At 47.5% G+C, this 71223-nt stretch overlaps 2 protein-coding genes across 2 annotated transcripts; one reads left to right on the top strand and one right to left on the bottom strand.

Moving 5' to 3' along the window:
• The first annotated feature begins 8823 nt into the window (after positions 1-8823).
• LOC142025851 (olfactory receptor 14C36-like) lies at positions 8824-11233 on the top strand. The gene is made up of 2 exons (XM_075018535.1): positions 8824-9076; positions 10278-11233. Exons 1-2 carry the CDS (start codon positions 8824-8826, stop codon positions 11231-11233), a joined length of 1209 nt encoding a protein of 402 aa, XP_074874636.1.
• A 15037-nt stretch (positions 11234-26270) lies between these two features.
• Positions 26271-43803, bottom strand: LOC142025817 (poly(A) polymerase gamma-like). The gene is made up of 21 exons (XM_075018495.1): positions 43767-43803; positions 43034-43265; positions 42891-42957; positions 42137-42218; positions 41937-42046; positions 40649-40702; positions 39467-39578; positions 38677-38766; positions 37907-38045; positions 37678-37750; positions 37472-37592; positions 37070-37154; positions 36608-36661; positions 34089-34208; positions 33640-33749; positions 31215-31336; positions 30953-31122; positions 29934-30040; positions 29619-29857; positions 28662-28733; positions 26271-26469 (listed from the first exon to the last, which is right to left on the bottom strand). The coding sequence occupies exons 1-21, from the start codon at positions 43801-43803 to the stop codon at positions 26431-26433; spliced, it is 2235 nt and encodes a 744-aa protein (XP_074874596.1). The 3' UTR covers positions 26271-26430.
• Positions 43804-71223: the final 27420 nt, after the last annotated feature.

Raw genomic sequence — 71223 nt, 5'->3', positions numbered from 1 at the left:
CCCCTCCTCAGCTGGACAGGGGAGAGAAAATTATAACAAAGGGCTCCTGGGTTGAGATAAGGACAGGAGAGATCGTTCACTAATTACCGTCACGGGCAAAACAGACTCAACTTGGGGAAAATTAACTCAATTTGTTACCAATCAACCAGAGTAGGGTAATGAGAAATAAAACCAAATGTCAAAACACCTTCCCTCCACACCTCCCTTCTTCCCGGGCACAACTTCACTCCCAGATTCTCTACCTACCTCACCCAGCGGTGCAGGGGGATGGGGAATGGGGTTTACGGTCAGTTGATCACACGTTATCTCTGCCGCTTCATCCTCTTCAGGGGCAGCACTCATCACACTCTTCTGCTCCAGCGTGGTGTCCCTCCCACAGGAGACAGTTCTCCATTAACTTCTCCAAAACAGGTCCTTCCCACAGGCTGCAGTCCTCCACGAACTCCTCCAGCATGGGTCCCTTCCACAGCGTGCAGTCCTTCAGGAGCGCAGTGCTCCAGCGTGGGTCCCCCGCGGGGTCACAAGTCCTGCCAGAAAACCTGCTCCGTGGGCTCCGGTCTCCACGGATCCACAGGTCCTGCCAGGAACCTGCTCCAGTGCGGGCTTCCCACGGGGTCACAGCCTCCTTCGGGCATCCACCTGTTCCGGCATGGGGTCCTCCATGGGCCGCAGGTGGAGATCCGCTCCACCGTAGACCTCCATGGGCTGCAGGGGGACAGCCTGCCTCACCATGGTCTTCCCCGCGGGCTGCAGGGGAATCTCTGCTCCGGCACCTGGAGCATCTCCTCCCCCTCCTTCTGCACTGACCTTGGGGGTCTGCAGGGTTGTTTCTCTTACATGGTCTCACTCTGCTCTCCAGCTGCCATTTCTGTCTGCCCTGCAACTCTTTTTCCTTCTTAAATATGTTATCCTCGAGGTGCTACCACTATCGCTGATGGGTTCGGCCTTGGCCAACGGCGGGTCCATCTTAGAGCCGGCTGGTATTGGCTGTGTCGGACACAGGGGAAGCTTCCAGCAGCTTCTCCAGAAGCCACCCCTGTAACCCTCCTGCTACCAAAACCTTGCCACACAAAACCAATACAACGCTATCCCAGCTGAAACCAGGACAAGGAAGTTCATGGAGAACTGTCTCCTGTGGGAGAGACCCCGCGCTGGAGCAGGGGAAGAGCGTGAGAAGTCCTGTCCCTGAGGAGGACGGAACGGCAGAGACAACGTGTGGTGAACTGACACCAACCCCCATTCCCCATCCCCCTGCGCTGCTGTAGGGGTGTAGTTAGAGAATTTGGGAGTGAAGCTGTGCCCGGGAAGAAGGGAGGGTGGGGCGAAGGTGATTCAAGATTTGTTCTTATTTCTCATTATCCTACTCTGATTTGATTGGTAAGAAATCAAATTTCCCCAAGTCGAGTCTGTTTTGCCCGTGATGGTAACTATGTGAGTGATCTCTCCCTGTCCTTATCTCGACCCACGAGCCTTTCATTGTATTTTCCCTCCCCTGTCCAGCTGAGTTGTGGAGTGATAGAGCGGCTTTGGTGGGCACCTGCCAGGGTCAACCCACCACAGTGGGTCTAGGTGATGCAGAGTCTGCTTGAAGGTGCTCCTGTAATCACTGTTGGCTGGGATTTAGTGCAGTTTGGGCTATCCAAAAGAGAGCATTTCATTCACTTTTGCTTCTCTCTGTGAACTGAGGGAGTTCGCTGCTTCAGCGTGTGACTTTTTGTGTGTATAAAGAGTGAATGTGGACAAAGAGAGTCCAAGCAAGGAGGTGTCTGGGTGGGTCTTGGCATCTGTGCTTGACCCAGTAACGTGTATTCCACTGGTGCATGGTCATCCACTGTGGGAAGTGGACTTCAGTGGAGGTAACATGGACTTAATATACACCTGAGGCATGTATTTTGTTTTTTGTTGAACTATTCCCATTTGGTTTTGCTTGTTGGCAATTAAGAAGCATCCTCCTGTGTCTGGGTGCAGCTCCTTCTCCAAGAAAAGCAGGTGGGAATTGGTGCCAAGGGGTTAAGACATGCAGCTGTGGATGTGAGTGGAGAAAGCTCTGATTTCATAGAATCCTTGAATGGTTTGGGTCGGAAGGGACCTTTCAAGGTCATCGAGTCCAACCCCCCTGCAATGAGCAGGGACACCTTCAACTACATCAGGTTGCTCAGAGCCCCATCCAACCTGACCTTGAATGTTTCCAAGCATGGGGCATCGACCACCTCTCTGGGCAACCTGTTTTGGTGTTTCATCACCCTCGTCATAAAAAATTTCTTATATATCCACTCTAAATCTACCCTCTTCTAGTTTAAAACCATTCCCCCTCGTCCTATCGCCAAGAGGCCCTCCTAAAAATTCTGTCCCCATGCAAGGCTGCTGTAAATCCCAGGTGGCTGATGAGAGAAGTGGGGGGGTTGGGGGGGGGGGGGTAGGACAAAGCTTGCCCCTAGAGTGGCCTCTGTAAAGGGTCTTGACTTCCCTCTATGTTCATACTCAACTAGGAGATGCTCAGGATCAATAGCAATCACAGATTGCTGGTATCACTGAATCTGGAAGCAGAAAAATAAGGAAAAGTGGAAAAAGAAGAAATCCTTTCTTACTGTTACTTACTGTAGAAACCTTTTTGCTTTGACTACACTCCTGAAATCTCTCTGATGAACCACATAAGAATTGCGGAATGAAGGAAAATTACGCAGAGAGACGTGGCTCGTGAGGGAGTTTTGCATGTCAATGAGCCCTCTGGTGCCGAGTTCCCGAACTGCAGCTCTCGGCAGAAGATGGAACAAGGCTGCTGAAACCCAAAAGTCAGCAGCAAGCCTCCAAGTTTCCGAGGGTGTTTGCGAGCCCCATTGAGGACCACCAGTGGAGAGACCGTGGAGGGGATGAGCAGACGAGGTGACCATCCCTGTGGGCGGGTGAAGGAGAGCTCAGAAGCACTGGATCCAGGTAGAAAAATGAAGGTGGCAGTGGCTGTGAAAGCCCTTGGTGTGTTTTATCAAGCAGGACAGCCAAGGCCTGACCCCCATCCCCTAGGAATAGGGGCCTTTCATCATGGGTGTCTCAGGGCTCTTCCTGCGGGCAGTGAGATGTGAGGGTTTGCGATGCCGAGTGCGGGTCAGTGGTAGGACACCTCCCAGGCTCTACCAAGGGTGAGGAGGCAACAAAAGGCCGGGGCTTTAAGGAACTGGTGTCCCCTCATGGGCCTCAGTGGAAGAGACAGCTGCCGTTGCTCAGAGGACATGGACCTCAGTTCTGCTGGGGGTCCCAGCCCCACCAAAGCCCTTGGCCATCCTGACCACAGGCTGCCCTACACTGTCCTATGCCTGTGCCTGTTTTCCCTGAAGATTTTAACCACCACCCCTCCTTCCGACCACACTCTGACCCCATGATGTCCCAGGCTTTACTGATGACTCTCTGTGCTCACGGAAGGAGGAAAAGAGAGCAAGATCAGCTCATGGGGCATGACTGAGCACAGCCACCCTCAGCAGCGGGCGTTCACCACCTACCGAGGCGTGCACACAACATGGAAATGTCTCTTTCGTCCCTGACTTGCACAAGAAGGGTCTTCCTTCCTGCCGTCTTCCCAGGACAAACCTCCTGCTTCTCCTCCTCAACCCATAGACAACCACTCCTTTCCATTTCTGGCCTCAGATATGGTTTAAGGATTTGCTAAAGCCATCCACCTTCCCTTTGTTTCTCACTGAAATCCCTTGACACTCTCTCCCAACCCTACACACGGCCAACCACACACATGGCCAACCACTGCTGCTCAGGGCAGAGCTTAGAACCATAGAAGCATAGAATCATTTAGGTTGGAAAAGACCTTCAAGGTCATTGAGTCCAACCATCATCCATGCCCACTAAACCATGTTCTGGAGTACCTTGTCTCCGCACTTTTTGAATACCTCCGGTGATGGCGACTCAACCACTTCCCAGGGCAGCCTATTCCAATGTCTGACAACCCTCTCAGTAAAGAAGTTTTTCCTAATAGCCAACCTAAATCTCCCTTGCCACAGCTTGAGGCCATTTCCTCTCGTCCTATCCCCAGCCACCTGACAGAAGAGACCAGCACCCACCTCACTACAACCCCCCTCCAGGTAGCTGTAGAGAGCGATACGGTCTCCCCTCAGCCTCCTTTTCTCCAGACTAAACAGCCCCAGTTCCCTCAGCTGCTCCTCATAAGACTTGTGCTCCAGGCCCCTCACCAGCTCCGTTGCCCTTCTCTGGACACGCTCCAGCAACTCAGTGTCTTTCCTGTAGTGAGGGGCCCAAAACTGAACACGGGACTCGAGGTGCAGCCTCACCAGTGCCGAATACAGGGGAACCATCACCTCCCTGCTCCTGCTGGCCACACTATTGCTGATACAGGCCAGGATGCCGTTGGCCTTCTTGGCCACCTGGGCACACTGCTGGCTCATATTCAGCCGGCTGTCGACCAGCACGCCCAGGTCTTTCTCTGCCGCGCAGTTTTCCAGCCACTCTTCCCCAAGCCTGTAGCGCTGCATGGGATTGCTGTGAGCAAAGTGCAGGACCTGGCACTTGGCCTTGTTGAACTTCATACAATTGGGCTCAGCCCATCGATCCAGCCTGCCCACATCCCTCTGTAGAGCCTTCCTACCCTCGGGCAGATCGACCCTGCCTCCCAACTTGGTGTCATCTGCAAACTTGCTGAGGGTGCACTCAATCCCCTCGTCCAGATCATTGGTAAAGATATTAAACAGAACAGGGCCCAACACCGAGCCCTGGGGAACACCGCTTGTGACCCGCCGCCAACTGGATTTCACGCCGTTCACCACAGCCCTCTGGGCTCGTCCGTCCAGCCAGTTTTCCACCCAGCAAAGAGTACACTCGTCCAAGCCATGAGACGCCAGCTTCTCAAGGAGTATGCCATGGGAGACAGTGTCAAAGGCCTTGCTGAAGTCGAGGTAGATAACACCCACAGCCTTTCCCTCATGCACTAGGTGGGTCACCTGCTCATGGAAGGAGATCGGGTTGGTCAAGCAGGACCTGCCTTTCATAAACCCATCAGGCTGGATCAGGCTGGGCCTGATCCCCTGCTTGTCCTGGACTTGCCATGTGAGTGCTCTCAAGACAAACCGTTCCATAATCTTCCCTGGTAGCAAGGTCAGGCTGACAGGCCTGTACTTCCCTGGATCCTCCCTCCAACCCTTCTTATAAATGAGCGTCAGACTGGCAAGCCTCCAGTCCTCTGGGCCCTCCCCTGTTGACCAGGATTGCTGAAGGATGATGGAGAGTGGCTTGGCAAGCACCTCCGCCAGTTCCCTCAGTACTCTTGGATGGAACTTCAGGTGGGCTTTGGCTTTCCAAGCCCATTCTCTGCATTCTCAGAAAGTTATCAGTGATGCTCTCCAGAAACCGCCTGGATCGCATGTATCCTGCTGTGTTGTCCTTCCAGCAGATATCCGGGTGGTTCGTGTCCTCATGAGGACCAGGGCCTGTGAACACCAGGTTTCTGCCTGTTGCCTGAAGAAGGGCTCACCTGGTGCTTCCTGACCAGGTGCTCTGCAGCAAGGCACCCTCTACAACATCAACAGTGCTGGTCTGCCTGCTAATCCTGACCCAGAAGCTCCTCGCTGGCTCATCACCCATCCCAAGGCAGAGCTCCATGCATTCCTGCTGACCTGCCCGATAAAGGACCACTGCCCCTCCTTGCCTTCCCAGCCGGTCCTTCTAAAGAGCTTTCATCCTGCCTGCGTCTGCTTGAGTCTTTCTCCCCTTGGCCACAGCAGCTGTCTGTGCCGCTGAGGTCTACGAGGAGACAGGTTGTTCTCATGGCACTGGGGCCTTATTGTCTCCTCGCAGCCCCTGGGAAGTCTGGGCACTGTCATAGCGTTGTCCTTCACTTGGCATTGCACATCCCACACCAAACTGCCTCCAGGAAGAGCCCTGAGCTCTGTGAGGGACAGGATCTCCCTTCCCAGAGGCTGCGGCTTTCCACTCATGACAAAATCTACATTCAGGGCTTGATTCCTTTGGCCACGTAGAGAGGCTGTTGCTGTCTGAGATGTCCTGGGGTAGCTTGGAAACATGACACGGGAACTTCAGGAGCCCTTCTGGAGCATTAGCTAGTCACCACCAGAAAAGTACCCCTGCATACCTCGTTTGAGGCAACTTCTCTCTCTCCGTTAGCTAGAGGGAAGACTAGACAACTCAGTCAGTCGTAGACATCTGCACTGAGCCTAATGTTGGGTGAGACCAGTCTCATCTATTGCTTCACCTAAACCAGTGTCACACGTCACATACTCTGGAGGGGATGAAAAGGGAACGTGGTTCGATGATCTCGGCACTCCTTTAGGAAGACACTGTAACAGATAGGTAAGATTTGGTCATCCAGACCCAAGGTATTTCAATGACACTGGTCACTCTGCTGCCCTGTATCAGGGGAGAAAACTCGACAGCAGAAACCTCAGCGTGTGACTCTCTGTGTGCCAAGAGTGAGGAGGGGCATGGACAGTCCTGGGCAGGGAGGGTTCTGAGGGGGGCACTGGGCTTTTGGCAAGACAGAAGATGATCTTTTTTAAGGGATTGGCCTTTCTGCTTCATAAAACAAAGGGTTTTCTCAGCATCAGAGCCACCTGCACAGTGCCTTTGCCTACCTGTAATCACAGCTTCCCATTATCTGCTCTAACGAGTCCCTGGGGAGGCTGCATCAGGAATGGCCCTCAGTGGGACCCATTAATGCCTTGGGTGTTTCTTCTGACTTTGACTTCTTGAGAGATTTCTTCTATCTCCTCTCAGGATCTCAAGTTCATGGACTCAGAGGACCAAATACACGTTACGGCTCATTAAAATTAACAAAGCCCTCAGGAGTCATGTCTCTTCCGTCATCTTCATCAAGTCTTTGAGACTTGTACTGCTAATTAAAGAGGTTTCAGGAGCGGAGTGAAAGGGAAAGATTTCAGTGACCACTTTGAAGATGTGATAGCAGCCTTCCCCAGTTGATCCTTGTCCAGGGTCTCCTAAGGAGGTCTCGACCAGTAAGGAAAGCAGTCCCTTGAGGTCCGACACTGTAGGGACAACCGTGCTCCTCACCTCCCCAGCCTTGCCATTTCTCTCACTGGCCACCTGCGTCTTACCTCACTTTTCCTGACATCAGACTTCTCCACTGAAGTCTGCAACTGGAGGTGACAGCTCCTTTGTGCCAACTTCCCCCTGCTCTCCTTAGAGAACTGGCTGCACACAGTTTTCTGATAATTATAACAAACTCCAAAAACCCCCAAAGTAAAACAGGATATATGACAAAACACAACACACTTCTCAACTGTATGGTAAGTCCAAGCTGCCTCCAATGAGGTTCATCTTCCTTAGGGGATAACCGTACAAGAGTTATTTTAGATCAACAGACAGGACATGATAAATATAAACATAATTAAAGAGACAATTAGGCAGGCTACTGAAAGACGGGAAAGTTTTTTCCCTCTCCAAAGCTCAGAGCAGCAACTGGATGGGTGAGAGGCATATGAACGGTCACAAAGTAAGAGGAAGGGAAACCTCAAGAATAATGGAAAGGGCCTATGTCCAGTTAGTCTGCTGGAAAGGTGACTTCGGACATGGTCAATTTCGACAGGACAGGTGGAAATACCAGACAGATTACTGAGATTAAATGTACAGTGTAATACACAGAGTACTGCCAAGGCAAGTACAGGAGACAATCAATGTATCTTCCCCCATGGTTAATGCACATCCTGTAAATTCACATTTTTGGCATGATGGAAATCCCACTGACACTTTATGGAAACTTCTGAACATTTCAGCTGATGAAAAGGTGCTCCTTTTTTAAAAATTAAAAAGGTTTCCTAGGTTTTCAGGCAGAGTTCCTCTGTCTGACCATAAGCCCCCAGTGCTGCCTCTAGAGCTTTACCTGAGGTACGTGCCTGGGACTGCCAGCTGTCAGAGAGGACCTGCAGGAGACCAGAGCCCTTCAGGTGCTGCAGATGGAGCCTGAGCAGAGGGTCCCAGGGCATCTAAACTGCCATCTGGTGTCTGTGTCCCTATGACCGCATCCCACCCCAGCACATGAAATCCCCCCAAAGTCGAGTATATTAGTACAAACCAAAACACAACCAGGAGGACAAGAACATCTGTGACATCCCTGCCCTGAATGGGAATTGCTTCTCCGCAGGTGGTGTGTGGTCCCTGCCAGCCCTGGCATCTCGTGTAGCTCTGTGGGCCTGGATGTGAACATTCCATAGAGTACCTGCCCTGGATTCTGTAAGGCAACGTGCGGCTGAACATGAGACAGCTGCCAATGTAATCAGTGGAGAGGTAGGAAATACAGCTGATGGAGAAGAGAGAGACTGAGCTCTCCCTATGGCCCAGGGGACAGTTGTTCAGCTGAATCACTCTGTGAGCTGCCCTGAACACCATGAGTTCAGCTGCCCTTAATTTGGGCATCAGCTGTCACTTCAGATGGCCAAAGGAACTTCCCAACAGCCTCCACGAGGATGCCCCCAGATGTTGCCCTGTCTCTATGAACTGCTCCACTGGCATTTGCAGTTAGGACCACCTCTGGCACCTCAGATGTCACCAGGTATTTGCGTCTCCCTCCCAGCCTCCCTCTCCATTGATTAGCGTGGGAGCAGAGACAAGGAGCTCACATGCCGCTGCCTATTTTGTGCACACCTGAAGTGAGGCAAGAGGAGAGGAATCCCAGCTCCTGTGGGTTTGTGGCAGTCGTCACAGGAGGGAGCGGAGTCCCCTTCCAGCACCAGGACTGCACACCCTGAAGGAGATGCCTCGATTGACTCAGCTGTATCTGTTCCCGCAGAGGGGTAAAGGGGATCCCTCCCTGTCCCTGTCCAGGTGTCCTGCCTCATGGTGGAACAAAGGAAGGTGATTCTCATGGCCAACTCTTTTTCTGATAGAAGAAAGGACAGTGCTGGCAATAAGTGTCTCTCCCCAGCTGAGGGAGAGAACAGCAGTGATTCGTTCCGTCTCTTTCACAGCAGCTTCCCCTGGAGCCCCAGGGACCCCAGGAGGGAGCCCAGAGGGGGCAGAGAAAGTGCTGCCTTGGGCTGGTCCTGTGCTGCTGAGCTGTGCCGGGCTCCTGGGGCGGAGGGAGCTCATGGTAAGTGGGCAGTGGTGCAGAGAGACAGCTCTGCCCAGGAGCGGCTCCTCTGCAAAGCGCAGCAGGGCTGAGGGCACTGCCTGCAAGGTGCCAAGAGGAGAGGAGTGAGGCAGAGAGAGGTTAAGGAGTCCGGGGTGGGAGGATGCTAGGAGCTCACTGACGGCAAAATCTTCACAGCCCTCTACATGGTAAGTCTCTGAGCTGCAGCACAATGATAGTGAGTATCCTGGAGGGAGCTCCGAAGGCTGGTTCATCCCACTGCCTGCAGAATCTTTCAGGAGGACTCTGCAGTTTCCCTAGTAGAAAGGAGAAGGATGTGCTCCAGAGCAGGGCTTCCCTGCTGCACTCTCAGTAGGACAGGGCATGGCAGCTGCCTCCTCCTGGGGATGATTGCAGGGGTGAGAAGCCAGGTGTGCAGTGAGGGGTGCCCAGGGCTGTCCTTCCGAGCAGGGTCCCTGCGCTCCTGGGGGCTGTGTGCCGGGACAGGGACTCTGCTGCCTGCCAGGGTCAGCACTCAGCCTGCCCGGGGAGCTCCTCACAGCGCTGCAAAGAGAATCTGTGGGTGGAAGCAGCAACCCCAGGCAGGGCAGGGTCCTCCTGCTGTCAGGAGGGTGCTGCGTGGGTCAGGACTGCTCAGAGCTCCAGGTCGCTCCCAGGATATCTCTAGAGCTGATTTTTAAGAGGAGGGTCAAGACAGGGGCTAGCTGAAAAGGAAGGCACTTTCCAGTCTCTGCTGTTTCCTGCCCTGGTGGGTTGGTAATCGAGTTTGTACAGTGTTTGACGGAGACTCCTAGAGCATTAACCTGAAAGAGATCAGACAGTTTGCGAGACACCTCACAAATTCCCTTCCCACCTTTCTGCCTACAGACAGCACCAAAATCACCTTTGTGGTTTCTTCAGGGATGATTTGACCTGCTCGTCAGGACCTGCTAATAGATAACTTCCCTTGGCCAGTGGCCATCTGATCAGTCCCGGTTTCTGTTTACCTATTCCCCTATTACCCATTACTTTCTCCTCCTAAGCCGACAGCAGAGGCAACTGTTCCCAGTGGCACCCTCAGTGGTCACCAACCAGAGCTCAAGGGACATGCCAAAAGTCTTCCCGAAAAGGAGAGAGGTAGTTTGAGGGGTTTCTAAAAGAATGAAGTAGGTGTTGCTCACAGAAGGTGACTAAATTCCCACTTTTTTACCTCCTTGAACAGATCCCCGTGCCCAGAGGGAACAAATGTCCAACAGCAGCTCCATCACCCAGTTCCTCCTCCTGGCATTCGCAGACACATGGCAGCTGCAGCTCTTGCACTTTGGGCTCTTCCTGGGCATCTACCTGGCTGCCCTCATGGGCAACGGCCTCATCATCACCACCATAGCCTGCGACCACCACCTTCACACCCCCATGTACTTCTTCCTTCTCAACCTCTCCCTCCTCGACCTTGGCTGCATTTCCACCACTCTCCCCAAAGTCATGGCCAACTCTCTCTGGGACACCAGGGCCATCTCCTACTTGGGATGTGCTGCCCAGGCCTTTCTGCTTCTCTTTTTCATTTCAGCAGAGTATTTTCTTCTCACCATCATGGCCTATGACCGCTACATTGCCATCTGCAAACCCCTGCACTACGGGACTCTCCTGGGCAGCAGAGTTTGTGTCCACATGGCAGCAGCTGCCTGGGGCAGTGGTTGTTTCTATGCTTTGCTGCACACTGCCAATACATTTTCAGTCCCTCTCTGCCAGAGTCATGCTGTAGACCAGTTCTTCTGTGAAATCCCCCAGATCCTCAAGCTCGCCTGCTCAGATGCCTACCTCAGGGAATTTCAACTTCTCGTGTTTAGTGCTTTTGTCTTTTTGGGCTGTTTTGTCTTCATTGTGCTGTCCTATGTGCAGATCTTCAGGGCGGTGCTGATGATCCCCTCTGAGCAGGGACGGCACAAAGCCTTTTCCACCTGCCTCCCTCACCTGGCCGTGGTCTCCCTGTTCCTCAGCACTGCCATATTTGCCTGCCTGAAACCCCCCTCCCTCTCCTCCCCATCCCTGAATCTCTTGGTGGCAGTGCTGTACTCAGTTCTGCCGCCAGCGGTGAACCCCCTCATCTACAGCGTGGGGAGCCAGGAGCTCAAGGATGCAGTGTGGAAATGGGTGATGGAATTTTTCCAGAAGCTGTAGTGTCCGTCTTCCTCAGCATATGACTCATAATGTAACTTATTACAGGCCCAGCCTTTCTTTATTAGTTTTAGTTGTTGTCATTGTTATTGGGTGAGTTTTTTTCTTCTCTCGCTTTTTGTTCTTGGGATAATGTTGTCCACAAAGACATGTGGACACCCCACTTTTACGTCATCACCTACCTCCCTCGTGTGACCCAGCGACTGTGAGAACAAGGAGCTATACTCCTTCTTTAATTAAACAAAATAAATGTACTTGCGGTGACTCTAGCAACTCTCTAGTTAGAGAAGAGGTTATAGCAGCATTCTCCAAGTGATAATGATCCCGAGTGTCTCCTCAGGAGGTCTGGACAGGTAGAAGAAGCAGTCCCTTGAGGTCTGACTGTGTATGGACAACCTTGCACCTCACCTCCCCAATGCCACCATTTTTCTCATCAGCCCTCTGGGACTTACCTCACTTTTCCTTGGGTCAGAACTCTCCACTGAAGTCTGCAGCTGGATGTTACAGCTCCTTTGCACCATCTTCCACCTGCACTCCCTAGAGAACTCGCTGCCCACAGGCACAGAAGGGTTTTTCCTCTTTGCAAGCAGAGAACAGTAAAGCATGGTCAAGTTTCATAAACAATAAAACACACTCCGCAAGCATATGCTAAGTACAGCCAGCTCCTAAAGAGGTTGCCTTTCTACAAGGGATAATCTTATGAGAAATATTTTAGGTCGGTAGATACAAAAAGACAGATATAAACATAATTAAAGAGTTGTCTAAGGAGGCAATTAGACTGTTGAAGGACAGGTAAGCTTTTAGTGTCTGAAGCTCAAAACAGCAGCATAGGTGAGAGGTATCTAAATGAACAAAGATTAAAGGGAGGGAAAACCTGGAGAAGAGTGGAAGGAGCCTTTGCCCAGACCATCTGCTGAAAAGATGATGTTAGAAATGGTCATTCTGTCCTGGACAGGGGAAAATGTATGAAAGATTAGAGAAATTAAGCATGTGGTATAATAGGCAGAATGGTGGTAGTGAAGTTACAGGGGAAAATGGGTTTTTCTTTGGAATATCCCTTTTGAAAGGTCATTGGATTGGCAGAGGTCACTTGCGAGAGAGGAAAAGCAAATGTCGCACCCACCTTTGAAAAAGGCCCAAAGTGCAACCCAGGGAACCCCAGGCTGTACAAGCTGATGTTGGTGAAGAGTATGCAATCAGAGTCCTCTTGAGTGGCATTTCTGGGCGCCTAAAGGGGAAGAACTGTCAACAGGGACTTACCAAGGGTAAATGACGCCTCGCCAAGCTGATAGCCTGCAGTTGTGCCTGAGGAGATAAAAAGTGGATGTCATGTTCCTCAGCTTCAGCAAAACTCTTAGCATGGTCTCCCTCATATTCTTCCACCCAACTTAGGACATTACGGTCTGGGAGAGTAGACAAAGGGATAGGTAAAACACCAGTTGGATGATCAGGCTGAGATGGGGTGTACTGGAACGTTGTGGGGCAGCAGAGGGGATTCTCCTGGGCCCTGTGCAGTTTAACACCTTTAGCTGCGACCTGGAGGAGGCAGCTCTCACCATCTTTGTCGATGGCACTGGATTGGGAAATCCATTCCTGTGCCTCGGGACGCCATTCACGGGCAACCTGACAGGCAGAAGGACTGTCCTGTCAGGAACTTAATGAAATAGTAGAAGGACAAAGGCCAGGTCCTGTGCCTAGGATAGACTAACACCTTGCGGTGGCAGGGACTGGGGACTGCCTGGCTGGGGAGCAGCTCTGTGGAAATGGCCCTGCTGGTTCTGGGGGACAGAAGGCAAAACGTGATCCAGCACTGTGACCTGGTGGCAAAGGAAGCCAGCAGTGTCCTCGACTGTATAAAAGAGGAGCCTCGCCAAAAGAGTGAGGGAAATGATGGTCTCCCCCTGCTCATCACTCATTACACCACCTGTACGCTGCTGATCCGTTTCTGGGCCCCCCGTTCAAGTGTACTGAGTCTGGCTGGGATGGGGTTAACTTCCTTCGCAGCAGCCCCGTAGGGCGCTATGTTTTGCATGTCTGCCTAAAACAGTATTGACAACACACCAGTGTTTTGGCTACTGCTGAACAGTGTTTGCACAGCGTCTAGGCCTTCTCTACTTCTCACTCTGCTCCCTCCCAGTGAGTAGGCTGGGGGTGGGCAAGAAGCTCTCGGGGCGACAGAGCCAGGACAGCTGACCCCGACTGACCAAAGGCATATTCCCTAACATATGATGTCATGCTCAGCAATAAAACCAGGGGCAGGGGAAAAAGGAGGTGGATTTTTTTGTCATTCAAGGTGCCTGTTGCAGGGAGAGCGGCTGGGTGTCAGTCTGCTTGTGGGAGGTGTCGAGTGATTGTCTTTGCATTGCTTGTTGGTTTTGGTTTAGGGAGGGTTTTTTACCTCTTTCCTTCGCCTATTGAACTGTTTTTATCTCAGCCCACAAGCTGCACAATACCTCCATGTGCATGGGAAGGGACCTGACTGGCTGAGGAGTGCCCTGAGGGGAAGGGCCTGGGAACCATGACAATGCCATATGAGCCAGTGGGCTTCACGTTTCAAAAGGAAAGTGGAGAAACTGGAGAGGGTCCCAAGGAGGTCTGTCAAAATGGAGCTAGGAGCCTAAAGCATGAGGTGTGAGGAGATTCTGAGGAAACCGGGCCTCTCTAGCCTGCTAAAGGAGACATGGGGCAACCTAATAAGAGCCTAAACCTACCTGGAAAGATCACAGAGCCAAGCTGTCTTCCGCAGTGGATTATGATTATGACAGAGGCAACAGCCACAAACTGCCTCTTGGGAGGTTTAGGCTGAGCCTTAGGAAAAATAAAATGGACTAGGAGGAGTGTTGCTGTGGTCTCCACCTTTGGAGCTCTTCAGGTTTCAGCTCCACAAAATCGCAGCCAGCCTGGAGCAGTCTCTTCCCCAGCAATCCTTCCATGAGCCTTTGCCTTGCCACCCTCCGTACAAGTAGAGATTAAGCTGGAAGTGAGGGTCTCTACATGATATGCTCATAGGACAATTCAGGGTGGAAGGGAGCTCCGGAGGTCTCGAGTCCAGCCGCCAGCTCAAAGCAGGGCCAGCTCTGAGGTCAGACCAGCTTGCTCAGTAAATGTCAGCATCCACAGAGAGAATTTACACACAAACCATGCATCTAAACTGCCATTACCAGAACGGAGAGAAAGCATTTGACCAGCTCCGTGAACACAGCTATCGGTGGGCCGTGCCTCCTGAAATTCCTGGGAACATCCACCTTCTTGTGCAGAGGAGTGCCATTCTTCTGCAAGTTTCCTGGCATATCTCCAGAGCATGCGGTGCTTTAGGCTGTAAACAGAATTGAAAGAAAGCCTCTGGCTTGGGTACTATCAACTTAATTGCTAAAAGAGAGGGAGGTGAAGGGAGCTCAGCACTTCCAGGTTCCTGCTGAGGTTTTAAGGCCCCTGAGAAAGGAGCTGAAGGTAATAGTTTTGAACTAGCATAGCCTTTAGATCATTTCCTATGTGATGGCTCTGCTCCCCCTTTTCAAACACTGGCACCCAGAAACCTCACCTGCTCTTCCTTCCTCTCCTCCCAAACCCTGATGGGAAGAAAGGAAGCAGCAAGGCCCCAGCCCTCCGTGAATCAGCAGGGGTCTGGCACTTGGAGGGCCACGGTGTCATTCCATGGTACCCTCCATAAAGAATCAAGCTGGGAAGTGAGTCTGCATGTCTGAATCAACAAGGTCCATGGACAGGCATAAATTACATAAATTACATGGGGGATGTTTTCATTAGTTGGTCCTCTGGGAAGTTGGGTTTCCGGGGTGTCTTGGCTCGAGCCTGCTGCATTCACATTTCCAGCAAGGGGCAAAGCTCCAGTTCAGGGATTAAAATCTCTTGCCCATCCTGCCTGGAGAGCCAGGACAGTTGCGGCATGCAATGGAACGTCAGAGCGCAGATGGAGGTATTGGGAACTGAAATGCTTTGGGCTCAAATGGAAGGTCAAATCCTGAGCTGACAGGACAACATTGGCCTCAGTTAGACATAAATTACTTGACATGACTGTGAGTTCAGACCCAGTTGGTAGAGTTCCTCACACCCCTCAACGAGGAGGACAGAGAGCTGGGGAGAGGGGAACGCTCTTTGGTTTCCCAAATCCAAAGAAAGTGCTCAAACCATCCCTCCCTTGGCCTCTGGTGTCCCATTTCCTGAGAATCACATCTGCTGGGGCTTTGGTCAATAATCTTTAAATAATTCTTCAGATGGTTTTATGATTTCCCCAAGAGTATCATGATCTACCGAAAATAATCAGTATGTGCCATACAAGGCATGATACCCAATCCTCAATGACCTATTCAAAGCGGCTCAGATGAAAGGGTGTCTTGCAAAAGTCACCTTTTGTGTCCCCAAGGCAACAGAGGCTGGATCCCCTTCTCAGGACAGACTCCTTACCAGGAAGGCACAGCCTTGGGTGTTGCTTAACTGATTCTTCCTACCAATTCATTCGGCGTCTGTTTTGATGCCATTGGTGATTTGCTGTGACTACTCTTTCTGCACAGAAGATCTTAAAAAGACAATGATCTCATGAAAGATGGTCCAAAAGGCCCTCTTATGGCCAAGAAAGCTCACCATGAGCTCTGGAGAGATCCAGGAAGATTCTAAGAAGCACCAAGAACCAAGGAACTCAAGGACTCTTCTGAAGAGCTAGAAGGCAAGGATGAAGAGCAGAATATACCCCCCTTAATCCAGGAGGAACTAGTTAGTGACCTACTACGCCATCTGGACACTCACAAATCTATGGGACCAGATGGCCTCCATCCAAGAGTACTGAGGGAACTGGCAGAGGTGCTTGCCAAGCCACTCTACATCATCCTTCAGCAATCCTGGTCAACAGGGGAGGGCCCAGAGGACTGGAGGCTTGCCAGTCTGACGCTCATTTATAAGAAGGGTTGGAGGGAGGATCCAGGGAAGTACAGGCCTGTCAGCCTGACCTTGCTACCAGGGAAGATTATGGAACGGTTTGTCTTGAGAGCACTCACATGGCAAGTCCAGGACAAGCAGGGGATCAGGCCCAGCCTGATCCAGCCTGATGGGTTTACGAAAGGCAGGTCCTGCTTGACCAACCCGATCTCCTTCCATGAGCAGGTGACCCACCTAGTGCATGAGGGAAAGGCTGTGGGTGTTATCTACCTCGACTTCAGCAAGGCCTTTGACACTGTCTCCCATGGCATACTCCTTGAGAAGCTGGCGTCTCATGGCTTGGACGAGTGTACTCTTTGCTGGGTGGAAAACTGGCTGGACGGACGAGCCCAGAGGGCTGTGGTGAACGGCGTGAAATCCAGTTGGCGGCGGGTCACAAGCGGTGTTCCCCAGGGCTCGGTGTTGGGCCCTGTTCTGTTTAATATCTTTACCAATGATCTGGACGAGGGGATTGAGTGCACCCTCAGCAAGTTTGCAGATGACACCAAGTTGGGAGGCAGGGTCGATCTGCCCGAGGGTAGGAAGGCTCTACAGAGGGATGTGGGCAGGCTGGATCGATGGGCTGAGCCCAATTGTATGAAGTTCAACAAGGCCAAGTGCCAGGTCCTGCACTTTGCTCACAGCAATCCCATGCAGCGCTACAGGCTTGGGGAAGAGTGGCTGGAAAACTGCGCGGCAGAGAAAGACCTGGGCGTGCTGGTCGACAGCCGGCTGAATATGAGCCAGCAGTGTGCCCAGGTGGCCAAGAAGGCCAACGGCATCCTGGCCTGTATCAGCAATAGTGTGGCCAGCAGGAGCAGGGAGGTGATGGTTCCCCTGTATTCGGCACTGGTGAGGCTGCACCTCGAGTCCCGTGTTCAGTTTTGGGCCCCTCACTACAGGAAAGACACTGAGTTGCTGGAGCGTGTCCAGAGAAGGGCAACGGAGCTGGTGAGGGGCCTGGAGCACAAGTCTTATGAGGAGCAGCTGAGGGAACTGGGGCTGTTTAGTCTGGAGAAAAGGAGGCTGAGGGGAGACCGTATCGCTCTCTACAGCTACCTGGAGGGGGGTTGTAGTGAGGTGGGTGCTGGTCTCTTCTGTCAGGTGGCTGGGGATAGGACGAGAGGAAATGGCCTCAAGCTGTGGCAAGGGAGATTTAGGTTGGCTATTAGGAAAAACTTCTTTACTGAGAGGGTTGTCAGACATTGGAATAGGCTGCCCTGGGAAGTGGTTGAGTCGCCATCACCGGAGGTATTCAAAAAGTGCGGAGACAAGGTACTCCAGAACATGGTTTAGTGGGCATGGATGATGGTTGGACTCAATGACCTTGAAGGTCTTTTCCAACCTAAATGATTCTATGCTTCTATGGTTCTAAGCTCTGCCCTGAGCAGCAGTGGTTGGCCATGTGTGTGGTTGGCCGTGTGTAGGGTTGGGAGAGAGTGTCAAGGGATTTCAGTGAGAAACAAAGGGAAGGTGGATGGCTTTAGCAAATCCTTAAACCATATCTGAGGCCAGAAATGGAAAGGAGTGGTTGTCTATGGGTTGAGGAGGAGAAGCAGGAGGTTTGTCCTGGGAAGACGGCAGGAAGGAAGACCCTTCTTGTGCAAGTCAGGGACGAAAGAGACATTTCCATGTTGTGTGCACGCCTCGGTAGGTGGTGAACGCCCGCTGCTGAGGGTGGCTGTGCTCAGTCATGCCCCATGAGCTGATCTTGCTCTCTTTTCCTCCTTCCGTGAGCACAGAGAGTCATCAGTAAAGCCTGGGACATCATGGGGTCAGAGTGTGGTCGGAAGGAGGGGTGGTGGTTAAAATCTTCAGGGAAAACAGGCACAGGCATAGGACAGTGTAGGGCAGCCTGTGGTCAGGATGGCCAAGGGCTTTGGTGGGGCTGGGACCCCCAGCAGAACTGAGGTCCATGTCCTCTGAGCAACGGCAGCTGTCTCTTCCACTGAGGCCCATGAGGGGACACCAGTTCCTTAAAGCCCCGGCCTTTTGTTGCCTCCTCACCCTTGGTAGAGCCTGGGAGGTGTCCTACCACTGACCCGCACTCGGCATCGCAAACCCTCACATCTCACTGCCCGCAGGAAGAGCCCTGAGACACCCATGATGAAAGGCCCCTATTCCTAGGGGATGGGGGTCAGGCCTTGGCTGTCCTGCTTGATAAAACACACCAAGGGCTTTCACAGCCACTGCCACCTTCATTTTTCTACCTGGATCCAGTGCTTCTGAGCTCTCCTTCACCCGCCCACAGGGATGGTCACCTCGTCTGCTCATCCCCTCCACGGTCTCTCCACTGGTGGTCCTCAATGGGGCTCGCAAACACCCTCGGAAACTTGGAGGCTTGCTGCTGACTTTTGGGTTTCAGCAGCCTTGTTCCATCTTCTGCCGAGAGCTGCAGTTCGGGAACTCGGCACCAGAGGGCTCATTGACATGCAAAACTCCCTCACGAGCCACGTCTCTCTGCGTAATTTTCCTTCATTCCGCAATTCTTATGTGGTTCATCAGAGAGATTTCAGGAGTGTAGTCAAAGCAAAAAGGTTTCTACAGTAAGTAACAGTAAGAAAGGATTTCTTCTTTTTCCACTTTTCCTTATTTTTCTGCTTCCAGATTCAGTGATACCAGCAATCTGTGATTGCTATTGATCCTGAGCATCTCCTAGTTGAGTATGAACATAGAGGGAAGTCAAGACCCTTTACAGAGGCCACTCTAGGGGCAAGCTTTGTCCTACCCCCCCCCCCCCAACCCCCCCACTTCTCTCATCAGCCACCTGGGATTTACAGCAGCCTTGCATGGGGACAGAATTTTTAGGAGGGCCTCTTGGCGATAGGACGAGGGGGAATGGTTTTAAACTAGAAGAGGGTAGATTTAGAGTGGATATATAAGAAATTTTTTATGACGAGGGTGATGAAACACCAAAACAGGTTGCCCAGAGAGGTGGTCGATGCCCCATGCTTGGAAACATTCAAGGTCAGGTTGGATGGGGCTCTGAGCAACCTGATGTAGTTGAAGGTGTCCCTGCTCATTGCAGGGGGGTTGGACTCGATGACCTTGAAAGGTCCCTTCCGACCCAAACCATTCAAGGATTCTATGAAATCAGAGCTTTCTCCACTCACATCCACAGCTGCATGTCTTAACCCCTTGGCACCAATTCCCACCTGCTTTTCTTGGAGAAGGAGCTGCACCCAGACACAGGAGGATGCTTCTTAATTGCCAACAAGCAAAACCAAATGGGAATAGTTCAACAAAAAACAAAATACATGCCTCAGGTGTATATTAAGTCCATGTTACCTCCACTGAAGTCCACTTCCCACAGTGGATGACCATGCACCAGTGGAATACACGTTACTGGGTCAAGCACAGATGCCAAGACCCACCCAGACACCTCCTTGCTTGGACTCTCTTTGTCCACATTCACTCTTTATACACACAAAAAGTCACACGCTGAAGCAGCGAACTCCCTCAGTTCACAGAGAGAAGCAAAAGTGAATGAAATGCTCTCTTTTGGATAGCCCAAACTGCACTAAATCCCAGCCAACAGTGATTACAGGAGCACCTTCAAGCAGACTCTGCATCACCTAGACCCACTGTGGTGGGTTGACCCTGGCAGGTGCCCACCAAAGCCGCTCTATCACTCCACAACTCAGCTGGACAGGGGAGGGAAAATACAATGAAAGGCTCGTGGGTCGAGATAAGGACAGGGAGAGATCACTCACATAGTTACCATCACGGGCAAAACAGACTCGACTTGGGGAAATTTGATTTCTTACCAATCAAATCAGAGTAGGATAATGAGAAATAAGAACAAATCTTGAATCACCTTCGCCCCACCCTCCCTTCTTCCCGGGCACAGCTTCACTCCCAAATTCTCTAACTACACCCCTACAGCAGCGCAGGGGGATGGGGAATGGGGGTTGGTGTCAGTTCACCACACGTTGTCTCTGCCGTTCCGTCCTCCTCAGGGACAGGACTTCTCACGCTCTTCCCCTGCTCCAGCGCGGGGTCTCTCCCACAGGAGACAGTTCTCCATGAACTTCCTTGTCCTGGTTTCAGCTGGGATAGCGTTGTATTGGTTTTGTGTGGCAAGGTTTTGGTAGCAGGAGGGTTACAGGGGTGGCTTCTGGAGAAGCTGCTGGAAGCTTCCCCTGTGTCCGACACAGCCAATACCAGCCGGCTCTAAGATGGACCCGCCGTTGGCCAAGGCCGAACCCATCAGCGATAGTGGTAGCACCTCGAGGATAACATATTTAAGAAGGAAAAAGAGTTGCAGGGCAGACAGAAATGGCAGCTGGAGAGCAGAGTGAGACCATGTAAGAGAAACAACCCTGCAGACCCCCAAGGTCAGTGCAGAAGGAGGGGGAGGAGATGCTCCAGGTGCCGGAGCAGAGATTCCCCTGCAGCCCGCGGGGAAGACCATGGTGAGGCAGGCTGTCCCCCTGCAGCCCATGGAGGTCTACGGTGGAGCGGATCTCCACCTGCGGCCCATGGAGGACCCCATGCCGGAACAGGTGGATGCCCGAAGGAGGCTGTGACCCCGTGGGAAGCCCGCACTGGAGCAGGTTCCTGGCAGGACCTGTGGATCCGTGGAGACCGGAGCCCACGGAGCAGGTTTTCTGGCAGGACTTGTGACCCCGCGGGGGACCCACGCTGGAGCACTGCGCTCCTGAAGGACTGCACGCTGTGGAAGGGACCCATGCTGGAGGAGTTCGTGGAGGACTGCAGCCTGTGGGAAGGACCTGTTTTGGAGAAGTTAATGGAGAACTGTCTCCTGTGGGAGGGACACCACGCTGGAGCAGAAGAGTGTGATGAGTGCTGCCCCTGAAGAGGATGAAGCGGCAGAGATAACGTGTGATCAACTGACCGTAAACCCCATTCCCCATCCCCCTGCACCGCTGGGTGAGGTAGGTAGAGAATCTGGGAGTGAAGTTGTGCCCGGGAAGAAGGGAGGTGTGGAGGGAAGGTGTTTTGACATTTGGTTTTATTTCTCATTACCCTACTCTGGTTGATTGGTAACAAATTGAGTTAATTTTCCCCAAGTTGAGTCTGTTTTGCCCGTGACGGTAATTAGTGAACGATCTCTCCTGTCCTTATCTCAACCCAGGAGCCCTTTGTTATAATTTTCTCTCCCCTGTCCAGCTGAGGAGGGGGAGTGATAGAACGGCTTTGGTGGGCACCTGGCATCCAGCCAGGGTCAACCCACCAAAAGAGTTAATTGTCTTCCTAGTAGCTGGTACAGTGCTATGTTTTTGAGCTAGGTGTGAGAAGAATGTTGATAACACTGATGTTTTCAGTTGTTGCTAAGTAATATTTAGTCTCAAGTCAAGGATTTTTCAGCTTCTGATGCCCAGCCAGCGAGAAGGCTGGAGGGGCACAAGAAGTTGAGAGGGGACACAGCCAGGGCAGCTGACCCAAAGTGGTCAATGGGGTATTCCATAGCAGGTGACGTCACATCTAGTATAGAAGCTGGGGCAGCGGGGCTGGGGGGAATCACCGCTCGGGGACTAACTCGGCCTCGATCGGCAGGGAGTGAGCAATTGCACTGTGCATCATTTGTATATTCCAATCCTTTTATTATTACTGTTGTCATTTCATTAGTGTTATGATTATTTGTTCCTTCTTTTCTGTTCCATTAAAGCATTCTTATCTTATCTCAACCCACGAGTTTTACTTCTTTTCCCGATTTTCTCCCCCATCCCACTAGGTGGGGGGGGAAGTGAGGGAGCGGCTGCGTGGTGCTTAGTTGCTGGCTGGGGTTAAACCACAACAGTAGGATATTAAAGGGAAAAAACACCTGTAGGGCTGTGCGTATATACACACACACCTATATATATCTATATCTGTCTGTGCATGTGTAGATATATATGCACACCCCTACAGACAATTTTTTCACTAATACCCTACTACCTTTTAATGAAAAACCCTGAAGTACAGAAACAACTCTTACTAACAAGAAGCATCTACACCACCATTCCTTTCTATTGATCACTTTGCTCTATTTTTAGAAAAAAAGAACTCCTCTGTCAGTTAATATTGCAAACCTGAAGACACCAAGGGAGCTGCCCCTGTGGTAGCAGCTGCTAGAGACACGCTGCTAACGCTGAGGCCAGGGCTGATTGCAGTGCTCATACTACTTGCCATGCTGACAAGCAAAGAGGTGGTGCGGGGGCTGAGGTTGACGTAACTGAAAACGTTCTTGAGGGCTGGAGCAAAGTTGTGTTCTCAACACTGGTGTGCTAGAAAGGAGACTAAAAGAATGGGGATCACAGAGCAAAGAAATCACCGTGGAAGATGCTGGGGGAAAGAAAAAAAACCCCAAACCAACAAATGTTTACTAGTGCCCCTCGAAGAAGAATGGAAAAATAAAACTAAATCTTTAGCTGAACGGAACCACAGAATAAATTATACTTAGCAGGGCAATTACAGTTTCTCCCAGACTATATGTATTACTATGAACAACCTATATTTGTGTGGTCAACAACCCTGCCTCATAAACATCCCTGTAACTAATTTGAAAGAACAAAACCCAGGGCTAAATAAATGTAGTGTTATTTTTGCTCCCTTGAACAGAGTGTTTGGCTCCTTAGCTATATACAGAGAGTTGACTCACCACACCTGATGAAGCAGGAATCTCCAGCTAGGGATGAAGATACTGGCTGTCTTCCAACCCAGAGCTTTCTAATGCAGTGTGCACAGCAGTGCTTTATGAACACAAGTTTGGGATCTTCATAAATTCCTCTTCGGGCTCAGTAAGACAGAGGGGAGCCAGAATTCTCTGTGGCTCCCTTTACAAGAGGGTCTCCATCTTTGCTCACAATACGCTCAAGCAGCAGAGACTGATCAACAGCTTTATTCCAGAAATCGAGGAAGATTCGCACTCCTAAAGCTGGAGAGAAGGGGTATGACACCTTCCCTCAACTGAGTGTTTCGTCCACTTGTATTTGAGGGGCTTTAAGCAACTCATTAAGCAATAGCTCATTCTTAGGCCCTGGAAGCACGCTCATTGTGCTTGTTCACTGCACTGAACAAGCTCTGATTACAAGAATACCGTTATGAAATTTGGGGACATGCAATAATACATTCATAGCAACACAGTTAAGAGTCAAAAACCCAACCACACACCTCTCTTACAGGCAAAGCTTCCACTTGGTTTATTTTATTTTTTAGTACATTATAAATGTATTGAACAAAACCTACGCTGGGTTGCTTTACAGACTGCACCAACAGCTGTTATCCTACAGAGCGGAAAAGGTACAGTCGTGGTAAAGACCTGCAAAAACACTCAAAATGAGTGGGGAAAATTAACCTATGCTATACCATCTAGACAAAACCAGAAGTGAATGTAATGACCACTTACAACTCTTGCCAGAAATACTCAGACTTTTGGTTTCGTATCTACTAACCCGAAGCAGGACCAACTTTCCGTTTCCTGACAGTCTAATGCGTGCCTCATTTGGGAGAGCAGAAAATACGTAACTTAAAATAGCTGTTACTTCTTTAGCTTAGTAATCAGAAATCTCTGTTGCATTGCTCACAATGACAGGTTTACGCCCTTCTGCTCAAGTAGTAGCAAAGGCTGTGCATAATAAGATGCACATTCAATATCAAAGCAAGACAGGAAAGACAGCCTGACAAAAATCGGAACAAAGACACTAAAGCAGTGCTGAAAGCATACAGCCAAGCACTGCTACGTCAAGTGATTCACAAAACCTCAGCTTTTCTTCCTTGTGTGCATGCACTTGGCTACGGCGTTTATGACCACGTTCTGTTCTTGCCAAGGGAGCGCACAGGAAAAATGGAGCAGAACTACAACTGCCGGGACAAAATAAATTACAGCATTTTCTAGCTTTAGTTAATGCTGTAGCAAGTAGGTACTTTGTAGGTTATGGCTAGTCAACACGTCCTATTTTAAGGCCACATGTTCAGTTACTCCAAGTTTGCCAGAAACTTTTCTTTGGTGTAAGATTACATATAGTGGGCCTCCAGCTGATTTTCAGGAAAAACACAACAGAAACGACTCAGTCCTTGGTGAGAATGATCATGAGGAACACAGGCTGCTTCAATTAGATTCAAAGAATCTTCAAAACTTCCGTTTAGAAAGTCTTAACTTCTCCATATTTCAGAAACAGGGACATTAAATTTAGCACAGAGGCTATGCTGGTGTCACTCTTGGACTTCCTGCTCGTCCTTTGGAAACATGCACGTATCTGGGCACGTCTTGAACCTTGGAAAAGACTGAACTTACCCATGCTTGCCAGACTTGCTTAGTAGCCAAATTTTGCAGCTTTCTCTCCATTGCACGTACTGCAGAGAGTGAGCTGGATGGTCCCCGCAGCAGGTGGCTGATTGCCAGGCTGCCACACACTAAAACCAAAGCAGGGTAGGTTAGCTCTCCTCTGGTTTCAGGATTCCTGGGATTTTCACTCCATCAGCACAGAATAAAGTAGCACCCGGTTCAAATGCAGAGGAAGCAAAGACGGACTGGGGTGAGAAAGGAAGACGGGCAAGAGTCTGAGGTCAGCCGAACCGAGGAGAGATGAGGTGTGAGTAAGAAACAAGGTTGGGTGAAGACAGCAGGTCATTCAGACAGGGTCTTCCCAGCAAAGAGGAACTGCCCAAGGACAAGCAGTCCCAGTCTGATTTTCTTGATTTCTAGCCCTTTCCTGAAGGTCAGACAGCCGAGAGCTCAACAGGCTGCATCTTCTGCAACAAGGTAAGCATCAGCCCCCAGGCTACCGTTTTGCCAAGAGCCCCCCCAGAAACTACACAAGGTCCAGCAGCCTGGAGCCCCGAGCCCGCGGGCCACGCTCGGAGCTGGGCACCCCAGGGGTAGATGGTGGCTGAAGAAACCCTCAGGCGCAGGGAAGGGGAGGGAGTCCATGCTGACCAGCATGCTAGGAGGCAGCAGGCAGTGCTCAACAGCCCACCCCTCGCCTCCTTCTCGGAAAACACCCCACTGGACTCTGCTTAGTCCAACCTGGCCCCGCAGCACTCGACGAAAGGCAGAGCAACAGCAGAGCCGGCCAGGAAGCAGGGGGCTGTGGCTGGTCCCCCCAACCCCTCTATCACTTGCTCTCTCTAGTTTCTACAGGGACATCCATTGCAACAGCAGAAGTGGAGGCGACTTCACACGAACCACTTCTTTGCTTAGACCTAACAAGTAAAACCACAGGAGATGAGAATTCCTGCAATGGAACGTCTTGCTCAAAGTTACTAACCGTACACCATTTCAATGCAGAGCTGCTCCTCTTTAAGGAGATTGATCATGCATCCCTCACCCCCTCCAGCTGGACCTCCAAGCCACACACACAGAGCACCCAGCTAAGAAAGCAGACAGAAAACAGCAAAGTTTGCAGGAAGTCTGGTATCAAGGAGCCTCCCTCACCTTCAAGTCCAAGATATTTTCTGGCTCTGGTCATCTTGTGTTCAGCACGATCACAATTAAATACATTCAGTATTGGGTTTAGGGTCTTAGGGGGATGTATTGTGGTAGAAGCAAGAGAAAACAATGCATTTGTTACTGGGTTTTGGTTTAGCTTAGGCATTTACTTACTTGGGGTTTGTCGATAACCCTGAGGATCTTGCAAAGCTAGCACTGATTGCTTTGCTTTTCAGTAAAAACAAAAATGAGGAAGAAGGCCACATACAGCTTTTCTCTCCTTCAGGTATTCCAGAAAGAACCTGCCCTACTACCAGCTCCATCTGGCAAATGACTAAAAACCTCTGTCCCCAGATGATCAGTGATAAGACACTATGCCAGGAAGTGATGTGATGATGCAATTGGTAACAGCTAAGAAGTGCTTCTTCTAGCACTGACTCTTGCTGACCTACGCTGGACCAGATTCAGACAGGACTGCTAGAGTCAACAGCAGCTGCAAAGTTATAACCACCTATGTTTCCCAGAGCATATAAAAGCCTGCTGGAAGGATTCACCCTAAAGGACAGGAACCACGCTTGGCAATATTGTCTCTAGCTTGGGTTGTTTCCTTCTGTGCATTGTAGGGAGAGGAGTCTTTATGCACGAGGAACTTGCCTTTCAATCACTTTGACAGAAGACTTGCTCCATAAACAAAGGAAAACATTTCAGTTGAATTGGTGCAGTGTGAACTGTATTTAAAACAGCTGTAATCTAATCTGCATAGTGCTGGGGCAGCATCCAACCTCTGCACTAGCCAGGGAAACTCCAGAACAGCAACATCACTCTGCACGGGGCCAAGCGTTGAGTCAGGGTAGATTAAAGCGTGTCATCTGACCTATGCTGGATCAAGTCCAGGAAACTAGTAACCTGACTTCTTCCTAAACTTCTTCTTAACAGCCTAAGAGTGAGGGGGGATAAAAACAACAACAACAACAACAAAGCACAATTAGAAGATAATTCTGCAAAGCAAGAGTTAAAAAAAAAAAATCCATGTAAAGGCATATACTTTGATATCAATTAGCTAGGTTAGTTTGAGACCAGTTGCAGAAATGCATGTGCTGACTAGAGGTTAAGGGCACAACGGCCTTTAACAGTCTTGGAATATTCAAGTGGAAGAATTTGTTTAAAAGCATGGTAATATTACAGGCTTGTAGACCATTACAAAACACTTTTCATAGTTGCTTTGCTGTTTATCTTATCACCTACTCCAGCTTTAATTCCCTCAAATTCAGGATGGAGTTTTATTTACACAGGTGCTGACGTTGTATACCTACTGTAACTAGTACACAGACTTGACAGTATTGAAAGACCATGGTTTTAACACAGGTCACAAAACCAAGGTAACCATTTTATAAACTCAAGGTGTAGCTCTGCTAAAAGCCACTTAAGTAGCATGGGTTCTCTTTCTTCATTTCAACCTGTGAGTAAACCTAAGCCTTGCACTCTTAAGTTTTGGTTTTTTTCGAGGGGAGAAGGAGGAATAAGACCTCTCAAACCCACTAAGGCACATTTTCTAAGAGATGAATTGCACTTGAAGCAAGCTGGAAACCAGAGGTAATAAGGAAAAAAGGTAAGTATACGGTCATGGTCATGCTTCCTCCACAAGTTTGGAACACCAGCAGTAGGGGGAATGCTGGAGAATGAAGACCGTGCAAGATAGCTACATGCCCCTTCGGTCTTGTCACTAGGGTTTGAGGTGGATGCTTAAGATGATCAGAGCTCAGAATTGCTCTTTAAGCCAAGCAACTAATTTTAAAAGAAGTCAGGGGTATCTGTTGTCCGCACAGCAAACTGGGACTTCAGCTGTCAACGCAGTTTGCAAGCTGCACTATTCAGAGGGTGTGAATTCAAAACCTGGAAATACTAGAAGCAGGAAAGCAGTGTTCCTAGTCTCCTCAAATTTACTCTACCATGACATCATCGTTTTGTAGAACATACTTTTTGTGGCACTGCCCTGCCCGCCTTACATTTGGTTTACTTGTGTGGGGTTTTTAAGCAGATCCCACGTGCATTAAAAAAAAAAAAAAAGAAAAAATTATTTTTGGAAGACAGTATTTTACAGTACATATGAAAATACTCTGGAAAAACATACAACTTCATTTACAAAAACACCAAGTTATAAAGAAATTACAATAAAGAGATAGCACAACATTTCTTTCATAGGATCAGAATTTCTCCCCACCCCTCAAAAAACCCTCCTGCACTTAACTGGGTAAGCAGTGTTACCGGTTTACAGAACTGGAACTTCAGACTACTACAAGTTTTCATGTAACCACGCAGAACAGCTTTCAGGGATTATCTGAAAACACTCTCTGCATGCCAATTCCTTTCAAGACTCTACCTTGCAGGTGGGTAGCAGTGTCACAACAGCCTTGGCTATTGCAATGTTTAAGTACATCTTCAGCTGTGTGTTCTGAGTTTAGCTTTCCTACCCAGCGACAACAAAAAAGCCCTCAAGTCTCATGCTGGAGCAGTCTCAAGACAAAAATCAGATACAACGGCATGGGACACGTCTATCATCTCCATACCTTGGTAGCATCCTCTGCTGCATTGTCTTCAATACTTCAATTATGTATGGGCCTCCACGGGAGGCAATACTTGTGTAGCACGTGGCCGTGTTAGGCAGGGGACAGCTGCTAGCTGAGGAAGCTGAGCCCCATTGTGATAGCTGCACAGGAGTGTATGTGCCAAACGGGAAAATAGCTTACGAGGAGAACAATAGATGCACATGCACTAGGAAAGCACAAATGAATACAAGCACGTTCATACACACTTGAAACCACAACGTGGTTGCAGTAACTACTTAACCTGTTGACATACATTCTGAATCCAAGTCACAGGGCAGCTTGGTTTTCGTGGCCTTTTCCAAAGCTGTTTCAGCTAGTGACGGTCAAGACTTTTGAAAAGACTAATAGGGATAACTCTGACAAGAATGTATTTGGGAAATGAAGACTGAAAAAAGTTAAGCTAAAAAGCATATTTTTGTTTACATCAATAAACGTGTAGAGTATTGATGTGAGGTAGTCTAGGCACTAGAAGAGTCCATTCAGCTTTTCAGTTAGCTACTGAGTAAAACCCCTTCCCAATTACATTGTCTGTAGATCTGCTGCTGACATCTTCTGGATTGCCACCGCCTTTGAATGCTGAATCCTGGCCAGTTAACTAGAAGAACAGAACACACAGACTCAAAATAATTGCTATACTGAAGTTACCTTCATATTTGAGTACAGCTTCCAGTCAACACATTAAACATATTAGCGGCCATTCTTAAAACAACATTTAGACAACACTACCCTTACCACACAGGAATCTCAAGCCTCGCAAGAAGTCGTACTACCCAAACCTTGAAATCTGTACCTGAAGTATTCATTAGTAGGTAACAGTTCTGCAAGCTGATTCTTTACAAGTGTCAAAATTGAGTTTTTTCTAGTTGTTCTGTGCCTCAAATCAGAGGTCAAGCCACACAAACAGCTGTTTAAGGCGAGTTATGTAGAGCAGGAAAACAAATCAAGCATTAATCAAAAGCTTCCACAAAAACAAGATTTAACAAGCAACTCCACACGCTCATTTCAGCAGTGGACAACCTGTTGAGTAGGCTGCTGACTTCTAAAGCAGCAAAACTATCAAGAGGCATTCAAAAATCATCTGCCAGAACAAGATTAGCTCATACGTCTACATTTATAAGATTCATATCCTCTTCCTTTTGAGATTTGGGGTTTTTTTCTGAATTAAAAACTGCTTCCAGTTCATTGAGCAATCGGTCAGTGCAGTAATATACAAGTACAGTAGTATTTAGAGAGCCTGCCACCAGACCAAAACCAGTCACTAGTGCCAGATCTTGGGGAAAAAAAATTGTTTAATAGCTATACAGTACGTTCAAGACAATTTCTCACACCTACATCCTAGTAAAACTAGCATTATGCTTAAATTTAGATTCCTGAATCCACTGGGGATGCATATATGCATTTCTGCTCAGTTATGTCATTCATTGTACATCAAGAATTAATTCTACTTCAAACCCTCCCTGGCCTAGCCCCCCTTCCTTACCTTTTCTCCGTCTGCTAGTGTTTTGGGCCGTTCTTCTGATGGAGGTGAATGAGGTCCCTCAGTGGTCAGTGAATAAGGTCGTTTAGGTGCAGTGTTCTTAGGATCTGTAATTCGAGTCCCACTTAATTCATGCTGTCCTTGGACAAAACGTGCTCCTGGTTGAGAAACTGTGTTACGTCCTGGAATGGTGCCACCAACTGGAGGTCCCAATGTTCTCATTGCAACTGTAGCCTCCGCTTCTGTAAGAGACACCGCGCTTCTAGAGTTCAGCCATGAAATTAAAGACTGCATTCCACCCACTACGTCAATACATACTTGAATCAGTAACAGGAATGGAGAGTCCCTTAGAGACTGATGGCACAGCTACACGAGGTAGCTTCTCTCTCTTGTTAGCACCGTTAGGTTTCTGGTACACAGCATTTCTGTAAGAGTCAGATGCTAGAGTTATAAAATGCTCGTTTGTAAAATACTATACATTTCCTTTCCAGAAAGCCCATGCAAGACACATGTCTGTCTTCTTAGCTCATTGTCACAGCTCTACCAAACAACAGGCCATCTAGCACGAGATCTTCATTTTGCTGAACTTCAGACCGCAAATTTAAACTTCAGCGTTTTCTTTAGTCAGTCTCTATGTACTTGTACTGTCTTCCAGCTTAGTATGTCCAGCACTCTGTACTGCTTTTCATGAATGTATCTGCTCTACCCATACAGGCATCCCATTTTATTTTATTTTTAATGCTACTCCTACAGTACCAAACGGTCTGAACACAGCAGGCATTACACATTTGGTACTCTTGGGCTATTACTCTCAAGATTACATATTCCTCCTGGGCTGAAGTAGCTCATGAACAAGCAGACCTCCCAGGAAGTGACACCCACTTTTACTGCCCGAGTTCTCATACTGCTGCACCAAGGCAGCAGCAGCTCTAGTGTTGCTGTGATCAAGATCAGCACTTCAGTAGAACATCATACTGCTTGGCATTAACCATACTTTTTGTTAGAAAGAACAAAATTACCTACATAGAAAACACTCCGGCTTCAACTTACACACTAACCCAAGGGGATCTACATTCAAGACCAAATAATTCCTCCGGTATCCACTTCTCCTTTCCTCCTACATGTCTTCATGGATATTAAATTCATTTTTTCAAGGATTTCTTTAACCTGCCTCTCCCCATGTGCCCAAAGGAGATGACAGCTTTGTTCCTGAAGCCATTAGAGCCCTCCACATGCTTATGAACAACACAGAGTCAAACAAGAAATCCTAGACCTCATTCACATCGCGAGTCAGTTAAAAAGGAGCTTCTTCACAGCTTTAAGGTTATGGTGCTAACCTTTCTCTCTCGGCTGTAGAGGTGTCCACTTTAGAAATCTTATGTAACAAAGAGGAATTATCTGGTGTTCTGGAGCCCGTGTCTCTGGAACTGTCCAAACAGCTTCCATCTGAAGAAGTCCTTTTGCGCTGAAGCCCACCAGCATTTTGACTAGTACCTGGCATGCTTTGCTGAAACAACACCATCAAAATAATGAAGTCTTCAAGTAATTATTAAAGCAAAAAAAAAAAATATTGCCAGAAGAGCCCGATTTTTATTATACCTTCTTTCTTTTCTGTAAGGTTTCTGCAGGCAAAAAATGGTGGAGGTGCTTTCTCTTCACGTGAGCTGCCTCGATCTTCATACCTTCCTTTAGCACATTGAGGTAGTTAGCCTGGCTGTAAACTAACAGGAAATGTAGTGTTGTAGCTTAGTGGGAATGTTTGCATTGGGTATTTGTCAAAGTTACACATGGTTTCGTGGGAAACAGCAAGCCTTGAAGTCTGCCCAGCCCAAACAAAGAACAAGAAGTTGTCTCAAGATGAAAGTGACCCCAGATGCCCATTTCACATCCAGTACAGACCAGACACGTAACAGCTATTTTAAGTTCAAACATGCATTTATGTGCTCAGTTACAGCTGTGGTTTGCTAGTCATGCAGCTCACCTCTGAGCTGATTTTAACCTGAAGGAGATCATACTCCTTGAAGATAGATCTAGATGACTTTCTGAATCAACCCAATTGTGCTCAGCTGATGAGAGAACAGACACCTTACTCAAGATTCAGACTAATTTTTTTTATTTGATATTTACAGTGGCGATTGTGCGGTTTTTTCCTAACAGTTCTGTAACATCATACAACTTTTCAGTAATTTAGGTGTTAAAACTCTACCTGTCCAAGACAGACGGGATTTGAAGGACATCTGACTTATCAGAACCACTACAATTTAAACCAGTTCTTCTTACGTGCCAGCAAGCAACCTTTCATGCAACTAAAAAACGCTATACTAGCACAGCAGTTTTTACAGAATTAAGGCACATTTAGAGAAGTTTAACAAGCCTGTCGTGAGCATAGCTGGAAAGTCAGCTTACTAGCATACAGAGTGGGAATCAAAGGAAGGACATGCAACCAAAACAAAAAGGCTTACAACAAGTCTTTCTGCAGGAGATCTAGAAGTGAAATAAAAGCACAAATGTGAACATTCACACCAGCAGGAACAGTTGCTTCAGAGTAAATCCAATAATGTTGTTATGGAAAAGTGAGATAAAGTTCATTTAACAAAAGCCTTCCAAACTGTGAGCCTTATACTCTTGAGCCCATCAACTTTGCCCTCTCAAAATATTCTCTCAAAGTCAAGGCACATGATAAAAGCTTTCTTGCACGTAACTACTGGTCACTCCCACATTTGCCAAAGGATATCACACCTCTCAAGAAATACCTTTTCTGGTCAATCTCTCTGCGTTCAAACCCTGTATCTGAAACATACGATAGGCTGTGCTTCACTAAACTGAGAGCACACAGCTATGCTAATCAAGTCTGTGCACAGAAATACAGGATTTAACATTAGTTCTAGCCTCTCAGCAGTACACAAACCTTGTTGACATGATTTACATTTGCCACAACATTCAAACAAAGTGCCACTGGATGTCACGTACAAGACAAGCATCAGTTCGGGTAACAGTGCAAGTCCGAGGAAGTCACCCCACCTGGCCTGAAACTCAGACAAGCGTTTTGATGCCTTTTTTCTGTGCTTTTCTCATATCCCAAAGCATGAGCTAAAAAGAAGGTCCGCTTTTGCTGCATTTACTCATGTTGTCTGAGCAACACAACACACAGCTCACGCTGGTACCATGGAGAAATGTTTGTTTGCACTGATGAAGAGTTTAAAGGAGTCCACTGTTTAGAACTTTTTGTCCAAACGCACCTGTCACTTCAGAAGAGTAACCCGATTTCCTTAGTTTGGCATTATGATAGCAAGGCATGAGCCTCACAGCACATGTGCGCTTCTGAAAGGCACAAGAGCAGTCAGCTTGGGAAGAAGTAAACAGACTGTGGAAAAGACCTATACTTTCAGACGACTGCTCACCCCCAAACCCCTTTATTCTAGCATTATCTAACAACGCTTGCGATATTACTTTATTTCTGCATCTATCAAAAGGAATAAAGTAAGATGAACATGGAGCTTGACGTGCAAGACTGCATGTCGTTACGATGTGACCACTCACTGCCTTTCAAAGTTCTGGGATGGTATCCTACACAAACTGTTATTTTGGAAACAATACTGTCAACAGGCATTCACAACTTAATTTTAGAGCCCGATACAGTTAATTCCCACTTCCAAAGTTCAGCAACTGACAACTGCTTTTGACAAGTGTAGCTACACCCAGTAAAGGGACATCTCTCTCCTGGCTTCACATCTGACTGTCCATTTCAGGAATCGCAGTTCCTTTCTGATCGTTTACTATGATCTGCAGAACTGTTATTTCACATAGGGGATATGGTATATAGGACTGTAGTACACACTTTTGTTTCAAGGTGGACTTACATTGCCAAAGTGTCAAAATAGTATGTTTCTAAGGCTAATCTTCTATGTGTCACGCTCTACAGAAATAGCTAATACCAGAAGGAAGCACAATTCACTTTGCGAAGCAACTTGCACTAGAATAAAAAAATGAAACCCTACGAGACTAGAGCAAAATAGAGGCTTACCTGTATCCTTGAATGACTGTGTAACGCACGTTAAATCAACGTTAACACTTGCTGCATTTTCCACTTTCCTAAACACGATTCCAAGAAACCACATTGACACATATCCACTCCTAAAAAGACAGAGTCACAAATCTATCATTTATGCACAGATGCCAGTTATTTGGGTGCTAGTATCTACTCTCAAGAAGGGATTAAGCAAAACAGTTTAGTTGTACGCAGCAGCTAAAGATGGGAGTCAGCCCATTCTCAAGTTCTCCGAGAACTCCTCCCTCAAGTTCTCCCTTCTTTAAAAAGATCCTACATGCTCAGAACCTTGCCCGTCAGACCTCGTACCTACAAAACAGTAGGTACGTAACTGAGCATCTCTCACAGGTAAGCTGAGGTGAAGGAATATAAACAAGGTACAATACATCGGCCAAACTCCAGTTCAGAAAAGTAATGGAACTCACTGTTTACAAAGTTCTCGGCTGCCAGGGAAAGACTGTGGCTTTACATGTGCAGTAGATATAAATTCATTCCTCTCCAAGTTTCCAACCAGCACACGAATTTTAGATTCCACAAGGCCAATCCTGACAAGAACAAGAGACATTTACTCATTTTTGACTGTATCCAGCACAGTAGTTATACGCTTTCTTATAATACAATGCTAATACAAAAATGCTAACCAGTCAGTAAGTAGTAAGATTCATTCAGCTGAGCAGATACTAGATATTTATATCACACACACTGGAGCTGGAGATGTTTCCAGGCACATTGGAGCTTCAAAGTTTCCAAAGACAGAGGCAGTAAGTAAGTTCAACTTGTACTCTTAACAGGTCAGACACAACACTTCAACATATAACCTATGATGAAAATATCAACAAGAAGCAGATTCCCAGCACCTCTGGCTGCATTTTGAAGTGCAGCAAAACTTCTTTTTTACCCCAAAGATCAAGGAGAACAACCCTTTAGAAAAGGCTCAAGCACAACTCTTCCATTACACCTGAGTAAAGATGCTATTCTTCCTGCAGATTGACCTGTGAAAAGAGTTTACCCTCTTCCAGCCAAACTGAAAAATATAGTTCCTTTACTAAACAAACGATCCAGTCAACACAGTCTCATCAGAGACTTACCCAAGAAATGTATCATGACCACAAAGGCTATTCTTTTAAATGAAGTACTGGCATTTTACCCTTCTACCTGAAACACTGCTACCCTTGAAAGCAGTCAGAACTCTCTACGTTCCTCACAAGTATCGTATGTTGATGAACAACAGAGATGTGCCATCTATTCCCAAATCCATTCAAGAGTTGGTGAACTAAACTTGTTCTTATAGCAAACGGAAGCAAGTTTGTCTTCTGCTTTTCATTTTCCCAGATGCAAAACTAAGCCCCGTTTGCTGCCATTTCTGTCACTGCAAAAACGCCAGCTTTTACTGCAGCCAGGACTTTCCTCATCTTTATTGTGAGATACAATAAGCCTTCTTCACTTAAAACATTTCACATTAAAAACTATTTGGCTCTAAGCCCTCTGCCCATAACTCCTTGTTGTATACCTAACTGCGACTGACATCAAGCTGTAGCTGACACGATTTTTAAGTGAACAAATTAACAAGTTCAGGTAAGAGGTATTACCTACTAGAGCTATCTTTAAACAGGAAATAAGATGTCTTTCAGAGGTAGCGCAAGAATTAAATCATTTGCCTTAAAGCGCAAGCCAAACCCTGAAGTATAACCAAGGTGTCCTCAGAACAGGGGTCTGGTACACACAGCGATTTTCCTTGCTTACTTGAGCAAGGCAGGCAAAGCACTCATTTCTTCAGAATAAGAACACCACACACATTACAGTACCTTAATTCCTCACCGTTTCCCCTTATTTCAAGACTCACAATTAGTCAGCCCATTCACACAGGTTCAACAAGTTATTATTGGCATGTCTCCCTTGAGACAGTGACAAATACCATGTCAGAAGCAGTCATGTTCTCTAACCACAGTTGAAGTGGTTCTCACATTACCTTTCACAAAGTAGATCAGCACTCCTGCAATTTACCTATCCACTACCAAGCATGCTGAGATGATCATTTCCAGCACTAAACACAAGATGCCTGAGCACACTACTAGATTAAAACTTAGTAAACACTATTTATCAGCATTCAGGTACTCTGTGCAGACGGTCAGGTTTCACCCCGATTAAACAGCCTTGTTTCACTTCACTGGAGAAAAGGAGGCTCTGGAACAGGCGGACTACATAACCAGAGCAACTTAGCATTGAGTGCAATCTAGTCCTAAATTAAATATTACATCCAGTAAAAAAGCTATGAAACCAAGTCTTCTAAGGCTCTACAACAGTTGTCCTCAAAGTGTCGGGGGGGGATGTACCCCAGGGGGTGCACAAGACAATCCACTGGGTCCAGGAAGAAAAGTTTAGAACTTCAGTAATGTGTACGTAACTTGTAAAGAAGTAGATCTAGACCGCAACTATGTGTTCAAAAATTACTATTTTTTTTTTGTTTTGCTCACAGGAGTGCACAAAAGTTTGGAGACCACTGGTCTATAAGTCAGTAAAAGATCAAGCTCTCCGGTGTCCACGACACATCTGATGACATCAAGTAATCCCCATTTACTTCAGTCTCTGCAACAAGGAACATCTTCCTAACTGAAGTAGCCTTGGGTAAGTAGTCTCCTTAGACTCCTGGCATCTGCTTCTCGAGATGACACAGAGCATACGCACGCTAACCCTCTTTGCTCCTTCTCATCATGACTTAGGTCTTTAGGTTAACTTCTTAAACAGCAAGATAACTTATGCTAACTTCCCTTCACAAGAAAGCTTTTAGTTTTGCTGAGGAACTGTCTACTTAACTCCGTACTGTATTCCATGCCTAGCTGCACAGTCGAGTACTTTATTTTTGTGAACTGTATTAACCAAATGAAGGGCAACACTGAACTGAGCGTCAATGATGTATTGAACCCACACTCAAAGCAAGACTTACCACTCTAAGTGATGCTCTTTAGTAGAGGCACTAGCGGTCAGCACAATATAATGTCTAGAAGAAAAGAAAAAGTAACATCCTAGCTCAGGACTTGATATTCCTTCAAATGAATCCAAAACTGCCTTAAATGTATAGAAAATGACTTCCAGACAAGACACATTATATCCTGCAGGCAGCACAGTATTAACTGAAGAAAAACTGATTACATCCTTCAGAATTGCGTTCTGCTGCCTTCTGAGTATCAGAGCTGATTTTTTTTTAATAAAAACAGTGTCAGTGGCAAAACACAAACAGTTTTTCTATCTTCCCTATACTTATCCTTACCAAAATTCCTATGACTACCTCCAGCTTCTGAAGAACAAACATATCAGTGCCATCTCGTATTTCGACTGCAAGCTAAAACTCACTATGCTAACCAGTACGGCAATCATTTCAAGTTCAGGTAACAGACTTCATACATACTTGTATTTCTGAAAGAAGTCCAGTGGTTCAAAGAGCTTTGACCAGTCTGATTTTCCTTGGAGAATCTCATTCGTAACTGCAAGACCTACAATTAAGGTTGAAAACCTTACTACCATTTTGTTTTTAAGGCTAGCAGAGCGTGACAGAAACTTTATAAGAGAGAGGTTTTGAACAGTAATCGACAGATCAAAAAGCAGGAATTCCCTTGACACAATACACGCCTACTACAACAGTTCATTGTAAAACTGGTCCCTTGTTGCCTGCAACAGGTATACTTCCCAGAGAACTCTTCTGCCTAAAAGGGCACAACACCGCACGGAATATAACCAAGTCAGGTAATGTGGTTTCGTATTGCAAGAATTACACCTGTTAAGCAGTTAATAAGCATGGAAAGAGCTTTACCATGTCTGAACTCCTCCACCATTACCGCTCGCGTTGATGTAGATACGTTGTATGTAGAGTTCTGCTGCGGATAGGCTGGGGTGATGATAGGCATTACGTGGTATCGGTCTGATGGGTTCACCTGTGATGTTAAAACAATTGCGCTCGGCACCAGCAGCTTAGCTTAGAAGAAAGTTTAAAGGCTTCCAAATTCCATGTCTACATACCCTAGGGTCCCATACTGGTAAATTAAGACTGCTCTCTTCCTGTTGTTTCAGCAATACAGGTCTTGGCCACTCCCTAAACAAGAAAAGCCAGGAACTGACTGCCCATTTAAAACTCTGCCATGTAATTCAGGGTAGGACTGAACGGTGTTGGTCTAAATCTTATATAAAGAACCAGCTCAGAAAGTGTTACTGCTTTACGCAACTCAAAATAGTCATAAGTAGCTCTTACCATTCTGAAAAAACCAAGAAGAACTTGTTCACCAGAGTAGAAGCCAAAGCGTTTGGGTAGAGTTGACATGTTCTCGCTACTAGCGCAGCACAGGAAACCCCACCAAGAAATCCCAGCACGTTGGAGTAAATGCCACGTCCTACAATGCAGACATTGTCGTTAGCCTGTAGTCTTCCCATGCCCAAGTATAGTCCTTCAAATTGACAGCACCACCTTCACAATCTATAGAATACCTAGCACCCTTCGGCCTCCAAGTCAGTTATTTTTGCAGTGCAACGAGGCCAAAACTGTTGGTCCTTACAGCGATGAGAAAAAGAATCGGTACCACACCACTTCCCAAAATACTGCTACTCTGAAATTTGCCTGCACTGCTACAGCTACTGCTTCACTCCAACTTCCCTTAAGAAGAAGGTTCTGCCATTCTTCTAGCACTTGCTCTAGTCACATGCGCAAACGGTATTTTCTTAGTCCTTATCTATCAAGCTTTTATACCTCACTGGGCTTTTTTATCCTTTCTAGTCAGGTTCCTGGTAAGCAATGCAGCACCTTGTCTTGTAGGCACTCCCCTCATCTCCCCACTCTACCCCCATTAAAAAAAACACAGAATCTACCTCACGGACAGTCCTTGAATCTAAACTAAAACACAGGTTTTGAACTAAAACCTGTTATTTAAACAGCTATCCAAAGATGAAGGACTTCTAACGCTATTGTTTTTTCAGCACGAGGTGCCTCTGAAAAGTTTAAAGATCACAAACAATCACATTACTCACGTTTTGCCCACAGTTTAATTGCGCGGAGCGTGAGCCGGAAGTTCTCTTTATTTGGCACTAGGTGCAGTATTTCATCAGTAACTCTGCAGCCTGTAAGAAAAAACAGTTGAAGTACGGCACTTCCTGGTAACAGGTACAAGTCAGTTCTGTGCTATACTGGATCAATAGCTTACAGTTTAGCCTGCAAGTCTATGAAAACAAGTTTGCGTTACTTGCTTTGTATTGCCTTAAAAATCAGAGGTTACACATAACCTTACAGACACATAACATAACAAATTAGAGGTTACACATTCAGTAGCACCTTCAGCACATTCAGTAGCTGTTGGTGCCCTCAACAGCTTTTTCATACTTTAGACTACAGCCAACATTTTTCAATAAGGCCCTTCTACAGGATTCCGAAAGCTAGGTTTCTTTCGACAGCCAGGAACAATTAAACCAGTCAGTGTTAAACAGTGAGCAACTTCGGCTTCAGGTATTTTAAATATCCTTTTTTTTTTTTTAATCAACTACCACACATTCTTCTCTATCAAGTGCTCTACCTATTCATCTGAAGCAGTTTCTGTGGCAAACTGGAACACCACACACACCCCAATCAAAGAAACATGCAACACAGGTCTATCTAAACACACAACTTGAAACAGCTAAATTTAAGCCCACTCGCCACCTCCTCAGACCTCAAGTATACAGGGGATCAGTTTCTGCACCCTGTACAGAAACTTGGGGTGTGTAACGTGCATTCCATACCAACTTTAGTAACATTTTCTTGTTAAAGATGTGCAAATATGCTTACCATTTAAGCTCCGTATACATCTTATATCCAGGCTTCTGAGACACGAGTTGTCTCTGAGATCAAGATTCTCAGCAACAGTTGGCACAGACAGTCTTGCAAACACGAGATCAATCTTAAGAGGACAAAAGTGCCAACCGTTAGAATGCCCCGCAGTCTGCAAACAGCACACTGGTGGGGGACAGTTACTCAAGTCTAAAAAGAGTGGTTAACAGTTGTATTTAGAATTATGTGACTATAGATACATCTCCCAAGAGGTTTACTTCCCAGAAGACTCAATGCAATTTCTAGAAGTTCCCAATTTTATTTACAAAGCCTTCACTGCATCACCCCTTTCTTTTTAAGCTAGGGAAAGGAAGAGGGCATTTTAAGTTGGAAAAGATTACTCTAGACTTAGAGTTCCAATTAAAAGGGAACTTAAAATTATCCACAGAATTAAGACTTAAGTTCAGTCACCTCAACTATACTTCAGCAAAGGAGAGAGCATTTCCTTTATGCAGTAAGCCCTTTTGATTCTGAAGTATCTGGATTTTAGTACAGTCTGAGGCAAGAAGATTATCCTGTGAAAGTCTGTACCAGATAAAGGCCACAAAAAGGTCATTGAATAAATCTCTTTGTGATAGTGATACCAAGCAGTAACTCGCTTAGGTACTACAGCAGGCAGGTCTTGATTCATTGCCTAGGATGTATTCAAGATAGCTGGATTCCTGCAACTGACAAACCTAGGCGGGAGTCAAATGAGTACTTTCACTTTCCATTTTCCAGATTGTTTGTCCCACGACCACTTCATTTTGGATTTGCAGCAAAACATTTAGTCTGCTCACATGATTCGTACAGTGAACTACACCGTACACATCCCTCTGTAGATACCTAGCTTGGCAGAGCTAAGAAGACTTAGCAAGGACACCGCCTCTGCTCCCACTCTGCACGATCCTAGGGATAAATGCTATTCAAGCAGGCTACCCTGGTCTACAGCACAGGTCTAGAAAAAGATGTCCCTGATGCTCCCATGCCTGCTAGGCTCCCTAGGGGCTTCTTTTCCTATAAGCTCCCGTTCTACTGCAATGTCTTCTCCTGGGATACGTTGCGGTCCAAAATAGCACAGTCACAGCTCCCTGGAAAAGTTATCCTATTCCAAAGCAAGAAAAAATTTATTCACTTAAAAAAAAATAAACAAATGCTTACCTCAATGCCATCAAACTCAAACTTGACAACTGGTACATATGCATCTTCAACTGCCTGGAAAGGAGAGGATAACTGTGTAAGAAAACATGGTTTGCTACTTTAATGTTTCTCCTGAACTACGATCAAATGCAGAATTTACACTGCTAACTACTCAGTATAAAGACTGAGCTGCTTCCAAACCAAAAGAATTGTTCCTAAGCTGCAAGCAGTACAGCAAGCACTAAGATGGTATAATACTAGCTTTAACAAGTTATTTAGCCAAGAGATTCGGAGGCTGATCACATATTGTCATGAACAAACAGTGCACAATGAGCCATCAGTATCAGAGGTTGTAAGGTACTTAACCTTGGTGGTGAGGAAGAAAAGCAAGAGATTTCTGTAGCTATCTTACTACTGGTTAACATCCAGAGAAATCGAGGAAATTCTGTCCGCATTTGACAGCACGCACTAGCCTCCTGTATTTTTATTTTCTACCATGCCTGAGATGCTGTCAGCTACCTTATGGGACAGTTTTCAATTTTGTAGACCACTCGTCAGAACTGTGCCACAGCCCACTGAGTCTGTCTTCGGTCATCTAAACAAAGGCTCATTAGCTATGCATATGAAGTCTTTCAAAATGTCTGCACAAGGAAGACCAGGCTGAGAGAAACACTTCTCAGGAGTTCGGTTCTATACGCAAGGTACACAACATGTGCACCGGCGGGTCATTTTACAAGGCAGTTTTGTATAGTCACAGCACAGCTCCTATTGACTTTATGCAAAGCTGACTGTGCGTCTCTTCTGCAAAGTCTCAGGCTGAGTAGCCAGAGAAGAACAGGACCAGAGGAGAATGAATTAGAGGTCCTAAAGTACACCCAGAGGAACACCATGGCAAAGGTACTGACAGAAACCTTTCCACATCACATTCAACTTCCTCAGCTCTCAGGCTGCCCCTTCCTCTACCTGCACGCAGTTACCTTCTTGCCAAGCCCCTTGCTACAGCTAAGATGAAAGCAAGGCTCCTAGGGACAACCTTGCTTTTTGATACTATAGCCCACTCATTCCCAAACCATGGGTAGGGGAGAAGTGAACCACAGAGATTCTGATCGGACGTACAGTCATTGGGGAAGGGAGCCAAAAGCTTGACTTCCAACACTTTCCTGCTGCGTAGACAGTATTTTACAAGGGACTCAGAAACAAGTCCCTTTTTAATTTTGGTTTGTAAGACAATCACTACCAATAGGAGTCTTTAACAGGAATATTCTTATTGTCGGAGTTGCACAATCTATCAAGGAGAGAGCTTGCTTACTCTCAGCTTTTTTATTTCCTCCTGACGTTGTAGTTTTTCAAAGAACGACTGAAAGAAATCCGATCTTTCTACATGTCTAGGAGCAACACAAGCCACATCTATGTCAGCACCTGCAAAGAGATGCCATTTCTTCTGTTACTCTTGGAAGACACTTTCAAACATTACAACTATGACCAGACAGCAAAAGAGCAAAAGTTTACCTTTAGTGTGTACTCCAAGCCTGTAAGAACCAAACGTAAATATTTTGCCACCAACATTTGCTACTACTGAAGGGGGAAGATTCTGTGGGTAGAAGAGAAAGAGTTTTCTGGAGAACAGAAAGATACACGTTGACCTACATGCAAGTTTAACTAGCATATAAGTTACTTAGAAAGACTACAACAGCCTCCATAAACAATGTCTTCTCCCTCCCATACTGAGCTGTTAGTCTAATAGACTGATACTGTTTTTCTGAAGGGAGTGCTTGCGACTCACAAACAGCAGCAACAAAAAAGGTGAGTAATGTAGCAGTCGCTTCATCAATTTAAACAAATTAAGACCTATTATCAGTCTTCCCTGCAGCAGAGCCGCATAAATTAACACCATCTAAGAGCCATACCAAAGGCAAGTCTAGAGTAGTAATTTCAAACTAGATTGAGTGCTGTAGGCTGTCTGGGGCAAGTTTACTGCCCAGTTACCGTCTATCTCCCCCCACAATGTCTTGTTTCAGCTTTGTTAACCGCTACAAGTCAACTGATCGAGCCACTTCACAAATTTATTCAGTGCCCCAAGGACTTGAAGGTCTTCATCTGAAGTATCTTTTATACATTATTTCAATGGCTCTTACTACAGATCTCCTTGATACTTAAGAAGGAAGTTAAATGTTGACCTTTAGCATAAATCCTAGTAGTATCGCCTTTGGAAGAAACAAAAAGGCTTCAGCTGTTTTGATAAGAACCTATCAAAAAACCTTACCTTGCTCTCACCGAGTTCTGAAATCCATTCTTTGACCAAGTTATTCAGTCTACCAAGAACGACCAGCCTGTAAAGAAAACTCATGTTAAGTTTGCCCTAAAAAAAACCCCAGGACATTAACAAATTTTACAGTCTTGTTATACCTGTGATTCAGTTCTTCCTCCTCTTCAAATACCCCCAATGCTTTCATCGCTTCAAGCAGCTTCTGAGTATGAATGGAATCTATATCCGTAGGAGGAGCCAAGCTAATTGCAGAAGTAATTCCATAGTGCCTCGGAGGCTGGTTCTGCAGCCTAGGAGTACTGGGGGAGAAAATAAAATACCAAAGACCCCACAAAAGAAAAAAACAAAAACCAACAAAACAACAACCACCACCTTACTGCAAAACACCCTTCCACTTACAGGTTTCCAAATCAGCTTCTGCCCTTTTGCCCAGCATTAACATAAATGAGGGAAAAAAGATCCTGCTTATGGTTTTTAGATAACTTGACCTAACTTAGAAGCCACAACTACTTCTTTAAAAAACACTTGTGGATATAAGAAAAGATCCAAGTTGCTACCATCTGAAGACAGCTTATTTGCATTGCGCTAGACAGTTAGAACTGATCGCCAGGAAATGAAAAGGTTTGAAATCCACGAAGGGTGACACTACGTACAGCACAAGTTTTGGACACATTTCAGTTTCACAGCACTTTCGAGTTAAGGTTATTCCCATCAGCTTCCTGATCACATTAAACAAGACAAGTTAACACTGGCTTCTTTTAGTTCAATGTATTTGCTGTGCTTCTACTGATTCTGAAAGGACATTATAGTTGATTGCAGAGCAAGGACAAAGTGGTCTGTTAAACAGAGTTGTTGCAGTAAATTCAGCATTACCCTGGTTTTGTCCATGGAAGAGGATGAAGGAAAACATCAACCAATCTGCAGCTAATGTTGCTAGCAGAGCCTTGTGCTCTTAACACAGCGTTCCATTTTTATAGCTCAGACACTTAGCTCTACATACATCTGGTTTAATCTAAATCCAAGAGATGTACGTCAGCACGCAGAGCAGCACAAGTTAAGCTCTGTTTGTAGAAGGTGCTCAAATCTGCTTTAGCTAGCTCACTGCCCAGTTAGGCTGAGCATTACCAGCTGAAACCAGGAGAGAGAAAGGAGCGGCACAGGAGGTAAGAACTGTACTTAATGGATCAAGGGTCTCTACAGAAACACTAGTAGCAAAAGGGGGACACACATTGAAAAGGTCTCTACAACTCATCATGCTTGTCAAAGAGTCCATATCCAGACCCTAAGGCTACAGGGATTACTGATGGCATTATTCAAACCGGCTATTTTCCTACTTCACAAATGGACAGCTCCAAATATTAGCTGGGTTAGTCAAGAGACGCTTAGAACTATTGAAGGCATCTGACCCACTTTGGCTAGAATGGGATGAGGCTCAAAGGACAGCCTCAACACTTGATTTTAAAAAGATAGCTTATTACAACTCCTTATTTCTAGTTGTTGCCTTTACTCTGCCACTGAGGGAAGATGGATTTCTCTCTCGCAGAGTAGCTTTGTCCAACTACAGACATAGCTTTTAGTCACCTAGTGGGCTCCCCCACCCCCCTTCTCTATGAGCTCATTTTTCAAACTTTTTTCTAGGCGTTTTCCAAAAAGCTGGAGGGGGTGGGGGGTGGTATTAGGACTGTAGCCCTATTAACTAGTCTCCCCAGTCAGAACGGCTGTTTACTTTCAAGTGTAACTAGGCCCTGACCTAATTTGCCTTGCCTTGTTTATAGGCATTGTCAACTTCCACTTCATAAGTAAAAATACTCCTAATGCGTATTTTCCTCCTTATGATACCATTTTCATAACAAATACAGAAGGAAAGCTCTATGTTTAATTGCTGTGCATTACTTCTAAATTAAAACGCCTACAGCAGCAACTTCCTACATGCTTTACGTATTACTTGCAGTGTACAACTTGCACTTCAGAAAGCTTGCACAACACAAGAATGGCTTTTAGACTTTGCTAGCATCCAAGATCTTTCCAGTGTACAGAAGGCCACCATCTAGCTGCCTTTCATTGCTCCATTCTTCCTACAGAGGCTATAATTAGAGACTGACATAAAGGCCAATATCAATGAGATATAACTGATATTATGAAGAGCAAATTCTTTTAGTCAATAGTAGATATTTTACAGTTGCTTGCATGTATTACTGAAAATTTGATCTCACACCTTAAAAGTTGAGGAAAATGGCACTTGGAAAGTTTTACTGAGAGAGTGACTTATGCCCAATAGAATTCGTTCCCCTTTTAGAATTAAATAAATAAATAATTAAATGCATAAAATCTTCCTTCTCTCTCTCTCAACTGTACCAGGCTGCCAGGCATATACAAAGAAGAGGTCTTATGAGACAAAGTAGCATACGTGGCATACTACCTATTCCTCCACCAGCCTTCTGTTTAAATGAGAAGTCTGTGGCAGTTTAATATTTTGCCAACTCTTGCTATGATTTGTCCACCATAGGGAACACCTCCAACGTACTTCTGTTGCGAGAGATCCCAATTTTATACAAGAAGTTCAACTGATTTGTTCCAAGTGGTGTCGCTCCTTTATAGCTTCACAAAGCCGCGAGCCATTTCTCCTGCATGCTCCGAGAGACAACGGATAAGTTTATACTATTACAGTTCAGGGAGTTGCCTTCAGCCTTCAGGGCGATGTATGAGCCTTCACTGTGAACGCGTCTCTCCCACTCATGAGGTTGGCTTGCCTCCAGCCAGGTAGAAATGTATCACGCCAGCCTTTTCCACCCTCACCACTTGGGAGGACGAATGACTGGAAATCAGCTCCTGAACCCCCAAAATCGATAGCACAAACCAAACCAAACCAAAACAAAAAAACCCAAACAACAAACCAACCAAGAAAACCCCCAAACCCCATGACCTTCACTGAAGTAAAACCACCTACACCTTCCATTCCTACCAGACAAACTCATGCTAAAAATAGCCTGCAGACACCTGCTGGCAAGCTAAAGCACCTTGCTCCTGACGACAGCATTCAGAGAAAGCCACTTTTTTTCCTGCCTTGAAGCTGGGTCGGTAGCCCGAGAGCAGCACCCAGCCGCAGGCCGTTACAAGCTTATGGTGACAACGCAATGCCGAGACACGCACAGAGAACCTTACGCACAACTACGTTAAAACCAGGGGCTCTGACAAATTTTTCTAACCTAAATGATTCTATGACTGTAGGGTTCAATTATATGGAACTTAGTTACTGGGCCTGAAAGTAGCTCATGGTCGCAAGAGCATTCCAGACACCTTTAGAAGGCCTTGAACAGAATAAACCAGAAGACAGAAGAAGAAAGATCCCAATTAGAAAAACACAGGTGCACATTCCACGATAAAGGGAACTTGGCACAAACAACCTCAATTCAGGGGCTTATCTTGGCCAATTGGACTGAGACAAGTTTCGCATGCTCTAGTTAATATAGCCAATTATGTCCTGTGTTTATGCGTGTGTAGAGAGCGAGTATAACTAACTGTATCTGACGTTTATACGCGTGGACAGTATCGATATAACCAATCACATTTTATGTTTGCGCACGTGGACACCAAATGCTTGCATGCAGCAGCCAATCAAAGCTTCTAAACAACTTAGAGAATTGTATAAGAATGATCAGCTAGGCTCAATAAACTGGCGACTTTAATCATCGTATTGGTGTTCTATCGTCCGGGCCCCGCATGGAATAACCCTAAACCCTACATATGACTCTATAAAGGAGGTGCTTGTCTCGTGGGGTTGGTATTTGAATGAGCCGTTGGTACTGCTGTTGGTACCCAAGCTGATGACAGGTTTGCAGGAGATGGGGGATATCCTGGAGGGGGAACAGTGTACCCAGCAGACGGAGGCTGACCAGGTGGAAACTAAGGAGGAAACGGTCTTGGTGGTAGCCCCGGTGGAAGAGGAAGCGCATGGGGTGCTGGAGGATACACGGAAGGTGGAGGCACAGGCACAAAGACTGGTGTTGATGCTGGCAGTGTTGGGGCCCGAGTCCTTTGGGTACGTTCACTGTTCGGGCGGCCTCAATTTGAGCTTCTAAAGAAACCCCCACACATGTGTCACAGCTTGTTACTCTCTCTCCCCTCATTTTAAAGAGGAAAGCCAATGAAGCGGGAGCGTGGTGGCAAGCACTTCTTGTTCTCAACCGAAGCCTTTTTCTCCCTGCTCTCTGTTCATTTGAGACTACACTCATTTCTTGACCCTCCTACTAGCCTTCCACATCCTCACCCCCAACACTTCCCTCAGTCTGCTCTCCTCAGACTCAGCTTTGCGACTGTGGATGGAGGCTGCCCAGGCTTAAAAGAGACTCCCGTCTCGCACGTGCCAATACTTCACACTTCTGATCTGCAAAGTACTGCACGGATAGTAACTCATCTTCTCCCAAACTTCTTTTATCTTCTTCCACGTACGCTTCCTACGCTGTTGCCTCACCATGCTGTATTTGGCCTGCTCTTGTCCCCGACTTGTTATTCTCCTGCTTACTCAATTGGAGATTTTAGACAATCTGTGGGATGGATCCTGGGGTTTGTTTTGATTTATCTTAAGATTTTATAAACGCAGGGCACCCTTACAATCTATCTATCTATAACACATATATGCCAAAAGGAAGGAGTGACCTGACCTGACCCTGCAATCACAGATAAAACAGACTCCTCTCTCGCCAACTGAGAGAAAGCAGCTTGGCTATTTGGGCTGACTACATTGAAGACATTCAAAATGGTCATAACAGAACAGTGTTGACTTTTCCAAGAATTTGCTCAATCAGCATCAACTAAGTTGTTAGAAAAAAAGAACGTTGGAGGCTGACTCCTACTGGGAAATCAATTTCTACAGCCCTGTTCAGCCAGTAACCACAAGGGTGGCTTTCCACCTGATCCTTTAATTGTATTTAATTTTGATAGGTAATTCTGGTTTCCTCAAAAAGACTTCCTTTGTCAGAGTCCTCTTCTCAATCAGGTACTGGAGGTTTATTTTAAATAATTTCACTGCAAGCACAGGTCCCCTTTGTTAAAGCCAGTTCAAATTAGGCCATTGAAAAATTAACGACCACTTGTATTCTCCACAACTATCTGTGCATACTTACTTCATTATGAATCAGCCGTTGCAGAAGTTAAGTGCTACGGCCTCGTTTAACAGCTTACAAGTAGTAATACGTTGAATTTCTGTAGCATACTTACAGTTCCCAGCCTGCTCTGCCACCCGCTGAGCCAATTGTACTGCCTCTCCCCGGATGACCTTTTGGAGTGGAGAGAGGAAAAAGCAAAAAATCCCATTCAGTTTATCTGAAGATAATTTTTTGAAAGGAATTCTGAAGTTACAGTTCCTTACCAGTGGTGGGTATTGACTGTCCTTGGGGGCCCAGACGACTTGCTAACGCTGCTTGTCTTCGCACAGGAACCCGACAGCCCTTGTGAATAAACGCAGACAGTTGGAAAAGAAGCCCTACTACAATACAAGAATCACTGCATACGTTGAAATAAAGCTTACCTTCTCTTCCAACAAACTGCTGATTGACAGAGAGGAAGATGTAGATGGTTCAGCGGCACTCACCAGAACAGCGGGAGGTGTAACAGTCATGAGGGGTGGTGGAGGCGGTGGCGGCTGCTGCTGCTGCTGTTGCTGCTGCCGAATCTGCTGATGGAGCCTTTTTGTGTAGCCAGTTCCACTTTTGAAGTTGTTCACAGCCTAGAGGCAGAAAAGCATTTACAAGAAGGTACGATGAAACTTCAGCAGATATACAAACAAAAGCCTTCACAGGGGAAAATTACTCGTGTATTCCTGTAAATGCCATCAATCCTAAAAGAAACCAACATACAGATGTATGAACACGTCACATTGAACGCTGATACTAATGACTGGTAGCTCAGAGGACCTGAATTTAAAGTACTTCAGCGTTAACGCCAAATGTGAAAGCGAGGCAATCGTGTTCAGTAAGAGCGGGACCTGAACTTGCCAGATCGTCTCTAAAGAGTCGTAAGCTTCTGTGACAGCAACAAATAGTGTATTTGAAAAGTCAATTTAGCCTTATTCAATTACGCCTTGCTTAAGGAGATGTAAATTAATATTTTCTTCCCGTTCCGCTTTTTACAAATAGCCTTTTCTGACAAGCACTTTATGTAAAACTCGTTACCTGGCGTAGGCACTTGTTGGGAATTAAGGCATCAGGCGAAATATCTGTCTCCTGACACGTTGGGCATATATGGTCCTCAGATTCCACTAATGCTGTTCTAATACCTGTGTAGAATTAGAATAATCAAAATAGTATTTAGCCAAACTAAGGAAGTTTTGGGGGTTCTCACCAATCATAAAGACATGTATATGATTAATGGGTGAATATGGTCTTGAACTGAGAGCATGAAGCTATAAATGTTCAATAGTGTAAAAAATTTCTAGTATGCAGCAAATAACTATACAGTTTTGTATTTCACCATTGGAACATCTGAAGATGTAGCGTAGGCTGTGTCTTGATGTTGCAGCTAGTCTTTTCCCCCACTATCTAGTACAGCGACAAGTCCCCAACCTCAAGGTTAATGAACAAAACGCATTTCAAAAAAAAACATTAGCAGGTTCAAAAAACCACTAGGAGGTTCGAGTTCTGAAGGTTTTAACCAACTCTCCCGTGGAGAAGAATGTGGATTAAATGCCCAACTATCCGTTTGTTGCAGACCACTGTAAGTCACCAGAGTTGGCTATATAATTTTGTATGAGACAAAGGGCTGTGGACAAACTAAAAGCATTCAGGATCTAATACTGTAATCCCCTGCACAATTAGCCACTCTCCTCATACTCGTCCTTCCGCTTGTAAAGAAGACTTAACTAGATACCTAAAAAGGGGAAAAGGCTTCCTGGCTTTTTTCACCCTTGATACCAGAAGAGCCCTTTCCTGTTCAGGGTATACTTCAGCATAAAATAGAACTGGTAACCAAGTAATTTTGTTCCCTCCTCTTTCTGCTTTCAGAAAATCAGGTGTGATGTTTAGAATTAACAAACATGGGAGTAACACTTACATTTGTCACAATAACTGTTGCCACAGCAGGGAATAACAGCTGCATCAGTCATTATGTCCTTACAGATGAGACATGACAACTCGTCTGGAAGAGGAGCATCTGAGGTGGAGGAAGAGGAGGAGGAGGAGGAGGAGGAGGAAGAAGAGGATGGCTCCTCTGGTAAGAAGGGAGGCTTCTCCATCCTTCCTCTAGCATAAGCTTCCCTGGAGGAGGGGTGGGGAAGGAAAAAGAAACGAGTTAAAGATGGGTAGAGGACAACTTTTCCAAGCTTTGCATTTTCTCAAAGCAAGAGAAGAGATGGAATTCTTCTCGCTCCACATTAGCCTCCTAAAAGGCAGGCGCTTAGTTTAAACTACTTTTCTATAGCCACAACACTAGAAGAGGGAGGGAGGAACAATCTTTCTTCTGCAGGACTCTCCCATTCATTGGATCAACTAAGAAAGAAGCTCAGACTAGAAAAATAATCTTTTCACAGCTAGAAAGCAGGTGAAATGAATCCCACCTCTCCTTTGCCAGAGGATGCATGTAAATTGCAGGCTCAGGATAACGTTAGTCTCCGAGCAATTACATTTTATAAAAGCAAGAAGTCTATGTTACAGCTTCTACAAAAGGAGATCCATGACGGAAAACCAGAAGTGCTACCATGGTCATTTTAAAACAGCCACTCCTGTCAGCACACGGCAGTATTTTCTCACTGTATAGCAACAGGAAAACGTCAGTCTGTTTCACACATGGGATTTCAGAAAAGTCAGAGGGGGAGGAAATCTCACTCCAGCAGCCATCTGTTAAACTTGGCAAGGAGCCTTTGAAACAGAAAACAGAAGCAAAATGAGCTTTCAAAGAGAGCAAATCCACTGTAAACGCGACTGAAATGTTTTGCAGAAACACAGGTTCTTGGCATACCACAACTTGAACCAAATTCCAGGGACACGAACAGTAGGACCACCCTCTTCTAACATTAGAAAGCACCACAGATTTTCAGGTTAAGATACAATGACAGTGCTTCCTCCCCTGTAACAACAGATGCTGGCCAACTCGGTTGCATTGCCACTCAGATATTTATGTGTGGTTTCTCTCGTTCACCTTTTGGTCAGTCCACTTAATTCCACACTTATGCTTTCATAGTTGGTATTGCATAGTTTCCAGTCTTTGTCAGCATAGCACCCTTTGTATCGGGTACCTCCAGCACAGAACTCCTTGGAATTCCTGTGCTCTTTTTCATTCTGGCAACAGACTCAAAATTGGTGTCCTCTTCAGAAAAGAAATGCAGACGTACCTCAAGACCCACACTTAAAATGACTTTCTAGTGATTATTTTAAGCAGCAAAAGCCTTTAACCCTCTCCTTTTACCTAGCGTAAGGGATGCTCAACTGAAATACTTATTCTCCTAAACAAATATAGCCAGGATGTTCCAAAGGCTTGAGCAGGGTTTTTCAACTCAAGCGACATTCTTTGGCTTAACTTCAGGTTCCTTAAGGGTGACATATCCCTTAGCTCACCATCCACTCAGAGAAGAGACACAAACCAGCTGCTCCTCCTCCACAGCACGGTTCAGAGACACTAATTCGGTGCTCTGAATCACTCACTGCAGATACCTACGTTCACTGTCTATACACGTGAAGGTTGAACTCGGACCTCACGCATATACCTTCAGTGACTACGGTTAAATGGCATCAATACTCAACCAGGGACTTAGTGCAATTAAAACACGCAAATATTCAATAGATGGGGCAGAGAGAAATGTCTTGCGTTTGTACAAAATAATAAAAACTGTGAACTGCCATTAAAAAGAGTGGAAAACAGAAACATTCCCACTAATACTGAAAGATATAAAAACATGCATGAAAGTTCACCCAGAAAGACCTATGGATGTACTGAATGTCTACGACCTAGGAAAAAGAAAAGTTCACACTTATAATTCCAGCTTCCCCTGGAATTTTGAAGGCCTCCGCAACATTGCCATACAACCTCTGCATTTCACCCCAACAGAAACAATTCTTAATATGAGTATTCATGTATTTGTTACGTAACTGCCAAGGTAAAACAATTAAAAACTAAGTAACACCACAAGTCCCCCACAATCGTACCCCATTTGTCGGGCGGTTCTTTGTAAAGTGGCCACGTTTTCCGCAACGAAAGCAAGTAGATGATGGCGGAGGCGGACCCAAGGGTTTCTTCAGGTAACTAAATGGTCTGGGGGAAAAAACCAAAAAGGTAGGCATGTGTCTCTCTTGTTAAAACAAACATCTCTGCAATTTTTCCACAATCTGCAAAGATCAGATTGGACACAATCAACACTTACTTGACTGGATCGTATTCACAGCAGGACCCTATCTTCAAAGCTTCTATTTCACCTTCTTCGGAAGCACTGGCTTCAGCCACACTGCCAGTCTGTTTAACAGGCAATTATTTGACACGCACATTAGAAACACATTTAAGCCCACACAGCCAAAGACAACACCGCTCACCCGATCCTGCAAAGAGCAGCACAACGCTAGCTGAGGTCGCATGAAAACAGTGGCTTACATAAAATACAGCTGTCCTGAAGATGTTCTGGGGAGTCCTTACGTCACTACAGGGTGTATATGTGCCTGCTAACCTACTTGCAAAGAGCATTCTAGGGCACTCAAAACCTTAGGCTCTCTTTGGGCCTCACATAAAGACTTGTGTAACCAATCCAATTTTCTTCCAAGCAGGCTCAGGCCATGTCCACCAAAAATTACCCTGTCCAGTATTTTTAAGCTGCTTTTTAAGCTCCAGACTAGCTGAACGAGAAGGCATCCACTGTACATTTAATTGAGACAAATGTACGCAAGGATCATTATTTACATTTTGCAGCATTAAAAGGAGACACACTTAAAGAGTTGGGGAAGCTGCTTCTGCTTGCGGAAATTCAGCTTCTGACACAGAAGCATCATTCAACCTTCAGGCGCACAATCTCTCTTAAATCCTTCACAGAGCTGATGGGGATAGGCACACCTTGCATCCCTGAATACCTGGGTCTGGGAAAAGGCCTTGTCAGAGCATGCCTTCACAGCCTTAAAAAGGATGAGACATCCAGCAACCATCCTTACCACGTGTATTCTAAGATACAAAGAAATACTGGCAACACTCTTTATCATGGGGACGAGGAATACAGCTGGAAAACTACTGTAAAAAGAAGCATGGAACAGCAACACACGATTCTGGCTGCTATGTGTGTTACTTCATGAAAAATGACATGAAATAAAAACTGATGGCTGGTGGGAGTTGTGCATTGTAACATGTAGCTGGGGTAGGTTCAGGATACTTTAACCAGGGAATCCGAAAGCTATTTGAAACGTTGGCATAAATAATTCAGACCGTAATTCAAGAGCAGAGCACAAAAAAACATCTCCTAAGGGAAGACGCATAACGGCCTCTTCCATACGCACGGTATCTCTTTCTGTGGAGGTGAAGCAGGCTGAAAACCACAGAAGACGGCCAGGAAGAGCAGAAAATTTGCTGCAGTAAATACACCAATTGCAAAGCATGTTCTAGCTTGACCTCACACCTATTTTAAAACAAATACTTAAGTGTGTCCAGCGTGTACAGCGTCGGTTTCTCTTTATTGGCTCATATTCCACACTGGAGTAGCAGAGGAGAGAAAAACACCTGCTTGAATATACAAAAATAAATTTTTTGCACGACAGATCACAGCTATTGCCATCTTCCATACCTGCCTCAACTCTGACCTCTAAACCCCAGTGCCCTTCTTACACCAGGAACTCAGCCATCTTTTCCAGATGCAGGAGCACGTCCCCACAATCCCCAGGAGACCTGCATCTCTATCAAAAGGCACTTGGAGCTAAAAGATGAATTGGCTGGCACAGGTCTCACCCTGCCCAGCAGCCCAGCAGCTTGGAGATTTGGGTTCACAAATACAACACACTTTAAAGCCAAAACACTCTCTCTAGCTGCTACTTTGCTTATTCTTCTTTGAAAGACATACTTGGCAATTTGAACATCTTTTCCACATCAATTCAACCAGATTTGTTTACATTCAAACTTTAAATCGAAAATATATAAAAATCCAAACTAAAAAAATTGCACCGTGCTCATAGTTTTTACCTAACTTTTTAAGCACCTTTTGCTCAAAATACTTCTATTTTGATTACAATCCAGTATTATTTCTCGGGAGTTACAGAGCACTTTTTTCACTTGAGTGCACTTTAGTTAGCTTATCTCCTAAAAGTACTTCATTCCTGATGACTAACAAAACTCACAGTGCAAAATGAGATGCAGCATCTCCCTGTGCAATGCTAGGCGCCTTGGGCAGTGGTCCTCAGAAACAGGACAAACAGAGAGTGCCTAAGCTTATCAGGGATGAAGCAAAGAGGAAAAGGCATCTAATTAGACCTACTCGAACATCCAAGCACGATCTTCAGACACAAACTTTCTTCCGCAACCAAATGTCTAAGACTGACTTTCCTTTCTGTTAAAATCAATCAATCAATCAATGAGACAGAGACTGTACTTGGCTTCAATAAGGGCTAACAGCAGAGTTGCCAGAGACCTGATGACGAACACAGGAGACTGGGGTGTGATTCATCTGACTAAACGTGGATGTCTCTAACGTAGACGCTCATGGCCGAGCCAAACTTGGTCCCATTTTTAGGCAACACAGAGTTAAGTCCGTATAACCAGTGAGTTCAAGGGACCGTTTATCTTATCCTAAATAAATACGTATATATTTGGTCAGAAAGACCGCCCATTAGATTCACTGATTTTATTCACTATATCTCCTTTAAAATAAAACAGGACCTCATGCCAGTTGTGCAGGCAGAGACAACTACAACTGCATTACAGATACACAGTTGAGGTCAGACAAACCACAGTCCACCTCTGCTCCATCCAGGTTGGCTCAAGACTGGGAATTTACATCGCCCTCACCTCCAAAACAGCTCCCGTAACCCCCAGAAGAAGGGAAATGGCAAATTCGCCTGGTAAAGCTCTTCCTATGAGCAACGACACCAGTCACTGGACCAGAGACAGAGAGCCAGTCCCCACCCACAGCCCACAGCTCCTGAAGGTCACCTAAGGAGATCTGCAGGTTCCAACTTTACCTCTTCTCAAGCCCAAATGCCGAGGGATTTATGCCAGAGAGAGCAGCTCCAACGGAATCTTCTGGCTGCGCTGGGTCCGTTGACCCAACTGGAAGGGACCATTCAAAAACTGCCACAGGGACCCCAACATTCCAAAGCATGCGGGGGGGCGGGGCTATGCAAATGACGGAGCCCCCAACAGCTGCTTCCACCCCACTGCCACCCACCAGACCTCACAGCACCGACTGCTACAACACACCAAACCTTCGCGGGGTGATGCCCCTCCACGCTCAACTTGAGGACGCAAGCTTTGAGGGTGGCATGGGCTTGAACCCGGACATGGCATCCTTGCTCCTGGAGGGCGAGATGGGCATGTTCACCTCCCTCCGAAAGAGGGAAAAATAACATCAGAAACTCTCAACCGGACACAACAAGAGCTTGAACTCATTGAAACCCGACACAGAAGATGTCTCTATGAACTACTTTTTAAACCTACTTTTTAACAACCAAAACACTTTAGTATGCTTTAGTGGTACGCTTCAGACAACCCTGATTAATTGCAAGAAATCACACGAGATCATCTGAACGCCACTTTGAAGGCTGTTTAATGTTTAAGCAAGTTGGGAAGAGATTTTGTCAGCCAGGAGTCCATCAGTTAGCACTTGCATCTTCAAGGGAACCAAGTTTTGTAACACAAGACGGGTATTTTTATCCCTAAACCCATTTACTCTCAGCAGGGGAAGGTAATTCACTGTATACTAGCACTCAGCCGTTCACACACACTTCCCCACTTTTACAAAAAAAAAACCCCAACATGTTGCACTAAGCAGTATTTCAGATGGAAGGCAAATGTAGGTAATCCCTCCCGAAATAGAGGCAGCTCAAAGCAATTGCCCTCCTGTCCCACAGGGAGCATCCCAACAGAAGACTGAGCTCCCCAACAGGTCTTGCGTGACTGCAATCCCTCCCCAGGAAGCCCAAAGAGAAATAGGATGCTCTTGAAAAATCCCAGCCCTCAGCACTTGAATGGTTTCAGAGCAAAAATCTGGACGAGAACAGCAGCCCCATTTGAGGCTCAGCAAAGCACAGCCTGGGAAAACCAAAGCCAGGAGATGAATTCGCAGCTTTTACAGAAGGCCTCTGCACAGCAGAAGCATCCTCACTTCCAACACCCTGGATTTTTCCCCTCCATCTCCAGCACTGCCTCCCATCTCCCCGTGCTCTCCTCTCGCCCACGCACCTTTCCCACCCATTCCGTGACCTCCCAACGCCTCTGTCTTTCTCTGTGTTTGTGTGGCAGATGGTACCTCGGAAACATCGTCCCAGACGCGTCACCTGCATCTCCTGCTCTTCTTCCTCTGCTGTCACATGACTGCTCCAGCTGCCTGAGGCACTTTTGGACCTCCAAAGCCCTTTCAGCCTGCCTCCCTTCTGCTGTTAAATCCTGCTCCTGCAAGAGAAGTGACAGCCACTTGCTCTCCCCTCTCTGGCATCTTACCTGCATCTTCCTGAGCTGGTGGGAACTGTCGCCATCAGCCCCGGCTGCACTCCACTCCAAGTCTTCTCCTGGCACGGGCGCAGCTCTGGGTGTGCTTGGTGCGTACCGTGCTTCCTGAAGGAGAACAGCAACAATCAAAGCGACTCCTGGGCAGTGTCCTGCTGGGAGAGCCGATCTGAAGGCAAGTTTGCTGCAGGTCCTGAGGCCGGCTGGTCCAGGGCTGCTCCCTGTCCCCCAGCTCGGCCACAGGTCCCACGTCTGGCTCCTTCCATTCCAACAGGATTTTGGAAAGCCCGCTCCCAGCTGTGAGCGCCAGCCCACGGGCACGGGGCACAAACAGCCCCCTCCCCCGAGGGCCCCAGCCCCCAACTGGCCTCTGTCCCCAAACCGCTAAAACTTCCAAACAGGCTCTCCCTCCAACTACCTGCCGTTTTAAGAAAACAAACTGTATGCTCCCAGACTCAGTAGGCTGACTAAGACTCTCAGAGGGTGATTTGGGATTCAATTCCAGAACAAAACAATATCCATTACAGAATCTCAGCCACCACCTCCATCATCGTCATCGCTGACCCACAAAAGCTGCCTTGTAAAAAATCTTACAGCTGATTAAAATTACCCTCTCCTCCCCAAATCTTTGTCCTTCTCATACCCTCAGCCTACTGCAGTAATAATCACATCACTATTCTGTAATTACCACCAATCTGAAACCCCTCCGACACATCATTCCCTGATGTGACTGACAGTACTGTTGAAAAGGGAGAACCATCACTAACCACGCACCCACCTGTTAGTCGTCCTGTCTCTGTGACCGACCACATCTACATGGCTATCTCTGCCTGACAGGAGGTGACCGGCCTGAGAAAAAAGAGAAAAAAAACCAAAAACCTTACATTGTCTTGGCTCTAGCGTAAGCAAGGAATTTATGATAGTGATACAAACAAGTTTAAGAGAAAGCAGGATAGCGGAAGAAGCAGAAAATATGGTATGTCTCACCCACCTCTAATTTCAGAGGAAGTTCCAGGGGAGGGTTTTTTTCTCTGTCTGTGGCGTCTTCTTACCACTGCACAGCCCAAGTGAGAAAACACACACCTGTGTTTTATGTAGAACTGTAAACTACAAGAGTAGAACTAGCCAGTCTACGTAATTGGACTTCTTTCCAGGACACATCGGTCACTCCTTTTACATTTCAGTGGAGAGCTTTGCGTTAAAAATCCCTAAATTCTGATACGAAAATAGCAAAACGTCACCTGTAAATCTTTGAAAGGAACAAAACATTGAAGGAAAACTGTTCATATAAACTGTAAATGACACTTTTTTTCCCTAGCTGACCAGGCCTGTCAACTATTGGCAGGAACACGAGCACCCTCACACCCATCCGTAATCCAAAGATCCTTACGTGTCTCCCTGAAAGGGGACTGAAACTGCTTCTTCAACATTTACACTGATGAAAGTTATACCTTACGGTCGAGGCCGACAACATAACTGACAGTACAGCACGGAACCAACAGAATGAACATTGAACAAAGGCAAACAAAACAAAGCCATAAAAAACGGGGATGCTTTGGTGCTCAAAAAGCCCCTCCTCGTGCAAAATCAGAAGCAAGAGAGAGCCTAACCCTATCAAGTATTTTACTATTCTCTATAGAAATAGCCACCAGAAAATACAGCCGTTTTCATAACAAAGCTGCCAGCTAAATTAGATGCCCTCATTTAAGGGCAACCACTTCTGGCAGCTCTTGGAGGGGTGGGACCAGAAGAAATCCGGGCAGTTTCACGGATTAATTTTACTTCTCCATTCTTCAAAACTGTTCCCCATCTGCAGGAATGACCGGGACACCACTTCAGGGAGCAAGGCAAGAAATACTTCACTCCAACATACAGTTTTAAACCACGCCCTCGCCCACTCTCCCCAGCTCTTCTAAGAAGCCCGAATTCACCATCTGACCTAGGGCAGAGACACACACAAGAGCCACCAGCACAACCAAGTCAGACGTGCTTGGAATTCAGGCATCCTCTTTTCATGGCGCTTGCTACCCGCCCAACAGCAGCAACCCTCCAACCAAAATTTCGAACCACGTACACAGCTTTCCAACAAACAAATGTGGGGAGAGGATGTTTCTAACGTGAATGGAGTAATTCCTGTTATTTGACACAGTCACCTTTTTATTCAACAGAAAACACTAGGGTATTAAAAGAGAATCAACCACGTCCTAGCTGTGAAACAGGAAAAAAACCCCAAACACCTGATATCCCATCCAATTAGTTTCTCACTTCAACAAGTACAGTACAAAGGAGAGTATGAAAATAGAACTCAACCCGTACAGCCTCAGGACGTCGCTCAACTAACAGGCACTGAGACAATCAGACACATAGCGCAAATGAGTTAAGCTGTGCTGAGTGCACTTCCAGGAACACCAATCCGATATCTCAAAGCATCTTAAGGAGCAGACTCTGAGAATTCGGTCCCTTAGAAAAAGAAGAAACACACACTTGCCCTGTGCAGTTACTTCTCGTTTTTAACTTTAGGAAATACATGCACAAATGAAACTACAGTATTTCAAAATTAGCCAGGAAGCAAACTGTTAGGGAATGGCACTAAACAAACAGCAGGCACTCTGGACAAAGCAGGAAAAACAAATGGGGGGGGAATCAATTGGGCTAATTGAGCTGGCATGATTGAAGCAAGAGCCCCCTGACACACAAAGGTCTTTATATACCACAAAAACTTGAGGGCAGCAGCTGCTCTATCATGAAGAGGCAGCCCAGAGCTCATCCTGTGCAACCAGAAACATCCTGTTCTCTTCTGAATCTCTCTCCTCGTTCTAGTTTGGGTCAGAAAAGGGGACCCTAAGGTCTGACAGCCCCCAGACACAATCACCCTCACGGTTGCCCTTTCCCCCAAATGGAACCCCTTTCAGTTTATCACAACTCCTACCGTACCTGCTTCACTGGCAAAGGCACCTGCTGGCCAAATCACCGGACTGAGGCAAGCTGGGCAACGTTGCCGCGTGCCGCGATGGCTGAAGGCAGAAGCGAAGCCGTGGGGGATACCACGCTAGGCAGAGAGCCAGCGGAAGGCAGTGAGCAAAAAGGCTCTGCCTTCAATGCTGGAACTGAGGAAGTAGCTGCAGCAAGTTAAAAAGTGGCATTCAAAGACAAATCCCAGCACACCTGACATTCCAGCCTGCATTCAGGAACACAGTAGCATTCTGCCCTTGGTTTACAAGAACCACACCGTTAAGGACCAGTAGCATAGGTTCTTCAGCACTTGGAACAAGAATTCCACATGCAACACGTGCCAACAGAAATGCCTTGGCATAGACAGCAGCAGCTCGCGAGGGCCCATTTGCACCAAGGGGTAAGCAACCCAGGACAGCAACAATTAAACTGCTTACTGGGTAGGCAGGCAGAAGTCCTCCAGGTCCCACAAGATACTGGTTAGACAACAAGGGCGGTACACCTCGGGGCATCTTTGGAGGAGCTTGGCCTGGACAATCAAAACACAGACACATTAACAAGCCATTACAAAAGAAAAGCCTTCAGCATCCACACAAGATAGCTCACACCACTTCAAACTGCCTCCTAAGGGGCTGAAGTACCTCAGATTAAGAGTCTGGGAAGAACTTTAGGGGACCACCCACCCTGCAAGCCCTCACACTTGGCCCTGCTGTCAAGTTCCATTACACATACTGCATCCACACCAGAAAAGGAAAATAGCACACAAATCTGCAAACTGTTTTTTGGTTTGGTTTGGTTTGGGTTTGGTTTTGGGTTTTTTTTTTGTTTATGAGAAGAGTGAGCTTTTGGATGTTTGAAGCAAATAAATACACACTGAAAATGAAGAGTCTCATTCATGGATTTAAAATTACAAAGCAACCATTCACTCACAGCACAGACTGGATTTGCTTTGAGATGAAGTCAAACAGAGTAAGACGCAGTACAAAAAGAAGTAGAAGCAAAAGGCACACTTCTCAAAGTTCAGAAATATTTGGATAACGTACAATTTAGTTGATCATAAAGGCACTCATGTTGGCTACCGTTAGATTTCAGACTTGCTTTCGCGTTTGGTTTCTTGGTTGCTCAAGGAACACTGTCATAGAACACTTCTGTAAGCTGGGGTCAAGGAAGCTGCAGTGAAAAAAACAAGGACTCAGCTAAAAAGTAACTTCACCACAAAAACAGACCTTGAAGAGAAAAGCAACGACCTGACCCAGAGAAAAAAAACTGAAGGAGATGGGATGCCTTCTCTGAACCAAGCTGAGATGAGAAAGGCTGAAGCCAAGTATTACGCAAAGAACAATGCACGTTGTGGTCAATTGTTTTACATCTTCCTAAGCTGCTGGTACTTCTTCAGCAGCTGTACACAGACAGCAGCTCTCACCTATAAAAGCTTACCTCATGCACTAGCACAGATACGTCTGGGTTTGACCTGCAATTACACCTCAGGAAGGGCAACTTCCTTTACGGATTCTGCTCATCAAGTAGCCCTCCTTCTCTACGCAACGGTTCACCTCAGCTAACCCAGAACTGGCAGAAAGTTCAGAGCACTTCCCACCCTCCAAAATGAGGGGAGTGGGGAGTTCCCTCAAGCTCTAAGTTTCAGCACATTTCATCTGGCATAAAAGCTTTGAAGTGTTTTACAAACACTGCTGCTCTTTCTTCAAGCATTTGAAGCAGACGAAGAATAGCAAACAGCCTTAACTGCTAGGCAATCTTTGAAATTTAACGCCTACAAACAGAGAAGCACCTTTGATGCTTTTCTGCATCAAGCAGCAGCTTCTGCACCTTCTGCAGAAGCAGCTGCTCTGCTTTCCAAAGATGAAAATACCCATCTAGGGACACAGCTCACCGCTCCTATTAAATAAAAGAGTAAGAGACTTAGTTTCTACAGCAGAGGTGTCCTTACAAACTCACACTCTCTACTAGGCAGGCTGCATACTCTGCATTGAACTCATCCCTAATCCTCTACGTGCTTATCAAGGTCAAGATTCATTTTATACTGACCTTGATAGAACGCAAGACAGCACAAAGGTGCCAGCTACTCAAAGAACTAATATAAGAGTAAATAACCAAAAATAACTTTCACAAGGATCAACTTTCACATTAAATTCAAAACCAAATTCCAGGATTAGCTTTTCGGGTTTTAAAAAAACAAACCACAAAATCTTACTGAGCTAACAATTCAGATATTCGATTTTTACATGAGACTGTTACGATTTTCTGTCACCCGCACTCTGACACCTCCTCCTTGTACAGAATACTAAACCCTGTCAGCACAGAAAGACAGTCAACTACTAAACGAATGCAACAGCATATTAGTACTGCTGCCTTTATCTAAGTAAGCAATACTTTAGAAAGTTACACTGATTATCCAACTAGTTACTAAAAAGTCAGTACCTCGCCTCTTCTATTACAGCCTTCTGCAGAAACTGCCATAGTATATTGGCAGATGCATAGACACACACTCACATTTACATACACCCACAGCCGTACTGAGAGCTGGACAAAACAAACTGAGTTTTCATTAATGAGTCTTTCAACAGGATTTCAGGAAACCAACATTGCTCGGCTGTATTCCAAAGTTATTAACTGATAACCCTCTTGAAATTAGTCTTCTTGTCTGGAATCCTTCCCTGTAACTCTTTCTGTTTGGAGATCCTCTCGTGGCAACACCTACTGGAAAGACAGGAATATTCTGTCTCATACTAGAAAAATCAAACCTAGACCAGGGCCCTACAAACAAAACAAAGGGAAGCACCGCACTAAGACCAAGAAGGGTTTCAATAGCCAAGGGAGTTCCAAGTCGTTTCAAAACAACCCCTATTTTAAACATATATACACACATATATATATATACACACGTACGTATGTATACACATATACGCACACAAGCACAGACTAGGTAGTAGGATATTTTTGAAAGAATAGAAATTGTAGGGACGTGTATACACATACACACAGATACGGACAGGAAAGGAAAACATGCTTGTAGTGGGGGGTGAGTACGCACCCACGTCTATGTGTGTGTGTATATGTGTATGTATACGCACACTCCCCTACAGACAATTTTTTCTTTAACTAGTATCCCACTACCTTTTCATGAAAAAACCTGAAGTACAGAGACAACTCTTACCAACAAGAAGCATCTCCAACACCGCTCATTGCTATCTATCGATGTACTCTAGTCTTAGAAAAACAACAGCTGCTTCAAGAATTCCGTAGCAATGACTCCCAGACACACAAAGTCCAAAACCAGAAGGCGGCTCACCCCACACACGCTTCGTTTCTCAGTCTTTCCCTGAGCAACTGCTGCCGCCTGCCCCCGTCGGCTCCGACACGGCGCGGCCCCCCCACACCACCGCTCCGTGCCTCCGACACGGACACCGCCGCCCCCCCGCAGGCGCCATCGCCCTCCTCGGGGCTTTCTCCGGGACCTGCCGGTCCATCGGTCCATCGCCCGGCCCCCGCTCACCTTCTCCCTCGGGGCAGGCTCAGCCGCAGCACTCTCCCCAGCACCCAAACATCTCGTTATTCTCATTCTCTGCACAGCCTATTTCCAAAATTGAAAACGTCCAGCTAGTTCTCCCACAAGGAAGGTGCCAGCACAGAACGCTGTTGCTGGCCCTCAACTTCTCTCTGCAGCCTGGTCGGAGGCCTAACACCGCTGGGGATCTGCGCTTCCTTAGCGATCTAAACAGCTCATCGCTCTCATTCCCTGTACAGCCCGCTTCCAATATAGAAAACGTCCAGCTGGTTCGCCCACAAGGAAGGTGCCAGGACTGAAAGCTGTTCCTGGCCCTCACTGTCCCTTTGCAGCCTATTCACAAGCTCCGCAGCACTGGGGATCTGCGCTTGCTCGGTGAACTGAACATCTCGTTATTCTCGTTCTCTGCAAAACCTACTTCCACAACTGGAAACAGCCAGCTAGTTCTCCCACAAGGAAGGTTCCAGACAAGAGAAGGCAAGAGGGGCTTAGGAGGAAGAGGTACCACGAGACAAAGGTCACCTTTGTCTCGGCAAGAGGAGGACGAGGAGGCAACACGAGGACACAGCAGGACACAGGAGGTAAAGCAGGAGGAGGCAAAAGGCGGTAGCGGGAAAAGGAGGAGGAGGAGGAGGCAACAGAAAGCGAAAAAGGAGGAGACCACGGGATGCCAGATGAGGCAACAGGAGGCAAGCGGAGGATGAGGCAACAGACAGCCGCAGGAGAAGGAAAAAAAGGAGGCAAGAGGAGGACGTAGCAGGACACAAGAGACAAAAGAAGGAGGACGCAACGGGAGGCAAGACAAAGAGAGAAAGGAGGAGACAACAGGATGCAACAGAAGGCAACACTAACAAAGAGAGAAGGAGGAGGCAACAGGAAGACACAGCGGGAGGAGAAATAGTGGAGGCAAGAGGAGGACACAGCAGCATGCAGGAGGTAAAGGAAGAAGCAACAAGAATCAATAGGAGAAGGAGGAGGAGGCATCAGGGTGCCACCGGAAACAACAGGAGGCAAGAGGAGTAAGAAAAAGATGAGGCACCAGGGAACGCGGGAGGACACCAGGGGTAACCTAGGAGGAGGCAAAAGGGAGCAAAAGAGGAGGAGGCAACAGCATGCCATAAGATGCATGAAGAGGAAGCAGGATAAAACAGGTAATGGAGGAGGATGAGGAGGATGTAGGAATCGGTGGAGGCAACAGGAGAAATAGGAAGCAACGTGATGAGGGAGGAGGCAAAAAGGAGGCAAAAGGAAAAGGCGTCTTTGTCCTTCCCGGGCCTCCTCTTGCCTTTTATTGCTGCCTCCTCCTCAACTTGCTTCACGCTTCTGCTCTTGCCTCCTGCTGCCTCCTCTCTCCTCCTCCTTCTCCTCTTCCTCTTCCTCCTTCGGCCTCACGTCGTGGTTTCAGCCCAGCCGGCAGCAAAGCACCACGCAGCCGCACGCTCACTCCTCCCTCCCCGTGGCCACGCTGGGAGGAGGAGAAAATACAAAGAAAGGCTCGTGGGTCGAGACAAGGACTGCCCCACTTACGGCCACGGGCAAAAGACAGGCTCAACTTGGGGAAGAAACAAAAGCCATTTGATTTACTGCCGATCCAATCAAAACAAGGCTAAGGAGAAGTAAAAGCCCCCCTCCGAACACCTTCCCCCCAGCCCTCCCTCCTTCCCGCCTCAACTCCACTCCCGGCTCTCTCTACCTCCTCCCCCCGGCGGCGCAGGGGAACAGGCGACGGGGGTTGGGGTCAGCTCACCACACCTCGTCTCTGCCGCTCCGTCCTCCTCAGGGGGGGAGGACTCCTCACTCGTCCCCTGCTCCACCGTGGGGTCCCTCCCACGGGAGACAGTCCTTCACCAACTGCTCCCACAGGAGTCCTTTCTGCGGGCTGCAGTTCCTCACGAACTTCCCTGGCGTGAGGCCTTTCCACGGGCCGGTCTTCAGTCACACACTGCTCCAGCGCGGGCTTTCCCACGCAGTCACGGCCATTTGGGGGGGCCTCCGCTCCCCCGCTCACCTCCATGGGCTGCAGGGGGACAGCCTGCCGCCTCACCACCTCCTCCCCCTCCTTCTTCTTCCTCACCGACCTCGGGATCTGCAGAGCTGCTCCTCTCCCATTCCCATCCCCCTCCTCACTGCAGGCTCCCCCTCTTCAGGATGTTCTGCCAGAGGCGCTACCGCCGGCGCTGATTGGCTCGGCCTTCCAAGGGGCGGGTCCAACTGGGAGCCCGGGAACCTTCCAGCAGCTTCTCTCAGGAGCCACCCCTGCGGCCCCAGAAAAACCGCCCCACACAAACCCCTAACAATTTCTTTAGGGCCCACAGTTTCGCTTGGGGGGTTTAAGCCCTCAGTTTTAGGGCAGAAAGCCTCTTCTCAGGGTCCAAAGCCTCCTTTTCCCGTCCCAAAGTCTTAGTTTTGGCTTCCAGAGCCCCAGTCGGATGGGCCGCAGGCTCCGTTGCAGTTGGCAAAGGCTCCTTTTTGGAGCCCAAAGCCACCTTGTCAAGCTCCAAAGGATCCGGCCAGTTGGTTTGAGGGCCCACGCTGCATCCTGAGTTTGCAAACCCTCATTTTCATGCTCCAAACCCCTCTTCTAGGGCCCAAAGCCTCATTTTTTACCCTCCAAACCTGGGATTCTAGGGTTGAAAGCCTCCTTTTGGGGGTCCAAACCCTCGCTTTTTGGGCCCGGGGACGCATTTTGAGGGTTTTAATCGCTCTTTTAGGCTAACATGCCTCATTTTTACCTTTCAAACCTTCATTTCTAGGACAGAAAGCCACTTTTTAGAGTACGCAGCTTCCTTTATAAGGCCCAAGTACACATCTTTCTCTCCCGAAGCCTCCTTTTGACTGTCCAAATACTCCTTAGAGCGTCCCAACCCTTATTTTTCTGAACAAATCCTCATCTTGACGGTCCAAAGCTTCATTTATAAACTCCAGAGCCTCACTTCAGGCTCCACAACCTTGTTTCTAAACTCAAATTTTGAGGCTCCGAACCTCATTTTTAGGGCCCAATGCCTCATTTTCAGGGTCCAAAGAATCGTTTCCACAATCCAGCCCTTCATTTTTAGGGTCCTGAAGCCTCACTGCAAGGGCCCAAACACCCATCTTTAAGGTCCAAACCTTCCTTTTACAGCACACGCCCCACCGTTAGAGCCCCAAGCCTCATTCTTTACCTGCCAAAGCCTCCTTTTCAGGGACCATAGGCTCATTTTTAGGATCCGGTCTGCAACTAGGAGAGCCCAAGGCCTCATTTTGAGGGTCCAAATACTCAATTGGAGGGCCCAAAGCCTCATTTTGGAGGCCAAGCTCCTCGTTTAGGGTGCAAGGCGTCTCTTCTTTAACGTACAACCCCTCATTTGGAGCCTCCAAAGACCCATTTCTAGGGCGCAAAGCCTCCGGTTTTGGTACCGAAGCATCCCTTGAAGGCACAAAACCTAATGCAGGGTTCAAAGCCTCAGTTTCATTTCCAAAGCCCCATTCTTAGGGCCCAAACCCTCCACAGGAGGGTCCAAAGGCCTCTTTTACAGCTGAGGGCCTCCCCCGGAGTGACCCAAGCCCTCTCTTTGGGGCCAAAGCCTCATGTCTTGGGGCCCTATTGAGACCAAGAGGTTCCCCTCCTTTGCAGAGCCCTAAGGGTCACGCGTAGCATCTCCCCCACCATTTTTAGTGCCCAAAGCCTCATTTGGAGGGCCAAAGTCCTCATTGTTCTGGTCCAAACCTTCTGGCCTTTTATGACCCATGCCCTTTTTTGAGGGCCCGCAGTTTCATCTGGAGGGTTTAAACCCTCAGCTTTAAGGCAGAAAGCCACTCTTTTAGGGTCCAAATTTACACTTATAGGGCAGAAAGCCTCGCTTTCCCTTCCCAAAGTCTCAGTTTTGGCTTCCAGAGCCCCATCTGAGGCTCCAAACCCTCATTTTGAGGGTCCACAGGCTCCGTTGCAGTTGGCAAAGTCTCCTCTTCAGAGCCCCAAGCCACGTTTTAAGTTGCCGAACTCGCATTTTCAGACTCCAAAGCCTCATTTTTAGGATCCGGCCAGTCGTTTTCAGGGTCCAAGCCGCATCCTGAGTTTCCAATCCCTCATTTTTATGCTCCGAACCCCTCTTTTAGGGCCCAAAGCCTCATTTTTAGAGTCCAGAGCTTTGATTCTAGCATTGAAAGCCTCCTTTTTATGGTCCAAAGCCTCATTTTGAAGGCCAGTCCCTTGCTGCGACACAGACAGGACCACCAACGGCCCTGGGTGGGAACCCAAAGGCCCATCAGGAGGTCGTGAGGGGACGAGAGAATAAACGCACAGAACAAGGCGCAGCCTTCAACAGCGCCCACCTATGGGACTCACAGAAGGCAGGAGTACAGCTTTACAGAGCTGGACCAGCCCCTCCAATAGCCCAGCCACAAAGCTTTCTAAACAAGGCAAAAACATTGACTACTTTTCTCGTCCCTACTTAAGATTCCCTGTAGAACCGGGTCTTGGCCTGACCGAGGCTGTGGGAGGGAGGAAGACGAGGGAAAACTTTGCAGGGAAAACGCCCAGACACAGTATGGCCTGGCATCAATAAAGGTAGGCACAAGCAAGCCCTTGGGAGCAAACTCTTTATTCTCTGCCTGGGGGAGCTGCCCGGGGGCTCTGTGGCCCTGGAGCCGCACACCTCCTCAGGACACCCTCCACAAGGCTCCCAGCTACCGCCCTCTTCAACGACTCGGGCTGCACGGGCTCCTCCAGGAGAAGCTTTAAACGCACTGGTCTGTGCCGGGCTCCTGCCTGGGTAGGGGGCTTGGGACCCGCTGGAGGCATGGGCTCTCTTGGAAACTGGGGGCCCATGGAGGGAAGGGTGTCTGCGGTGCTCCCTGGCCGGAGTATACGCAGAGTTTCCCGTGCGGGCACTGAAGACCTTGCTGTGGCTCCGGAGGTGGAATCCCTGGACTCCTGAAGGCCTTCTGTTGGCCGGCGAGCACCTTGCGCGGCGCCTCGGCGGAGAGATGGGAGGAGAGTACGTGAGCTCTCCTCTTTGAGTTGTCCCGCTTCCTCTGAAGGCGTGACTATTGCAGGGAGGCTGAGAGGTGGCAAGACTTCCCTTGGTTGAAGCTTCTCTGATTTTTGCTTGGACTTCCTTTCTTCCTCTAACTTCTTCCTCACCGTTTCCAGAATTTCAAGGACAATGGTTTTGGCATACCCGATCAATTCAGCATCCAGCTGCTGAACTCTGGAGATGGCGTTTTGGATGCTCTCCTTGGCAATCTCACGGCTCACTCGTGAGACATCAGCAGCGTTTTGCAGTGGTTGCAACACGGGCACCTTTGCTCTCTTGCTTGCTTCTGGGATCTGCCGTTCCGATGCTCCGGCTGGTCCTTGTCCTTCTGTCACGCCTTGAATCTTCAGGATCTCGGAAAACTGACAGCGGAAGTCCTGTTCAAACTGAGACGCTACAAAGGATGACAAGGTGGAGCTAACACGTTCAACAGCCTCTTTGGTCCTTTTGTCGACAGAAGGCTGTGAAGATGCTCTGTCGGAAGCTGCTAGTTCCGCCTCCCTCCATCTCTCTTCTCCGGATTTGCCTGCTCTGCTGGTGCTTCCCACAACAAGCTCTGAGAGCTTCTGCCTGCCTGCTGGCCCAGGCTCGGCTGCATCAGACGGGCTGGGTACCAAGTGCTCCCCAAAGCTCTCCAACACGCTCGCCACAATCTCTTGAGCCACCAGTCTGATCTTGTCCCGGCGATCCGCAGAAGTGTCCAAAGGCTCTGGCCTTCTGGCGCTGGCAAACAACCTTCCACGGACCTCATGGGGAGCCCTCCTTAAGACGCGGACGGACTGACCCAGCGCCTTCACCCGCTCCAGCACCGCCTGGACCACGGTCTCAGCCACCTCTTTAAGCTCCTGGTCTTCTGCCAGCGTAGCCCGCAGCACCGTAGGCTGTATGCTGTTAGGCGCTTCTTCTCCGGCACACGCTGCAGACTAAAAGGAGGAGCAGTTAATGAGTGAATGGGTTCCTTCACCTCCCTTTGCTTTCCTCTTCCTCCTCACAGGACCCCTGCCCAGACGAGCCCCTAGCAGTCAAGCTGGAAAAACTCTGGTTTCTCTGTAGGCCACCTGGCACACGGAGGTTTCTGGTCTCCTGCGGCCAGGAGCCAAGTGTTATGGGCACCTCTCAGAATCAAGCAGGTGCCATTTTGCTTAGAGCAAAGGGCACTGTAGCCCCCCTGGACCTCAGCACGGTGAACCAATAGCGGAGGGAAAGCTGTCGAAGGTACTGGACCAGGCCCTTCTGCCGCGGGTCCCAGCTGCTCTTGGGGCACTGCTGCCCTCTATCAGGGTGCCCTGTTTGCCCCTTTTCAGGGCCGAATGCCAGGAATGGCTGTTCTGAGAGCAGAAAAGAAAACGATCCTTCTTCTTGAGGCACCTGGCTGTTGTCTGCCAGCCCAAGGAAACGTCCTCGGGACAGGAGGCAGCCTGAAGGTCCACCGCGGGCTGCCGGCCTCGTGCAAAGTGGGGAAGAAATTGCGAGTCAAGCACAGAGACAGGCAGCAGCCGGAAACTGACATTTGCTCTTTTGCAGCTTGACAGCCTGAGTGCCACGGCAGAAGGAGCTTAACCCTTCACCCCGGCGTAGACAGCGCCCCACACTATCCAGAAATGCTTCCCAAGAGGCTGTTGCAAGGGATGGAGCCAGGCAACGTTTAACGGGACCCCCGCTAACGAGAACCGGGCAACAGCAGGCTCTCCGCTAAGCTAATCAAAGACCTCCTGGAAGAGAAAACCAACCCACGAATGGCCAAGCACCGGCACTGTCAGGTTCAGGGACACTGCATCTTCGGATGCAGAAGTCTTTGGATGAAACCAAGAGTTTTTCAACCAGGCGCGAAACCAGCACCATGGACCGTGCGGCCACTTAGTGCAGCAGGTTCGTGCTAAATGTGCGAGTCCCTGCTCAGAAGTGGCCACTGAGAGTGCCCAGGCACACTTCTGTGTCAGAAAGGGCTAGTGCCTCGTGTCTCAGAGACACAGGAAGGCAAGCAACCGCTTCTTGGTCTCTGACAGCCACCCTCAAACAAGGACACGTCGCACACCGGCCAGGCACCACCTCCTCAGCGACCAAGCACCCTTCGCAAGCCCTGAGCAGCTGTGTGCGTGTGTGGCAGCGTCCTCTCCCGAGTCCCAGGTACCAACGTGCTGCCGCACAGCAGAGGCAGCCCCCAGCATCCACCTGGCTCCTACTCACCGGCCTTCCTTTGAGAGCGGACTTTTCGGAGCTGCTCTCATTGCCTGGCTGCCTTCTCTTTCCCAGCTGCTGCTGCTGCTGGCACTTGGCCTGCTGGAGGAGGCGTTGGTCTTTTTCAAGAGCCTCCAGTCTTTCCATCGGCTTCCTGGTCACAGTCAGATGCCTGTCAAGAGAAAGGAAGGCAGCTGAGAAGGAGCAGCTCTGTCCCTCTTGCCCAGGCCATTTTCTGCTCGGCCGCTCCCATCACCCTGCTCCTGGTTACTTTGCTCCAGTAGTCCCCCTGCCTGTCCAAGGCTCCAAACACAGACTGCGCCAACGTGACTGCAGCCCGCACCGGCTCCTTCCACCACTGGCCTTTGTTTGTTTACTGGAACAGGAGGCTCCAGCACTTCTCTCAGGGACCAGGGGCCCCCTTCAAGAGCAAGCGTTACTTGGCCTTTTCTTACCTCTGCCTCCTCTTCCTCTCTCCACCTGGCAAACTCTGTCTTTGCTCCTGCGGCAGCCACTCTTGCGGGTGAGAAACGTCAGTCCCTCCCGGCAGTTTGGAGGCATCCTCTGATTGGGCCAGGTCTTGCTGAAGCTTTTTCTGAAAGGTGACATCGGGTTGTGGCTTGCTGTTGCCTGGACAAGCGCTCACGCCCCTGCATGCTGAGGCACCCCGCGGACCCAGGACAGCGATCTGCTTCAGCCACGCGACGAGGGCAGAAAAGAAATGCTTCCCCCGGGACTCCGCGTGCTTGCACGTGACTTTCCTGCCCGTGCCCACCCCTGCACCCTGCGCTAGCTCAGCTCGCAGCCCGGTACTCCTCTCCCTGCCACAAGACCCGGCCCAGCAGCACAGCCCTCACCTCTTCGGCACTGACCGCCTCCCCTCCCCAACATGCTGCAAGTAAAGCCCCAGCCCTCGGCACCGTGCCGCTGACCGGTGTCCACGAACACTCCGCTTTGCCTACCTCCTCTCGCAGGAACGTTTTCTCTGCCTCCAGCTTGAGCGTGGTCAGATACTGCCTGTACTCATTGAACTCCTTCAGAGTGC

This window comes from Buteo buteo, chromosome 30 (assembly GCF_964188355.1).
Source record: "Buteo buteo chromosome 30, bButBut1.hap1.1, whole genome shotgun sequence".
NCBI classification, from domain to species: Eukaryota; Metazoa; Chordata; class Aves; order Accipitriformes; family Accipitridae; genus Buteo; species Buteo buteo.
The sequence above is the reverse complement of the archived record's forward strand: the minus strand, read 5'-3'. Positions and strand labels throughout refer to the sequence as shown.

Excerpts from the sequence above, each read along its gene's own strand:
- LOC142025851 (XM_075018535.1), top strand. The coding sequence starts at position 8,824 with ATGGTGGAACAAAGGAAGGTGATTCTCATGGCCAACTCTTTTTCTGAT. Across the intron at positions 9,077-10,277 it reads TGGGGCGGAGGGAGCTCATG|ATCCCCGTGCCCAGAGGGAA; the intron begins GTAAGTGGGCAG and ends CTCCTTGAACAG.
- LOC142025817 (XM_075018495.1), bottom strand. The coding sequence starts at position 43,803 with ATGTTTTCCTTCATCCTCTTCCATGGACAAAACCAGG. Across the intron at positions 33,750-34,088 it reads AGCCGAGAACTTTGTAAACA|GAGTGGATATGTGTCAATGT; the intron begins GTGAGTTCCATT and ends CTGTCTTTTTAG. Across the intron at positions 28,734-29,618 it reads CACTAGCAGACGGAGAAAAG|TTAACTGGCCAGGATTCAGC; the intron begins GTAAGGAAGGGG and ends CTGTTCTTCTAG.